The 67,075-nt window shown below is 39.5% G+C and overlaps 4 protein-coding genes across 13 annotated transcripts in view; 3 read left to right on the forward strand and 1 right to left on the reverse strand.

The window, feature by feature from the left end:
- The window catches only part of LOC133558337 (integrin beta-3-like), a 92,090-nt gene extending 81,466 nt beyond the window's left edge, over positions 1–10,624 (forward strand). For all 5 annotated transcript variants that reach the window (XM_061909633.1, XM_061909630.1, XM_061909631.1 and 2 more), the window contains 3 exons: positions 1,025–1,144; positions 9,055–9,221; positions 9,577–10,624. In XM_061909633.1, coding sequence (XP_061765617.1) covers positions 1,025–1,144; positions 9,055–9,221; positions 9,577–9,645 — 356 coding nt within the window. In that variant the 3' untranslated portion in view covers positions 9,646–10,624. The remainder of the gene's footprint in view (positions 1–1,024; positions 1,145–9,054; positions 9,222–9,576) is intronic.
- Positions 10,625–17,880: 7,256 nt separating this feature from the next.
- Positions 17,881–41,669, forward strand: LOC133558339 (serine/threonine-protein kinase tousled-like 2). 2 transcript variants are annotated; one of them, XM_061909635.1, is made up of 21 exons: positions 17,881–18,367; positions 21,707–21,801; positions 21,995–22,066; positions 24,823–24,892; positions 25,007–25,044; positions 25,122–25,214; positions 30,031–30,138; positions 30,346–30,438; positions 32,608–32,718; positions 33,138–33,274; positions 33,353–33,505; positions 34,987–35,053; positions 35,148–35,245; positions 35,402–35,483; positions 35,555–35,646; positions 37,759–37,848; positions 37,924–38,093; positions 38,155–38,293; positions 38,347–38,458; positions 39,501–39,608; positions 41,113–41,669. In XM_061909635.1, exons 2-21 carry the CDS (start codon positions 21,709–21,711, stop codon positions 41,305–41,307), a joined length of 2,121 nt encoding a protein of 706 aa, XP_061765619.1. In that variant the 5' UTR covers positions 17,881–18,367; positions 21,707–21,708; the 3' UTR covers positions 41,308–41,669. The 2 variants fall into 2 exon arrangements, with proteins under 2 accessions (XP_061765619.1, XP_061765620.1); XM_061909636.1 differs by lacking the exons at positions 17,881–18,367; positions 21,707–21,801; positions 21,995–22,066; ... (1 more) ...; positions 25,007–25,044; positions 25,122–25,214 and adding an exon at positions 29,849–29,872.
- Positions 41,670–47,468: 5,799 nt separating this feature from the next.
- On the reverse strand, positions 47,469–60,389 carry becn1 (beclin 1, autophagy related). Of its 3 annotated transcripts, none has more exons than XM_061909639.1 (12): positions 60,203–60,389; positions 59,921–60,053; positions 59,773–59,837; positions 59,634–59,692; positions 58,331–58,424; positions 58,117–58,253; positions 53,729–53,923; positions 53,510–53,656; positions 48,894–49,043; positions 48,716–48,776; positions 48,505–48,647; positions 47,469–47,841 (listed from the first exon to the last, which is right to left on the reverse strand). In XM_061909639.1, exons 2-12 carry the CDS (start codon positions 60,048–60,050, stop codon positions 47,673–47,675), a joined length of 1,350 nt encoding a protein of 449 aa, XP_061765623.1. In that variant the 5' UTR covers positions 60,051–60,053; positions 60,203–60,389; the 3' UTR covers positions 47,469–47,672. The 3 variants fall into 3 exon arrangements, with proteins under 3 accessions (XP_061765623.1, XP_061765624.1, XP_061765622.1); XM_061909640.1 differs by having other exon boundaries at positions 58,331–58,421; positions 60,133–60,389; XM_061909638.1 differs by having other exon boundaries at positions 60,133–60,389.
- Positions 60,390–62,115: 1,726 nt separating this feature from the next.
- LOC133558341 (breast cancer type 1 susceptibility protein homolog) overlaps positions 62,116–67,075 on the forward strand; it is a 47,478-nt gene continuing 42,518 nt past the window's right edge. For 2 of the 3 annotated variants that reach the window (XM_061909641.1, XM_061909643.1), the window contains exons 1-5: positions 62,116–62,241; positions 62,551–62,640; positions 62,727–62,780; positions 65,170–65,250; positions 65,320–65,408. In XM_061909641.1, coding sequence (XP_061765625.1) covers positions 62,567–62,640; positions 62,727–62,780; positions 65,170–65,250; positions 65,320–65,408 — 298 coding nt within the window. In that variant the 5' untranslated portion in view covers positions 62,116–62,241; positions 62,551–62,566. Of the gene's footprint in view, positions 62,242–62,313; positions 62,454–62,550; positions 62,641–62,726; positions 62,781–65,169; positions 65,251–65,319; positions 65,409–67,075 lie in introns of those variants that run through there. The other variant, XM_061909642.1, reaches the window with a different exon arrangement.

The following is a 67,075-nucleotide window of genomic DNA, read 5'->3' on the forward strand; positions in this document are numbered from 1 at the left end:
TCGATGTGGAGGAGCAACGGCTTTACTTTGAGCTCCTCCCGGATGGCAGAGCTTCTCACCCTATCTCTAAGGGAGAGCCCCGCCACCCGGCGGAGGAAACTCATTTCGGCCGCTTGTACCCGTGATCTTATCCTTTCGGTCATGACCCAAAGCTCATGACCATAGGTGAGGATGGGAACGTAGCTCGACCGGTAAATTGAGAGCTTTGCCTTCCGGCTCAGCTCCTTCTTCACCACAACGGATCGATACAACGTCCGCATTACTTAAGACACCGCACCGATCCGCCTGTCGATCTCACGATCCACTCTTCCCCCACTCGTGAACAAGACTCCTAGGTACTTGAACTCCTCCACTTGGGGCAGGGTCTCCTCCCCAACCCGGAGATGGCACTCCACCCTTTTCCGGGCGAGAACCATGGACTCGGACTTGGAGGTGCTGATTCTCATTCCGGTCGCTTCACACTCGGCTGCGAACCGATCCAGTGAGAGCTGAAGATCCTGGTCAGATGAAGCCTACATCATCTGCAAAAAGCAGAGACCCAATCCCGTGGCCACCAAACCGGATCCCCTCAACGCCTTGGCTGCGCCTAGAAATTCTGTCCATAAAAGTTATGAACAGAATCGGTGACAAAGGACAGCCTTGGCGGAATCTAACCCTCACTGGAAACGTGTCCGACTTACAGAAAATACATTAAAAAAAAAAGAAATGTTTTCTTCATCTTTTTCCATTTTCACACATCTCTGAAAGAAGTCCAGGGAGCCACTAGGGCGGCGCTAAAGAGCTGCATGTGGCTTTAGAGCCGTGGGTTGCTGACCCCCACTCTAGGGACACATATTACTGTGAGAGTGTCAATAAAAAGTCAATTTTGTACCATTTCATTCAACTTTACTCTCCAGACTTCTTCCCGACCATCCCTGTAAGTGTTTGTTCGAATGCTGTCACCGCCCTTTGTTGGTTGAATAATAAACGTGTAGCCCGTCCAAGCAAACAAAATATGTAATTAACATTACGATTCTCTGCCCAGTGTTCCACGATACAAACGCCGTTAACTGCACTTACAAGGACGAGGACGACTGCCTGGAGCGCTTCCAGTACTACGAGGACGCCAGCGGCAAGTCCATCTTGTTTGTCGTCAAGGAGCCAGGTAACAAAAATGTACACATTCTTCTGAAAGCCAGTTATGAAGTCTATTTTTATGAAGGAAAAAAAAACAAAATTGTCCACAGGATAGATCAGACCTGGGAAAATTAAGGACCAGGGGCCGCACGTGGCCCGTTAAGCTTTTCAATCCGGCCCACTGGACATTCCAAAATCATTTTTCTGGACCTTTATCATCAAAACTGTAGCCGCCATTATGATGTGTTGTGATGTTTTTTTAAATGACCGTAAGTCTTGAACTATACAAAGTATTTCAATGGTTGGAATCTGCACTTTTGCATGATAGACTAGTTACTATGGCAGCTCAGACGAGGCACCAAGCAGTGTGGGCGGGGAGCGTTTCCACAGAGTGTTTCCAGAGCGGCCAGGAAGGAGATTTTTACAAGAAAATGCTAAAGCTTAGCGATATATCAGATATATCAGATCGTAGGTGGGGTTTTTATTTACCCCTTGCTTTCATATTTCGCTATTTTTGTTGCATTTTTGTTGCGTTTCGCTTGATTTTAAAATATGTCAATCAAACGTTTATATGTTGTCAATATTCAGTGTTATATCGTTCATAGTCATTATTATATAACATATCATGTTAGACCCGCTCGACATCCATTGCTTTGCGTTCGGTCTCCCCTTGGGGGGGGGGGCACATATGCGGTCCTCTCCAAGGTTTCTCATAGTCCCTGTCACCGACGTCCCACTTGGGTGAGTTTTTCCTTGCCCTTATGTCATACTTGCCAACCTTGAGACCTCCGATTTCGGAAGGTGGGGGAAGGGGGGCGTGGTCTGGGGTTGGGTGAGGGGCGTGGTTGGGGGCGTGGTTAAGAGGGGAGGAGTATATATTTACAGCTATCCATCCATCCATTTACTACCGCTTATTCCCTTTGGGGTAGCGGGGGGCGTTGGCACCTATCTCAGCTACAATCGGGCGGAATGCGAGGTACACCCTGGACAGGTCGCCACCTCATCGCAGCATGTGTAGAAATCTTTATTTATAATTGAATCACTTGTTTATTTTTCAACAAGTTTTTAGTTATTTTTATATCTTTTTTTTCCAAATAGTTCAAGAAAGACCACTACAAATGAGCAATATTTTGCACTGTTATACAAATTAATACATCAGAAACAGATGACAAAGTGCTGTATTTTACTTCTTTATCTTTTTTTTTTCCAACCAAAAATGCTTTGCTCTGATTAGGGGGTACTTGAATTAAAAAAATGTTCACAGGGAGTACATCTCTGAAAAAAGGTTGAGAACCACTGCTCTAAAAGCCGTAAATGTTCTTGTCACATATGCATGCACAGTAGATGGCAGTATTGTCCTTTTTAAGAGTGTCACAACATTGCTGTTTACGGCAGACTAACTGCTTTACGGTAGACGAAAACGTGACTGCTGTTGTTGTGTGTTGTTGCCGCGCTGGGAAGACGCTAATGAGACTGCCTAACAATAAACCCGCATAAACCAAGAACTCGCCCTCGATCATTCTACAGTTATAACGTCATTGGGCAGGCACTCTGTTTATATTGTGGGAAAGTGGACGTGAAAACAGGCTGTCGACACGTCACTCTGGTCCGCATGGAGCTGGAGGGGGCGTGGCTTCCAGTTCCGCCTGAATTTCGGGAGATTTTCGGGAGAAAATTTGTCCCGGGAGGTTTTCGGAAGAGGTGCTGAATTTCGGGAGTCCATCCATCCATCCATTTCTACCGCTTATTCCCTTTGGGGTCTCAGAAAATCACGGGAGGGTTGGCAAGTATGCCTTATGTGGGCTCTGTACCGCGGATGTCGTTGTGGCTTGTGCAGCCCTTTGAGACACTTGTGATTTAGGACTATATAAACAAACATTGAATGATTGATTGACATTATTGTAAATCCCACATTCTATATATACATGTACATTCTGGGTGTCTCATTCATTCCGTTTTTTCAGGCGGTCTATCATAACATTTTTACCATTCAATCAGACATTATTGTGAGGTTTTGTATTAGTGTTCCTAAAAATCAGATATACCAGCCCTCAGACACATTTTTTTCTCCATTTTGGCTCCCCGAGTCAAAATAACTGCCCAGGCCTAGGATAGATAAACGAAAAATGGTGTTATTGTTTATTTTCTGTATCTTGCAAATTCACTGTACAATCTCTCAAGTTAAAGTGCACAGGAAGGTGGGGGAGGCTGGCGAACCCCCCTTTTTTTTTTCATAGCCTAGTCCGTCCATCCTGGGCGCTTTTTGCCTTTAATGAAAGTGTGTGTCTCATTTAAACACGCATTATATTTTTTTTAGCAGGGGGAAGCGCACCTTGAACACGGCGCTCCCCGCCGTGTTAAAACGTGTCGTAAAACAGCCTCTGGAAATGTCGCTGACTAAGCGTTATCCCTCAAGAGCGCAAAGTAAGCAAAATAAAAATGGCAAAAGTAGGTGTTAAAGTTGCACGAACAACGCTGCAGATCAGATAAGTCTGATTTAGGTATGATTTGTAATGGGATGGTTATACGCCTCCAATCAGAAGGCAGGAAGTATAGGCGGAAAAAGCTTTGATGTCACTTATAAAAGCTGGCCTCCCCCCCAAGGGCGCCCCTCTCTTAGCAAAACTTTGTAAAATTGCAACACAAACAGTGTGAAATATCGCTCACTTGCTATTGGACCAGTCACATTGCACTGATGTCATTTTTTCTATCCCACTTACGAGCCACTAGGGGACATATTTGGTATTATGGTTTGAGTTTTAGTATTGTCCTCAATTCATTATAATATTACACTTTTGGTCTCTGAATTGTGCTTCACAGGACAAGTACCCATATTCAGTAAGACACAAATTGCTGCCACCTGCCCTACTATAAAGCAGTAGAACAGGCGGGTCCAAACTTTTTCCACTGAGGGCCGCACACTGAAAAATCAAAGAAAGCTGGGACCATTTTGATATTTTTTATTTTAAAAAACAATTCAATAAATGTCTAAAAATATACATTTAGGCCTCTATTCAGGCTTGATCCCGGTGACACCAAAGGGTTTTGGTCAAAAAAATATTAAAAATGTGTCATTATTCAGTATTATTATTATTATAGGCTTAAATCTCTAGATCAAAATTAGGTCTATCTGTCGATACAACATTTTAAATAAATTAAGTTGTATGCTCTTTTTGTCAAAGAAAAACATTTTTTTTTTTTTTTGAAAAAACACAAAATATGCAATATTTTCACCTAGTAACATTTTTAAGTGGAATATTCTAGATTATATAATAAGTGTAGCTTTAAAAAGGTCAATAAGTCATAACAACATTGATTTTAATTCATTATTATTTTTTGAGCAATGACACTTAAAAAAAAATCACAGTAAAATTATTGGGGATCCAAAAGGGTCCTACTCATTAAAGTGTTAAAAAATAAATTATAATTATTTTGTTTACGAGTGAGGGAAGAGTGGATCGTGAGATCGACAGGCGGATCGGTGTGGCGTCTTCGGTAATGCGGACGTTGTATCGATCCGTTGTGGTGAAGAAGGAGCTGAGCCGGAAGGCAAAGCTCTCAATTTACCGGTCGATCTACGTTCCCATCCTCACCTATGGTCATGAGCTTTGGGTCATGACCGAAAGGATAAGATCACGGGTACAAGCGGCCGAAATGAGTTTCCTCCGGCGTGTGGCGGGGCTCTCCCTTAGAGATAGGGTGAGAAGCTCTGCCAGCCGCAAGGAACTCAAAGTAAAGCCGCTGCTCCTTCACATCGAGAGGAGCCAGATGAGGTGGTTCGGGCATCTGGTCAGGATGCCACCCGAACGCCTCCCTTGGGAGGGTGTTTAGGGCACGTCCAACCGGTAGGAGGCCACGGGGAAGACCCAGGACACGTTGGGAAGACTATGTCTCCCGGCTGGCCTGGGAACGCCTCGGGATCCCCCGGGAAGAGCTGGATGAAGTGGCTGGGGAGAGGGAAGTCTGGGTTTCCCTGCTTAGGCTGCTGCCCCCGCGACCCGACCTCGGATAAGCGGAAGATGATGGATGGATGGATGGATGGATATTTTGTTTACTTTTAACACAATAATCTCGAGATAAACTTCAGGTCTATCCGTCAATTATAAGTTTTATTGTTGTTTATGTTTTTTGTTTGTTCCTTTTAAAACAAAAACGTGTGGCAAACACAAAATATACATTTTACACAAAAAATATCTCAAAGTGGAATATTTAGTGTGACGTAATTGGAGCCTTGATTAGGTCAATAATTCACAATGTCATTGATTTTTATTCTTTTTTTTTTTTTTAAAGAAAGAAACAGCCTGCATGGCAGCTTTGTGTTATTAGAGTCAACATTGCAACATTTTCTTGTTAAATTTCACCTCTTTGCTCTTTTATACCACTTTTTATGTTTTGTATTTTTTTTAATCGTATTTTTAGAATGTGCCGTGTGGCCGTTAAAAAATTCCTTGCAGGCCGCACTTTGAACATCCCTGCAGTAGAACCTGTGATTAGTATCAGCACTGCAAAAAGTCAGTGTTCAAAAACAAGAAAAAGAAAATGCAAAAATGAGGGATATTTTACTTGAACTAAGCAAAATTATCTGCGATGAGTTGGCGACTTGTCCAGGGTGTACAATGCCTTCCGCCTGCTTGTAGCTGAGATAGGCACCAGCGACCCCAAAGGGAATAAGCGGTAGAAAATGGATGGAAGCAAAATTATCTGCCAATAGAACAAGAAAATTTGGCTTGTCAAGACCTTCCAAAACAAGAAAAAATAGTAAAATACCTTAAAATACCGGTAAGTATATTCTCACAAGTGCACTTTTCTTGGTAGAAAAAATTTGACTTTTTTTTCAATATGTTCAAAAATTTTCTTAAATAAGTAAATGCTAGAGCCATTATCTTGACAATGATATGCGCTCGGCATCATGATTTATTTTTCATGCTTGAAGTAAGAAATTATTACTTTAAAAAAGTAGTTTTATACTTGTGAGTGTTGATGACACAGCTTTGCAACAGTTGATATTCTAGTTTCAACCATGTTTTACTCAATATAGGTCATCAAATCTAAGCTACAAAAGCTGTAATATCTTACTGAGATCATTTAAGACCAAAACCCTTAAAACAAGTAAAACACTCAAACATAAAATTTGCTTAGTGAGAAGAATGATCTTATTAGACAGAAAATAAGCAAATACCCCCCTTATTTGGGATATTTATTCTTACTTAGGTATCAGTTTTTGCAGTGAGACACAGGAGTCCAACAGTGTTCACAAATACAATGACAGAAAAGTGGATTATAGTCATTTTTACTATTTGATTTTAGTTTGGGGCTTCACGGTGGCAGAGGGGTTAGTGCGTCTGCCTCACAATACGAAGCTCCTGCAGTCCTGGGTTCAAATCCAGGCTCGGGATCTTTCTGTGTGGAGTTTGTATGTTCTCCCCGTGAATGCGTGGGTTCCCTCCGGGTACTCCGGCTTCCTCCCACTTCCAAAGATATGCACCTGGGGATAGGTTGATTGGCAACACTAAATTGGCCCTCGTGTGTGAATGTTGTCTGTCTATCTGTGTTGGCCCTGCGATGAGGTGGCGACTTGTCCAGGGTGTACCCCGCCTTCCGCCCGATTTGTAGCTGAGATAGGCGCCAGCGCCCCCCGCGACACCGAAAGGGAATAAGCGGTAGAAAATGGATGGATGGATGGATTTTAGTTTGTTTCCTAAAGGGGACGGCGTGGCGAAGTTGGGAGAGTAGCCGTGCCAGCAACCTGAGGGTTCCTGGTTCAATCCCCATCTTCTACCAACCTCGTCACGTCCATTGTGTCCTTGAACAAGACACTTCACCCTTGCTCCTGATGGGTCGTGGTTAGCGCCTTGCATGGCAGCTCCCTCCATCAGTGTGAATGTGTGGGTGAATGCGGAAAAAGTGTCAAAGCGCTTTGAGTTCCTTAAAAAAAGGTAGAAAAGCGCTAAACAAGTACAACCCATTTACCATTTAAAGTGACATGGGGGAAGTTTTTAGATATGTATCTCGTGCTCACGCAAAAGTTTCCCATGCGCTCGAGATAGTTTCCCGTGAGCACAAGTAACATATAGGGACATGGGGAAAATATTTTTTTAGATGTTTCTTGTGCTCACGGAAAAACATCTTTTGCGTGAGCACGAGAATTTCTCGTGCGCACGATTTACATATCTAGGGTTGGAATTGGGGGTTAAATCATCAAAAATGATACCCGGGCGCGGCACCGCTGCTGCCCACTGCTCCCCTCACCTCCCAGGGGGTGATCAAGGGTGATGGGTCAAATGCAGAGAATAATTTCGCCACATCTAGTGTGTGTGTGTGACAATCATTGGTACTTTAACTTTTAACTTTAAATAAATATTTTCCCCCATGACCATTAGGGGCTCCATAATAATAACATGATGTGCTATGAAATTATATATTTAAACATACATATATACAAATATACATATAATGTACATACATGTACATATAGTCATATACATATACTGTATGCATATATACATACATGTACATATGCATACATATAAATACATATATATAAAAAATATTCCAAAATGAAGATACAAATACTCCCTCGAGTGTTCCGTGTGGCGGGGCTCTCCCTTAGAGATAGGGTGAGAAGCTCTGCCATCCGGGAGGAACTCAAAATAAAGCCGCTGCTCCTTCACATCGAGAGGAGCCAGATGAGGTGGTTCGGGCATCTGGTCAGGATGCCACCCGAACGCCTCCCTAGGGAGGTGTTTAGGGCACGTCCAACCGGTAGGAGGCCACGGGGAAGACCCAGGACACGTTGGGAAGACTATGTCTCCCGGCTGGCCTGGGAACGCCTCGGGATCCCCCGGGAAGAACTAGACGAAGTGGCTGGGGAGAGGGAAGTCTGGCTTTCCCTGCTTAGGCTGTTGCCCCCGCGACCCGACCTCGGATAAGCGGAAGATGATGGATGGATGGATGGATGGAAGATACAAATATATCTTTTTGATACAAATACAATGTGTTGGTATACTAGTAAAAACATAAAACAATTAAAAAGACTACTTCATCTCTACAGAACTGTTTCATGAGGGGTTCCCTCAATCATCTCCTGATGATTGAGGGAACCCCTCATGAAACAGTTCCGTAGAGATGTAGCCTTGTGATTTTTCCCACACATACATACATACATATATATATATATATATATATATATATATATATATATATATATATAAAACTAATACACATTAAATATCTTTTAAAATATATTGATGTACTTTTTAAATATTACCATGTATATTTAAAGTGGGGCTTCACGGTGGGAGAGGGGTTAGTGTGTCTGCCTCACAATACGAAGGTCCTGAGTAGTCAGGGTTCAATCCCGGGCTCGGGATCTTTCTGTGTGGAGTTTGCATGTCCTCCCCGTGACTGCGTAGATCCCCTCCGGGTACTCCGGCTTCCTCCCACTTCCAAAGACATGCACCTGGGGATAGGTTGATTGGCAACACTAAATTGGCCCTAGTGTGTGAATGTGAGTGTGAATGTTGTCTATCTATCTGTGTTGGCCCTGCGATGAGGTGGCGACTTGTCCAGGGTGTACCCCGCCTTCCGCCCGATTGTAGCTGAGATAGGCACCAGCGCCTCCTGCGACCATAAAGGGAATAAGCGGTAGAAAATGGATAGATGGATATTTAAAGTGATAAAATAAATCAAAATGATACAATATTTTTTAAATATTTCCATGAGTGAATTAATGTATTCCTGTGATTGTGGTTTGCAGGGATGAAGAACCAAAACATTAGCAACAGCTGGAGGTGCAAACATTTTTTTTAGAGCAACATTTACTTCAAATAATGTGTTTAGTGTGTAGGCTTCTGGCTGTTAACCTTTGTAATGTCCTTCAAATCTATGATAAGCGTCCACAGTCTCCTCCTCCAATATCGTTATCTCCCATCCTTCCAGACTGCCCGGAAGGCCCGGACGTCTTGGTGGTGCTGCTCTCGGTAGCCGGGGCCATCTTGTTCCTGGGCTTGGCGGCCCTGCTCATCTGGAAGCTGCTGGTGACCATTCACGACAGGCGAGAGTTCGCCAAATTTGAGGAAGAGCGCGCTCAAGCCAAATGGGACACGGTAGGAGTGTGGAATGTGCTGACAATCCATTGCAACACGACTACAATACTTCCTTAAATACATAGGGGGCCCACACACACATACACACACACACACACACACACACACACATGCATGCCATGTTATGGTGTCTTTTTATTATTTTGGTACCCTGCTGTTCGTCTCAGCACTACAACGTGCAACATTAGGCAGCGTTTAGTGGCTTTTACTGGTAATGTGTGGCTGCCAACAAACCACTACTAATTGAACTCAAGAAGCAACCCTGGGAAGGACAGAATATTAGGAACAGTCTTCAGAACAATAACAAACTGTATACATATGTTTTATGAATATATAGTTTTTTTTCTGATTACAGGGACATAATCCTCTTTACAAAGGGGCCACCTCCACCTTCACAAACATCACATACAGAGGAAAAGACTGATCGGATGAAACAAACTTTCTCTGTGTGGGGGAAAATAATCATGTGCAGGTCTCTACTGTCACAAATGCAATGAATAATAATTATTATTGTTTGTAAATATGTAGAAATGATTTTGTTTTAATCAGTGTTTTGTCAGCAAATATAATCATGGTTGTTGTTTCTACATGCAAGCTACTGCCATCTATTGGGAAAAAACTGTAACTGCAATAGTAAGTTAAACTGTTGATTGGCATACGGAAAAAAATGTCTAATTAAGAGTTGATTAATTTATAGTTTCTTGAAAAATGTTACAGGTAACTCTAAGTGACTTAAATTTTTTTTAATGCGTTTATACAAATGTAATATACAAATGCAATGAAGTTAAATCGAATTCAAACATGTTTAGTGCATTAAATATTAGGAATAAGTAAAGTTTAAGGACATTGTGTGTACATAAATATACAAGAGTAACATAATTGACCTCCCCATCTCGAGAATATTTACCTTTTCTTTTTATAGAGGAGGTTTCGACCAAATTTAATGCAGCATTTCAGAATAAAAGCCTCTGAAATATGCATTTGCATGTGATTTCAGATATGTTTTGTTTTTTTACCTGTTTAAAAACGATAACTTGTTCTGTTGATTGGTGTTTGAGAAAATATGTCCAAATGAAAAATTGTTGATTTAAAATGTTATCAGAAAATTCATAAATAATTTTAGAGGAAACGATTTGTTTCTGAAAGTTTTTTGTATGCTTTTATTTGAACTTTTATCCGGATGTAATATCATTCAAACGTAATGAAATTGGAGTAAATTCAAACAAATGTATTGTATTAAATGCTGGGACTAAGTAAAGTTTTATTGAATATGTTTTGCACATAAATATGTTAATGTAACACAGCTGGCTGCTCATACTAATAATATTTACCTCTACTTGGAAAGAAGAGGTTTCATCCTAACTTGATGTAGCGTTTCAAAATAAAATCTAATTTTGTGACTGTTTCTGCATTTGATTTCAGACAGATTGTTTTAATTACTCTCTTATCATTCAATCAATCAATGTTTACTTATATAGCCCTAAATCACTAGTGTCTCAAAGGGCTGCACAAACCACTACGACATCCTCGGTAGGCCCACATAAGGGCAAGGAAAACTCACACCCAGTGGGACGTCGGTGACAATGATGACTATGAGAACCTTGGAGAGGAGGAAAGCAATGGATGTCGAGCGGGTCTAACATGATACTGTGAAAGTTCAATCCATAATGGATCCAACACAGTCGCGAGATTCCAGTCCAAAGCGGATCCAACACAGCAGCGAGAGTCCCGTTCACAGCGGAGCCAGCAGGAAACCATCCCAAGCGGAGGCGGATCAGCAGCGCAGAGATGTCCCCAGCCGATACACAGGCAAGCAGTACATGGCCACCGGATCGGACCGGACCCCCTCCACAAGGGAGAGTGGGACATAGAAGAAAAAGAAAAGAAACGGCAGATCAACTGGTCTAAAAAAGGGAGTCTATTTAAAGGCTAGAGTATACAAATGAGTTTTAAGGTGAGACTTAAATGCTTCTACTGAGGTGGCATCTCGAACTGTTACCGGGAGGGCATTCCAGAGTACTGGAGCCCGAACGGAAAACGCTCTATAGCCCGCAGACTTTTTTTGGGCTCTAGGAATCACTAATACGCCGGAGTCCTTTGAACGCAGATTTCTTGCCGGGACATATGGTACAATACAATCGGCAAGATAGGATGGAGCTAGACCGTGTAGTATTTTATACGTAAGTAGTAAAACCTTAAAGTCACATCTTAAGTGCACAGGAAGCCAGTGCAGGTGAGCCAGTACAGGCGTAATGTGATCAAACTTTCTTGTTCTTGTCAAAAGTCTAGCAGCCGCATTTTGTACCAACTGTAATCTTTTAATGCTAGACATGGGGAGACCCGAAAATAATACGTTACAGTAATCGAGACGAGACGTAACAAACGCATGGATAATGATCTCAGCGTCTTTAGTGGACAGAATGGAGCGAATTTTAGCGATATTACGGAGATGAAAGAAGGCCGTTTTAGTAACGCTTTTAATGTGTGCCTCAAAGGAGAGAGTTGGGTCGAAGATAATACCCAGATTCTTTACCGTGTCGCCTTGTTTAATTGTTTGGTTGTCAAATGTTACAGTTGTATTATTAAATAGAGTTCGGTGTCTAGCAGGACCGATTTGGCAATAAGCGGTAGGAAATGGATGGATCAGTCAACCATTGCACCTCTAAGAGTTTACTCCACTGTTCCAGGATGTCATTGAAGACGTTTCATCCAAATCGGATTCAGCTTTTCAAAATAAAAATCTGTCTAAAATTGGCATTTATGAATATTTTTGCATGTAATTTCAGAAGTTTTTTATTTGTAATTGCTGTGTTATAACTTAACCATTGCACATCTATGATGTATTATTGACAGCAATAGGCTTGTTGATGGATGTATATTATAACTCCTTTGTTATTGTACATGGGACAATGCACGTAAATAGAGATATAAAATGTTAATGTCCCAAATTGTTGCCAAAAGCTAATTTTTCATGCAATTTTTTTTTGTTTTTATTTTTGTCTGCCACACGTAGAAAAGCCGGCATACATTAAACCGGTTCCTGGTGGAAAAAAGGTTCGGGAACCCTAATGTAGTTGACATTCCTAGGATGTCACCAAGGAAGTTTCATCCAAATGTCATTCAACATTTCAGAATAAAAGCCTCTGGGTTGTGCACTTGTGACTTCACATAGGTTGGGGAACCTTGATTTAGTCGACATTGCCAGGATGTCGCCGAGGAGGTTTCATCCAAATCTCATCCTGCATTTCAGAATAAAAGCCTCTGAGATGTGCACTTGTGACTTGACAAAGGTTGGAGAACCCTGATTTAGTCGACATTGCCAGGATGTTAACGAGGAAGTTTCATCCAAATCTCATTCTGCATTTCAGAATAAAAGCCTCTGAGATGTGCACTTGTGACTTGACAAAGGTTGGGCAACCCTGTTTTAGTCGACATTGCCAGGGTGTCGCCGAGGAAGTTTCGTCCAAATCTCATTCGGCATTTCAGAATAAAAGCTTATGGGATGTGCACTTTTGACTTGCCAAAGGGACGGCGTGGCGCAGTGGGAGAGTGGCCGTGCGCAACCCGAGGGTCCCTGGTTCAAATCCCACCTAGTACCAACCTCGTCACGGCCGTTGTGTCCTGAGCAAGACACTTCACCCTTGCTCCTGATGGGTGCTGGTTGGCGCCTTGCATGACAGCTCCCTCCATCAGTGTGTGAATGTGTGTGTGAATGGGTAAATGTGGAAGTAGTGTCAAAGCGCTCTGAGTACCTTGAAGGTAGAAAGGCGCTATACAAGTACAACCCATTTATTTATTTAAAGGTGAAAACCCTGATTTTATCACATTCCCAGGATGTGACCGAGGAAGTTTCATCGGAATCTCATTCACCATTTCAGAATAAAAGCCTCTGGGATGTGCACTTGTGACTTGACAAAGTTTGGGGAACCCTGATTTGGTCACATTCCCAGGATGTGACCGAAGAAGTTTCTTCCAAATCTCTTTCTGCATTTCAGAATAAAAGCCTCTGAGATGTGCACTTGTGACTTGACAAAGGTTGGGAACCCTAATTTAGTCGACATTCCCAGGATAATACTGAGGAAGTTTCATCCAAAGCTCATTCTGCATTTCAGAATAAAAGCTTCTGGGTTGTGTACTTGTGACTTGACAAAGGTTGGGAAACCCTGATTTAGTCGACAGTCCCAGGATGTGACCGAGGAAGTTTCATCGGAATCTCATTCACCATTTCAGAATAAAAACCCCTGGGATGTGCACTTGTGATTTGAAAAAGGTTGGGGAACCCTGATTTAGTTGACATTGCCAGGATGTAGCTGAGGAAGTTTCATCCAAATATCAGTCAGCATTTCAGAATAAAAGCGAATGGGATGTGCACTTGTGACTTCACAAAGGTGAAAACCCTGATTTTATCACATTCCCAGGATGTTACGAGGAAGTTTCATCCGAATCTCATTCACCATTTCAGAATAAAAGCCTCTGGGATGTGCACTTGTGACTTGACAAAGGTTGGGGAACCCTGATTTAGTCGACATTGCCTGGATGTCACCGAGGAAGTTTCATACAAATCTCATTCTGCATTTCAGAATAAAAGCCTCTGGGTTGTGCACTTGTGATTTGAAAAAGGTTGGGGAACCCTGATTTAGTTGACATTGCTAGGATGTAGCTGAGGAAGTTTCATCCAAATGTCAGTCAGCATTTCAGAATAAAAGCGAATGGGATGTGCACTTGTGACTTGACAAAGGTGAAAACCCTGATTTTATCACATTCCCAGGATGTTACGAGGAAGTTTCATCCGAATCTCATTCACCATTTCAGAATAAAAGCCTCTGGGATGTGCACTTGTGACTTGACAAAGGTTGGGGAACCCTGATTTAGTCGACATTGCCTGGATGTCACCGAGGAAGTTTCATACAAATCTCATTCTGCATTTCAGAATAAAAGCCTCTGGGTTGTGCACTTGTGACTTGACAAAGGTTGGGGAATCCTGATTTAGTCGACATTGCCAGGATGTTGCTGAGGAAATTTTGTCTAAATCTCATTCAGCATTTCAGAATAAAAACCTCTGGGATGTGCACTTGGGACTTGACAAAGGTTGGAGAACCCCGATTTAGTCAATATTCTCATGATGTGAACAAGGAAGTTTCATCCAAATCTCATTCAGCATTTCAGAATACAACCCTCTGAAATGTGCACATGTGACTTGACAAAGGTTGGGGAACCCTGATTTAGTCAACATTACCAGGATGTCGCCGAGGAAGTTTCGTCCAAATCACACTCAGCATTTCAGAATAAAAGCCTCTGGGACGTGCACTTGACTTGACGTCTGATTCCAGCTATTTAAAATATTACCCTGTTCGTCATTCAACCGTCCGTCCTCTGACATTGACTAAACTCTACCAGGATGTCACCCTAAACGTTTCATCCACATTGAATAGCATTTCACAATAAAAGCCATGCAAGGTCTGCATTTTCTGACTTTTAGCTGGGTCACTTCATGTGATTTTTTAAAGGCTTTAAATTGCATTTTGTGGTTGTGTTGGACGTCAAAATGTCAACGTGTCATATATATACTAGGGCTGCGAATCTTTGGGTGTCCCACGATTCGATTCAATATGGATTCTTGGGGTCGCGATTCGATTATATATCGATTTTTTCGATTCAACGTGATTCTCGATTCAAAAACGATATTTTTCCGATTCAAAACGATTCTGTATTCATTCAATACGTAGGATTTCAGCAGGATCTACCTCAGTCTGCTGACATGCTAGTAGAGTAGTAATTTTTTTTTGAAAAAGCTTTTAGAATTGTAAGGGACAATGTTTTATCAACTGATTGCAAAAATGTAAATTTGTTTTAACTATTAAACGAACCAAAAATATGACTTATTTTATCTTTGTGAAAACATTGGACACAGTGTGTTGTCAAGCTTATGAGATGCGATGCAAGTGTAAGCCACAGTGACACTATTTTTCTTTTTTATTTTATTTTATAAATGTCTAATGATAATGTCAATGAGGGATTTTTAATCACTGCTATGATGAAATTGTAACTAATATTGATACTGTTGTTGATAATATTCATTTTTGTTTCACTACTTTTGGTTTGTTCTGTGTCGTGTTTGTGTCTCCTCTCAATTGCTCTGTTTATTGCAGTTCTGAGTGTTGCTGGGTCAGGTTTGGTTTTGGAATCAAATTACATTGTTATGGTATTGCTGTGTATTGTTTTGTTGGATTGATAAAAAAAATAATATATATATATATATATATGTATATGTATATATATATTTTTTTAAAGGCCTACTGAAACCCACTACTACCGACCACGCAGTCTGATAGTTTATATATCAATGATGAAATATTAAAATTGCAACACGTGCCAATACGGCCTTTTTAGTTTACTAAATTGCAACTTTAAATTTCCCGCGAAGTGTCGTATTGAAAACGTCGCGGCATGATGACTCGTATGATGACGCGTGCGTTTGACGTCTCGGGTTGTAGCGGACATTATTTTCCAGCCCAATCTTTGTTGCTGAATCTTTTGCAATTTGTTCAATTAATAATGGAGAAGTCAAAGCAGAAAGATGGAGGTGGGAAGCTTTTAGCCTTTAGCCACACAAACACACGGTGTTTCCTTGTTTAAAATTCCCGGAGGTGAAGCTTTACTACGGATCAGAGCGGTCAAGCGAACATGGATCCCGACTACATGTCAACCGGCAGTTTTCGGTGAGAAAATTGTGGAAATAAGTCGCCTCTTACCGGAGATCAGCGGAGCCAGCGTCCTCCTGCAGCTGCCGTAACTTCCCTCAGAGACTCTGGCGTCAACACACCCGTGGCCACACCCCTCCAACTTTAAGGTACTATTTAACTCACTAAAAGACTAGCAACACAATAGGCAGATGAGGGATTTCCCAGAATTATCCTAGTAAATGTGTCTAAAAACATCTGAATCGCTCTCACTGCCATTGCCTTTTTTTTCTTTTTTTTTTTTTAGGTCTTCACTCTAAATTTCCTCATCCACGAATCTTTCATCCTCGCTCAAATCAATGGGGAAATTGTCGTTTTCTCGGTCCGAATAGCTCTAGCTACTGCTGGCTATGATTGTAAACAATGATAAATGATAAATGGGTTGTACTTGTATAGCGCTTTTCTACCTTCAAGGTACTCAAAGCGCTTTGACACTACTTCCACATTTACCCATTCACACACAAATTCACACACTGATGGAGGGAGCTGCCATGCAGGGCGCCAACCAGCACCCATCAGGAGCAAGGGTGAAGTGTCTTGCTCAGGACACAACGGACATGACGAGGTTGGTACTAGGTGGGATTTGAACCAGGGACCCTCGGGTTGCGCACGGCCACTCTCCCACTGCGCCACGCCGTCCCGTGAGGATGTGAGGAGCCCTACAACCCGTGACGTCACGCGCACATCGTCTGCTACTTCCGGTACAGGCAAGGCTTTTTTATTAGCGACCTAAAGTTGCAAACTTTATCGCCGATGTTCTCTACTAAATCCTTCCAGCAAAAATATGGCAATATCGCGAAATGATCAAGTATGACGCATAGAATGGACCTGCTATCCCCGTTTAAGTAAGAAAATCTCATTTCAGTAGGCCTTTAAATCGATTTTTTTTTTAAATGAGAATCGATTCTGCATCGCACAACGTGAGAGTCGCGATTTTTCCCACACCCCTAATATATATATATATATATATATATATGTATACATGTATGTATGTATATATATACATATATATATATATATATGTATATATATATATATATATATATATAAATATATATATATATAGATATATATATATATTAGGGGTGTGGGAAAAAATAGATTCGAATATGTATTTCCTTGAATTGCCGCAGGGCATATAGTATGCGCCTGCCTTGGATTACTGCCGGGTCAAACTCGCTTCCCAAAATAATTAGTGCTTGCTTAGTATTACCGCCTGGTCAAACTGGTGACGTCACGAGTGACACTTCCCCTGTCATCATTTTCAAAATGGAGGAGGCTGATTTCAATACCGGTAATTTGAAATCGCATAAAGGGAAGAAGATTAAGTGCTATTCAGTAGGATTTAAGGTCCAAGCTTACATCACACTAAATTTTTTACTGCATACCTTTGGTAAGTGCCAGGGTGAGAAGACGTTTTAAAATAATTAACGCATGCTTACTTTTACCGCATGCCTTCGGTAAGCGCAGGAGTGAGAAGAGGCTTTAAAGTAATTAGCGCCCCGGCGGCAATTCGAGGAAATACGGTAATCGAATCGCGACCCCAAGGATTGTTATTGAATAGAATCGTGGGACACCCAAGGATTCGCAGCCCCAATTGTTATGGTATTGCTGTGTATTGTTTTGTTGGATTGATAAAAAAGACTTTTTTGTTAAATAAAAGAAAAAAAAAAAAAAAAAAGAGAATCGATTCTGAATCGCACGTGAGAATCGCGATTCGTATTCGAATGGGATTTTCCCCACACCCCTAATATATATATATATATATATATATATATACACACACACACACACACACACACACACACACACACACACACACACACACACACACACACACACACACACACACACACACACACACACACACACACACACACACATCTCAAACCATCGAGTTCTGCAGGAATCCCGGAGGAAGCCCAGCATCGACTCACTCTGGCGGCGGTTGTCTGGTATTGCATTTGCCGCTTCGGCATGACCTCAGCCGAGGGGCTGGCGGGCTCTTTCATCCCTCGTCGAAAACGTTCACAGCCTTTTTTTTAATCATTGACCGAGGAACACATTGAGAAAATGACGCGGCGATGTGACCCACGGAGTTGTTAAAACCGAGCAAGTAAAACCAGCACCAGCAGCACCAGTCGCCATCGGTGGCTCCGGCCAGGTCTTGCCCGTGCTTCTGCACTTAAACCGGGGAGGAAACCCCGAGGATCACGGCCTCTTGGCCGGATGACACCGGCGCAGACAGCACCGCTAAGCTAACCAATAATGTATTCCAATGGTTGGAAATAAGTGTACAAAATGGCGTGTTGGATGTATTTGCTGCTAGGTTAGTGGCTCTTAGCTGCCGGATGGACGCCACGGAGGTCGGAGCTTGAGTGACAGTTGGAGCTAAAAACTCCCCAGGTGAGACCACTTTGGACCGCTAGCTCGACCATTTAATGCTAACACCTCAAATACAACAACACTAATACATATTATGTATATTAATGACATTCATAGCGCTTACTATGTCAACACTTGTTCAACTTTGTGCTGAATTCCATCCACATGTTGTGTACTTTACTACTAGTTTTGACATCTAAATGTGCATGCTAGTTGTGTGACTATTTCCAGCTAGTGGTTAGCAGAGTTCGGGATATATGTCATGGTGTTATGTTGAGTAAAATGATAATATATTAAATAATTGACGGTTGTTGTTGTTGTTGTTGCATGTTACTGTTGTTGGTGAGATTAAAGGTAAGTGTAATGTTTTGGTACTCAAGTGTCAAAATATACTTTCCATATTAGATTAACATTGATAGTAAGCCTCAATTGGCACTGGCTGATTAAAAATCAATTATTTCGATTTATTGAGGTTTGAGGTATAAATATTTAAACATGTATTGTAGTGGTCTTCGAACCCCTGGGGGTACTTGAAGGTATGCCAAGGAGTTAGTGAGATTTAAAAAAAAAATTATAAAAATAGCAACAATTAGAAAATAATTTATAAATATATTTGTTGAATAATACTTCAACAAAATATGAATGTAAGTTCATAATCTGTGGGGGAAAAAAAGTGTTGACAGCTAGATTTTTTTGTGGACATGTTCCATAAATATTGATGTTAAAGACTTATTATTTTATAAAGAAATGTTTAGAATTAAGTTCATGAATCCAGATGGATCTCTATTACAAACCCCAAAGAGGGCACTTTAAGTTGATGATTACTTTTATGTGTAGAAATCTTTATTTATAATTGAATCACTTGTTTATTCTTCAACAAGTTTTTAGTTATTTTTATATCTTTTTTTCCAACGAGTTCAAGAAAGACCACTACAAATGAGCGACATTTTGCACTGTTATACAATTTAATACATTTAGAAACTGATGACATAGTGCTGTATTTTACTTCTTTATAAATGATAAATGGGTTGTACTTGTATAGCGCTTTTCTACCTTCATGGTACTCAAAGCGCTTTGACACTACTTCCACATTTACCCATTCACACACACATTCACACACTGATGGAGGGAGCTGCCATGCAAGGCGCCAACCAGCACCCATCAGGAGCAAGGGTGAAGTGTCTTGCTCAGGACACAACGGACGTGACGAGGTTGGTTCTAGGTGGGATTTGAACCAGTGACCCTCGGTTTGCGCACGGCCACTCTTCCACTGCGCCACGCCGTCCTTATCTCTTTTTGTCAACCAAAAATGCTTTGCTCTGATTAGGGGCGGCATAGCGTCGTGGATAGAGGACCGTGCCAGAAACCTGAGGGTTGCAGGTTCGCTTCCCACCTATTACCATTCAAATCGCTGCCGTTGTGTCCTTGGGCAGGACACTTCACCCTTGCCCCCGGTGCCGCTCACACTGGTGAATGAATGAACGATGAATAAATGATAGGTGGTGGTCGGAGGGGCCGTAGGCACAAACTGGCAGCCACGCTTCTGTCAGTCCACCCCAGGGCAGCTGTGGCTACAGATGTAGCTTACCACCACCAGGTGTGAATGAATGATGGGTTCCCACTTCTCTGTGAGCACTTTGAGTATCTAAGAATAGAAAAGCGCGATATAAATCTAATCCATTATTATTATTATTAAATATTATTATGATTATTATGAGGTACTTGAATTAAAAACATGTTCACAGGGGGTATATCACTGAAAAAAGGTTGAGAACCACTGATGTATTGAACCTGTCATCTTTAAAGTTCATTTTTGCTAACTTCCTCCCAATGTCATTCAGAGTCGAGTTGTTTTTGAATAATTATGCCATTAAAATCAACTAGTCCTTGAAGTTAGATACTTGCATTATTGCTAGTAAGCATCGTCACTGCCTCTGTAAACAAAAATCAGTCACTACCACTTTTTAATTTTGAAATGATATACAAATATTTTGTAACATTGTCATTACTTTGAGTTAAATTCCTCTAAATGTTATTAAATTCCTAATTGTCTTTGAATAGAAGGATCACAGAAGGACACCTCGTTCCATAATTTAAAATAATTTATTACAACTTTAGTTTTTAAGTATTCAAATCCTTATTGACAATATGAACTCCCTATCATTTTAATGTAATTTGTGCTAAGTTCTTTCTTTGAAGAGTAAATAAATGCACTAAAAAACTATTGTAATTTTTGAACTTTTTGCCCCTTTTACATTTCAAAATAATTAAGATCCATTTACTAAGGCAGTGGTTCTTAAATGGGGGTACTTGAAGGTATGCCAAGGGGTACGTGAGATTTAAAAAAAATAAAAAATAAAATCTAAAAATAGCAACAATTCAAAAATAATTTATCAATATATTTATTGAATAATACTTCAACAAAATATGAACGTAAATTCATAATCTGTGGGAAAAAAATACAACAATGCAATATTTAGTGTTGACAGCTAGAATTTTTGTGGACATGTTCCATAAATAGTAAATATTGATGTTAAAGATTTATTTTTTTATGAAGAAATGTTTAGAATTAAGTTCATGAATCGAGATGGATCTCTATTACAATCCCCAAAGAGGGCACTTTAAGTTGATGATTACTTCTATGTGTAGAAATCTTTATTTATAATTGAATCACTCAACAAGTCTTTTGTTATTTTTATATCTTTTTTTCCAACTAGTTCAAGAAAGACCACTACAAATTAGCAATATTTTGCACTGTTATACAATTTAATGAATCAGAAACTGCTGACATAGTTGTTTTTTTTACTTTATCTCTTTTTTCAACAAAAAATGCTTTGCTCTGAATCAAAAAAAGTGTTCACAGGGGGTACATCACTGAAAAAACGTTGCGAACCACTGTATTAAGGCATGCAAACATGTTCTTATTGGTCAGACAGGACCGGCGAGTTGCTTTCTGGAAGACTCATCAACATCAGGCAAGGGAAACATTTACATAGGTCTTTGCATGCATATTATATAATTTTACATTACATTTTAATGATAATAATGTCAGTACATTTGCTACAAAAAAAACCCTAAAAATCTCTAGTACATTACATGGCAAATGTAAGCCAGCCAAAAGAGGTTGGTATATGAGAGTACATTTAAAGGTAAAATATAGTGTAGACATGCACCAAATTGCAGGAAACGTAGTCTTGATTTTCAACATTTTCTTTCGGGGTTTGTGTGGCAGCACTTCATGCTAATAGAAACGTTCCTCTTTTTTTCCCCAAATTTTTTTTTCATTTTTTAAAATGATACTCTCATCCCTCCAACAGGCACAATTTTTGTTGTTGAAATGTTGTTGTTGTTCATTTTCAGGCATGATGGAAGGACTTCACAGCCAGGCAATAAGCTTGGACCCCCGCAGGCAGGAGTTACTTGAAGCTCGCTTCACTGGCGTCGGCGTGGCCAAGGTTTGTATTTTTGTATCTACTGCATAAAAATAGTTTAGCTCAATGAGCATCTTAAGTATTATCTCCTCAAGCATGTTTGTGCTGCACTGTATCATACATACTGCAAGGTGTTAACTGTATATGTAAGGACAACAAATAGAATAGGACACGTCATAGATGACTAATGGATGCAACGTCTGTCTTGTTTTTCCAGAGTTCGGCCAACAGTGAATCATCCAGCCAGTCTCTTTGCAGTGTGGGGTCCCTTAGCGACAAGGAAGTGGAGGTTTGTACAGTGTTATGGCGTGGGGGAGAGAGAATCAGAACCACACACATACACACACTTGTCAACCATTTTTGCTGCTGGTGTCCTTACTTTTGTCACCACCAAATTCACCTTGTCCCCCAAATCAACATAGCCATTAATTGATAAATGTATGTGTTGTTACTAGCCACAACATTATGTGCATAATCTAATAATCTAATTATCCTTGCAAGAGAAAGTGAGTCTGCAAGCAGTTTAATTTGCCATCTTAAAAGCAGTTGCATTGTTCATCGACATTATCGCCATCTGCAGGACTGGAACAGTCCACTTTTTTCAAGTGAAATATTTGTTTGATATTTATATTAACCGGCTTGAAAAATAGATTGTCCAAAAAGGTATAATATTGCTAATAAGGTAATACATATGGACAATGTACAGGAAATACATGATTCTGCATGCAACTGTTTACATACACTGTACTTAATATGTATATTAATTGCATATTGTTTCAGAGAGTGTTCACATGTTTATTTAAAATTTGAAATAATGTTATTTATTTGTAATTATTTAGTACAGTAATTCCTCTTATTGCTGTTAATTGGTTTCGGGCTTGACAGTTGTAAATTAATTTCCATCCATCCATCCATTTTGTACCGCTTATTCCCTTTTGGGGTCGCGGGGGGCGCTGACGACTATCTCAGCTACAATCGGGCAGAAGGCGGGGTACACCCTGGACAAGTCGCCACCTACTCGCAGGGCCAACACAGATAGACAGACAACATTCACACTCACATTCACACACTAGGGCCAATTTAGTGTTGCCAATCAACCTATCCCCAGGTGCATGTCTTTGGAATTTCCGCAATGTAGGAATTAATTCATTATAATTGGAATATTTTCATAGCTAAACCTTAAGAAAAATGTTTTGCAACCTTTTAAATATGGTTTGTAACTGTCTGAGAGCACTCTAGACATGAAATAACAGCCACCTAGTCACCTTTACACTCATTTAATCCAATATAGTAACAGTGTCTGAGGCTTTGCAAATCAGTGGCCATGATACTGAAAAGCGTGACCTGATTAGTTTGCTCTCATCTTGTGACCAATACTTTTGTAGTATTACTAATATATGTTCATTTGTGAACGTTATGTCTGTGTTGGCCCTGCGATGAGGGGGCGACTTGTCCAGGGTGTAATTGTCTTCCACCCCAGTGCAGCTGGGATACCACCACAACCCCAAAAGGCACAAGCAGTAAAAAATGGATGGATAGCCAGTTAACGCTAGAAATGTGTAATCTAGGATGAAAATACTTAAGATATATTGAAAAAAAAATCTACCATAGTAAAGGTGCAAACTTGAAACCCTAACTGTTTATTTTGCTTTTTAAGTCATACGTTTTGCTAATGCATTTTAGATTTTTTTGTTTTATATATATATGTATTTTGGATACAGCTTTTATAAACGGTTTTCTGTAAGGGCACTCTGTTTAAACGTTAAAAAACTTTTGTGGTATCTATGTAATTATTGTGCGTTTGAGGAAGTTTTAAAAAAATTTATTACTTGGTATTTTTACTATTCAATTTTCATTTATTTTGGACACAACTTATGCATTGGGTTAGTTTTTAATAATGTAGTATTTTTACTAGGGCTGCGAATCTTTGGATGTACCACGATTCGATTCAATATCGATTCATGGGGTCGCGATTCGATAATATATCGGGTTTTTTTTCCGATTCAAAGCGATTCTCGATTCAAAAACGATATTTTTCCGATTCAAAACAATTCTGTATTCATTCTATACATAGGATTTCAGCAGGATCTACCCCAGTCTGCTGACATGCTAGCAGAGTAGTAGATTTAAAAAAAAAAAATGCTTTTATAATTGTAAAGGACAATGTTTTATCAACTGATTGCAATAATGTGCATTTGTTTTAACTATTAAACGAACAAAAAATATGACTTATTTTATCTTTGTGAAAACATTGGACACAGTGTGTTGTCACGCTTATGAGATGCGACGTCCCACTGGCTGTGAGTTTTCCTTGCCCTTATGTGGGCCTACCGAGGATGTCGTAGTGGTTTGTGTTGTGGTTTGTGCAGCCCTTTGAGACACTAGTGATTTAGGGCTATATAAGTAAACATTGATTGATTGATTGAAGTGTAAGCCACTGTGACACTATTCTTTTTTTTTTTTCTTTTTTTTATTAATAAATGTCTAATGTTAATGTCAATGAGGGATTTTTAATCACTGCTATGCTGAAATCATAACAAATATTGATACTGTTGTTGATAATATTTTTGTTTCACTACTTTTGGTTTGTTCTGTGTCGTGTTTGTGTCTCCTCAATTGCTCTGTTTATTGCAGTTCTAAATGTTGCTGGGTCAGGTTTGGCTTTGGAATTGGATTGCATTGTTATGGTATTGCTGTGTATGGTTTTGTTGGATTGCTAAAAAAAAAAAAAAAAAATTGAATCGATTCTGAATCGCACAACGTATTCGAATCGATTTTTTCCCACACCCCTAATTTTTACTATTCAATTTTCATTTATTTTGGACACAACTTATGCATTGAAACTAATTGCAGTATTTTTTGTCAACGTTGGGTAATGTCTGTAAAATGTTTACAAAAATCCCTCTTTAAATTGGTACAATTGGGCACACCATAGTGTCATCCATGTTTAGTACATGTCTTGTGAGGACGACACCGGAGAAGCCTGAAACCCACTCAACCCCTCAGAACCAAAGGTCACACAGCAGTGGCAATGTTTCTTTTCAGACACCGGAGAAGAAGAGCGAGCAGAGAAACCGGAAGAGAAGAGGAGACGTGTATGACAGCAACAGTCAGGGTAAATCCAATCTGCAAAGTTGAAGATTAAGAAACCAGTCATCCACCTCTCCTACTCCTCACAAAATGTTCTCTCTTCACTGTCATCACTCTTATTTCCTGTCTGGCCCTCCAGGAAAGGGAAGAGGACACAAAACCAATGATTATTTTGAGGTGAAGACAAACAAATTAGATGATCAAATTATCATGCAGTAACCCCTCCTCCTGTCTTTTTCTTCTTCGGTGTGCAGTTTGCTGGCAACAGCGGTTCCGGGACCAGTCCGGCCCGCAGCATCCCCATGCTGGTGCGTTCCTCTTCCCAGCACTCGCTGTCCAATCCATCGGTAAATCACCGCCGTGGCTTAAAAACATCCCATTATCCTGGTAAAAAATGTATCTGTTGTGTAAAGAGAGTGGATGACTTGACAAGAGGGGTCACTCTGTTTCTTTCATTCCACTACATATAGCTCATAAAGTCATGGGCAGTCTTGTATCTATTGTTCAGGAAATGTCAGGAACAATTGATTACATTCTGGATCCGACCCGTTTTTTTCTACTCTGTTACCTTACGTTTACGTAAGAAGCTTCTATTTTTCTGTGTATGCGAGCGGCTCCGCCTTCACCCACAGATACCAAGAGTGGATGACTAACCAGATGGTTTACTCTTTCATTCCGCTACAGATAGCTCAATAGGTCATGGGCAGATTTTTATCTACCGTTCAGGAAATGTAAGAAATGGGATAAGGAGATTGGGCCTGATCCGGTTTATTTTTAAGACGTTAGCTTACATTTACGCTACTCACCTGCTCTGTATGCTAGATGGCCCGCCTCCACCCACAGATACAATGAGCGTGGATGACAGACAAGATGGTTCACTCTGTTTTTTTATTCCGCTATAGATAGCTGAAAAAGTTATGGGCGGATATTAAGGGATTTTTCAGGAAAAGTCAGAAACAGCATAAGGAAAAGGTGCTTACATTTTGTAGTTGATCCGGATCATCTTAAAAAAATAAAAAATAAATGAAACTATTATTAGGTCGGGTTTGGCGGATGTCTTCGCTCTGAATGCTTTTCGAACTTTGTAATTGTACACACACGGGACGGCGTGGAGCAGTTGGGAGAGTGGCCGTGCCAGCAACCTGAGGGTTCCTGGCTCAATCCCCACCTTCTACCAACCTCGTCACGTCCATTGTGTCCTTGAGCAAGACACTTCACCCTTGCTCCTAATGGGTCCTGGTTAGGGCCTTGCATGGCAGCTCCCACCATCATTGTGTGAATGGGTGAATGTGGAAATAGTGTCAAAGCGCTTTGAGTACATTGAAAGTAGAAAAGCGCTATACAAGTATAACACATTTACCATTTACACTCAAAATACAGATTTGATTGTGCAAAATTGCACTTTTTACATTTTATGGCAAAGCTGCTGTATTTAAAAGGTGTTCTTTTGTGCTTCTTTAGTCCACGTTTTTGAGCTTTATATTCGCTTTTTTTTTAATAGAAATGACTAAACAAAAAAAGATTTAGAAAAACGCACTGAAGTAAACCGTGACTGTCACACCCCGCCTCGGGCTAAGGTAATGTAACATTTGCAAACTAGACTTTCAAACCAAGGATGGCAAGGCACGCAGTTTGCAACAGTTTACAAACATTTATTTAAATCCCAAAAGTGTCATGAGGTGAACAACAACAGGAGGAAACAAAGCAACCTAAATCTACAACAGTATTAAATAGAAGCAATATTAGTATAGTATATTATATATGTATATATACAGGACTGTCTCAGAAAATTAAAATATTGTGATAAAGTCCTTTATTTGCTGTAATGCAACTAAAAACATGAAAATGTCATACATTCTGGATTCATTACACCAACTGAAAGATTGCAAGCCTTTTATTATTTTAATATTGCTGATTATGGCATACAGCTTAAGAAAACACAAAAATCCTATCTCAAAAAATTAGAATATTTCCTCAGACCAAGTAAAAAAAAAAGATTTATAACAGCAAAACAAAATCAAACATTTGAAAATGTCAATTAATGCACTCAGTACTTGGTTGGGAATCCTTTTGCACGGATTACTGCATCGATACGGCGTGGCATGGAGGCAATTGGCCTATGGCATTGCTGAGGTGTAATGGATGCCCAGGATGCTTCAATAGTGGCCTTTAGCTAATTTGCATTATTGGGCCTGGTGTCTTTCAGCTTCTTCTTCACAATAACCCACAAATTCTCTATTAGGTTCAGGTCAGGGGAGTTGGCAGGCCAATGGAGGACAGTAATGCCATGGTCAGTACACCAGTTATTGCTGGTTTTGGCACTGTTGGAATGAAATCATAATCTCCATAGAGCTTTTCAACAGATACAGCTTCAATAGCCGTATTCCCATGGTCAAACCACTCCTGAACTCTAGACAACGGAAGTTCCCTCAGTCAGCAATGGTTTGGTGAGCCATGTCAGCTGCTGGTTTGGTCCACTTTGTTTCATCAAGTCCAGAGTCAATGCAGCTGTGTACATGCTTCTATCTGTTGTAAAGCTCTATGGAGATGATTATATAATTTTCCAGCATGATCTGGCACCTGCCCACAGTGCCAAAACCAGCAGTAACTGGTGTACTGACCATGGCATTACTGTCCTCGATTGGCCTGCCATCTCTCCTGACCTAAACCCCATAGAGAATTTGTGGGGTATTGTGAAGAAGAAGCTGAAAGACACCAGACCCAATAATGCAAATGAGCTGAAGGCCGCTATTGAAGCATCCTGGGCATCCATAACACCTCAGCAATGCCACAGGCCGATTGCCTCCATGCCACGCCGCATTGATGCAGTAATCCGTGCAAAAGGATTCCCAACCAAGTACTGAGTGCATTAATTGACATTTTCAAATGTTTGATTTTATTTTGCTGTTATAAATCTTTTTTTTTACTTGGTCTGACGAAATATTCTAATTTTTTAAGATAGAATTTTTGAGTTTTCTTAAGCTGTATGCCATAATCAGCAATATTAAAATAATAAAAGGCTTGCAATATTTCAGTTGATGTGTAATGAAACCAGAATGTATGACATTTTCATGTTTTTAGTTGCATTACAGAAAATAAAGGACTTTATCACAATATTCTAATTTTCTGAGATAGTCCTGTATAGTACATTTATACTTCAAAGTCCATCCATCCATCCATTTTCAACCGCTTGTCCCTTTTGGGCTAACAGGGGGTGCTGGAGCCTATCTCAGCTGCATTCGGGCTGAAGTCATCACAAAATAATTGTATTTACAATCAAAGGTCAATAATCAAATATGTAAAAGTAAAGAATTAAATAATCTAAACAGTTTTAGCCATATCGATTAGTAGTGATGGGTCCAGCAACACTTATGCATCGGCGCTTGTGTCGAGCTCATAGAGCGAAACCCTGTGTCTGTGCGCGTACCGCTCTTAGAAAGTCACGTGACCGGTCATGAGCTGTTTTGGTCACATGACCGATATGCGAACTGTGTCGCACTGGCACCTGCGTGCCAACCTGTGTTTATAAGGAAGCACATCTGTTAACGAGATGCTGCTGCCAACAGAATCGCCGCACTTCTGTCGTTGGTCATTTGGCATTTATCGACGTCGGAGATCATTTCCACTGTGTGGGAATATTTTCTTCATATATCGAAAAAAAAGGTATTTGTGTTCATTTCCTTGTCGTTTCGTCCTGTTTTCCCAAAGTTTCTAGCATATTCCCACCCACACAAACATGCTATTGGTTACATTAAAAAGCGGTAACAGACAATCTCTTCGATAGCTCAGTTGGTAGAGTGGAGGACTGTAGTTGTTCATGCTGAGTTCCTTAGGGCAATTGTTCAAATCCAGCTCCAATCCATTACCTTTTTACCATTAATTGATTAACGTGGACCCCAAATTAAACACGTTGAAAAACTTATTCGGGTGTTACCATTTAGTGGTCAATTGTACGGAATATGTACTGTACTGTGCAATATACTAATAAAAGTTTCAATCAACCAATCAAATGTTCACATTATTTATTGACTGTATCTAAAAAAGATTAAAATATATTTTCATTTAAATGAAGATGGGAAATAATCCTAAATGAAATACAATGACTTGGTTTATATTATTGTATATACTAGGTCATAAAATCTGTGTCAGTTGAGTCGGTCCATAGGTTGCCTGTAGGGATTTTTAATGTCCAGCAGATGTCAGTATTTAGTGACACAGTATCAATACAGTTTTGCAATGTGTCGAAATGATACATGAAGCCTCATCAACCCATCACTATCAATTAGCAATCAACAAAACTCATTTAACCGGTTACAACACAACATAATCTCATCATTAAAATAATCACATCAGTGGATGTTAGATGCATGGAGAAATGAGCTCCTGCTCAGGACAGAGAACCTCCCCTGGCAGTGACAGACTGCAAACTGTCAGAAAAATGGCATTTTCCAATTTAAATAGCCCCGCCCACTAGCTAGGACCAATTTAACAGGGGGAATTAAGAATGCCGTTCTTATGTAAAATACATCATAGATAACCATCACACATCTAAAAGAAAAATGGCATTTTCCAACTTAAATAGCCCATAGCCCCGCCCACTAGCGGGGACCAATTTGACAGGGGGAATTAAAAATGCCGTTCTTTTGTAAAATACACCCTAAATAACCATCACACATCTAAATGTATTGACATAATACCTTTGCATTGGTAGATCAGTCATTTTTGTATATACTATATTCAGGCTTGGATAACGTAACTTTTAAATGTTTAGTGTGCTTCTATAACACCAATCTTTTGAGAGCCATGGTTTGCCCCAAATTAGGCCTAATTAGTCTTTACATAGGTTGTTCACCTACATAAAGCCCTCAGCCCCACCCTGACTCTTTTGGCCACCCGTTCAGAGCCATGGTGCGTGACAGGTTATTTGTTTGAGTGCGTGTTTTTTACGGACTCAAAAAGATCAAATGTTTGTTGTCCAAGTTGTGCTTCCTTACAAATGTGCAAGGTTTGTAAGGAAGTTTAAGGTCAAACAGTGACAGTGGGGAGGTCAAACTGTCACAGTGACATTTTTTTAATATAAATATTTAGAATTTTCAATCGGACGTCCTCAATTCAATACTATATATTCTTTGTCTTTGCCCATCTCTGTCTCGTGGTTTCCAGTTCCAGCAAATCAGCCCTACGTCAGGAAGCTCGGCCCACACAGACTCTTCATCCTGCAGCTCTAGTAAGATGGCCCACGCACACTTGTGCTCCCACAGAGCCACCCAGGTAACAGGCTACATCATCTTGTTGTGGCCATTTTTAATAATTGACATGACTCTTCGTTGTAAAGTGTATTGTGTTATGAAAGTAAGCAAACTGAACAAACATACACACCTTGCTTAACCCATTGCAAATGAAAGTAACCCTGCCATAATGAACGTGGACATAATGGGGTCATGTCAGTGACAAAGCGTTGTTGTTGTCTCGCCAAAGTCCGATATGACGCTGCTGAAGCTGGCGGCACTGGAGAGAAACAAGAACTCGGACCTTGAGAAGAAAGAAGGGAGGATAGATGACCTGCTGAGGGTAAGAGTAAAAAAATCCATCCTTGTATTTGTAGTCTGCAGACAGTTATCAAAGCTGAATTTGAAGTACTATGAGTGGTTGGCATCATGCAGCTTTATCTACCGCTGCATACGCTTTAAAATGTTGATCCACAGTGTGTTTGTAATGAACTCATCAGTGGTATTAATTCTGACTGAGCAGTTTGCTCCTTACCACAATTACAACATTGGTTCTGTTGCTGATTTGTGCTGCTACATATTTATTATTACACTTTTTTTCTTTTATAATTTATCATGCACTCCATATAATTGCTGAAGTTTAAACAATTAAGTTTTATACAATGCATTTTCAGTAGGCTCACTTTAATGATCAACTACTTCAAATTATACATTTATAAATTAGGGAGGCACAATATTTTTTTTCCAAGTCAATAGCAAACCCTTTCTGCTTCTCAAGACCGATAACTTATTTACCGTATGTTCCAGACTTTGGAGATCAACAGTACATTAGCCACACCCATATATTTAGGGGAAAAAATGTTTATATTGGCCACACCAGACTATAAGCTACAGATATATACGTTGTGACTACGTTATGTTATTTACACAGAAATATTTTGTAAATGTTTAATTACATTAATTGTTTTCAAGCGGTGTCTGTAACACGGCACAATAACGGTTGATCAAATAAAACAGAAGTCATCGACATGGACTCACTAGCGGCGGAAGCCAGCTCTCCAATCAGCTAAACAGACTCAATAACTCCTCAGTGAAAATTTACTAAGGAATTTGTGAAACTGGAACAATACAAACACAAGTTAATAAGTAAGTTAATAATACTAACACAGACACTCATTAACGTGTTAGCATATTAACTAATGCTAACGAAGCTAGCTTTATTACATTACAATAGCTTTTACAAATATGCATGAAAACACTCTTTACAGACATCACAAATGGGACTGTTTAGTAAGTATAAACTGTTTTAATTATATTGTAAACAATTTGACCTCCAATTTTTCATATGTGTGAGCAAACGCCAAAACTCCTTAAGCAATCAGTGGGCGCACATGTGAGCGACGTGCACACTGTTATGCGCTTATCTTTTTATTAGATTTTGTGCGCGGCCTAGATTAACCGTGCGCAGAAGACGCGTGAGCAATGTGCAATTGCACAGGCGCGTACCTTTTATAGAGAACGTTGATTGTAAAGCATAGAAGACGGAACGGCACTCGTACTTTCATTTTAAAGCGTGCAGTAAACGTAGGCATTCACAGAGCAGCACCTGCAGTGAGAAAACCGTCCAGATGATGGTGCCATAGCACAAACGATGACACACCGGTGCAGCGTCTTTGCATGTGTTTAATAAGTTATTTGCATTATGTCCTTCAGTAAAGAAGAATCCATAAATTAGCTGCAATGTTTTATAAGCCGCAGGGTTCAAAGCGTAGGAAAAAAGTAGCTGTTTATCGTCCAGAATTTACAGTAGATACTGCATATTGTTTTCTGGAACTCTCCTGAAGGAATCAATAAAGTTCTATCAATCGATCTAATGGAATTTGGGAAAATATACAAGGAAATAAAGACTCAAAGTATTCTTTAACCATCACAACTGCGGTAGAGCTAACCTCACATCCATAAATCGGTATTTAATCTTATGTCTTTATTTTCCTCCACCAGTGTGTGCAAGAGTGCAGCAATCACATTGTATTTTGCTAGCAAACACACATCCGAAAAAAGCGGCTGCTCCGAAGTAGGTGGTGATGGAAGGTGGTCCGCTGGCTGGCAGGGTCCAGTGTCTCCAGCAATGGTGGGGGGCGGGGTCAGCTGTCAAGTGTATCAATGAATCATGTATTGTTTTATTTCTGGCCTCCTCGCAGAAACAATCTAGTGGGTTTGCTGCTTTTCTGTCACTTTTTGCCACCCATGGTTGATAGTTTAGCATGCTTGACATTGAATTCCGATGAGGGAGAGTGGCTAACAGCATATGGGTGAGCTTGCCTCATTGGCGCGTTTAATTTAAAAAAAGGTTATCGATGAAATTTTTTATTATTAGCAGTGGGACATCATAATTCTTAGCATCAACCCGATTAATTATTGTGCGACCCTAATTTGATTAAACAACGGCTGTAGACAATGTTAAACAGAATATTCAAAGCTAATAATTGCTAACTGCTACCTGTTTTTGCAGGCCAACTGCGACCTCCGGCGTCAAGTAGAAGAGCAGCAGAAGATGTTGGAGCGCTTCAAAGAGCGCCTCAATAAGTGTGGAACCATGAGCAAGAAGCTCCTCATTGAAAAGGTCAATTTGCATACCTGTCCTATACTGTAGCATGCGTCCCAATATTTTCCAAATACAAAAAATTTAAGAGGGTACTTTGATATCTTTTTACGCTAAAGATGCTAAAATCAATCTAATACAGGTATTCTAAATTATATGTTATATATAATAATTATACATATCATATATGTATGTGTACATGTGTGTATGTGTATATGTATGTATGTGTATATGCATATATATGTATAATTTAATCTAATCTAAGATAACAAAACATGTAGGTGCTGAAAAAAATTTGTGTAAAATGTAAATATTATATGCAAAGGGCCAGTAAAAAAAAAAAAAAAAAGTTGGGCTGCACATTGGGCAACCTTCTCTTATAGTGTCAATTTTGTCCAGCCTGATATTTGACCTTGCCTTTTTAAATTGTTTTCTGGTAGTCAAAGCAAGAGAAGAGTGCCTGCCGAGACAAGAGCATGCAGGATCGTCTGCGTCTGGGCCACTTCACCACAGTTCGCCACGGCGCCTCCTTCACCGAGCAATGGACTGACGGATTCGCCTTCCAGAATTTTATCAAGTCGGTTTTGCAGCTACAAGCATCGCACTCTTTCGTACAAGTTTTGTGATGATTGTGTCATGGATGTACTTTTTTCAGGCAGCAGGAGCGCATCAACTCACAGCGTGAGGACATAGAGAGGCAAAGGAAGCTGCTGGGGAAAAGAAAGCCGCCACCTGTGGTCCAAACGCAGCCTCCGACCATCGAGCAGAGCAAACGAAGGAGCAGGAGCAACGGCCAAGAGAGTGAAGCGTAAGCTTGCATACTCTAGTGCTGGCTTACCCAACATCTCATGAGTCAAAGCATATATTTACATGAGAAAACTCTCTCAGCACATATGACTTATTTTGTTGTATTAACACCAACGGGTGGATAAATACATCCGTCATTTATGTGAGATGTAGTGGAAGAGCATTTAATTTTTCCACAATTATATTAATTGCCTTCCTTATACCTTCTGCAAGTGTATTTTAAACCAGGGATGTCCAAACTTTTTCCCCAAAGTTCTGCATACTGAAAAGTCAAAGCATGGCGGAGCCATTTTGATATTTTATTTTCTAAAAAAAGCAAAATTCATACATCTAAAAACAAACATGTGTGTCAGCAATGTGTTATAGGTAACAACGCACCGTAATGCACAGGCTTACCTGGGTTGAAGCCCCCGATTTTGACGAGCAAATGCAATGATTACTGATTGACAGCTTTCAAACACAGACAGCTCTGCTTCGCATCACGATTGTGTACACACTCTCTTGGCTGCAATGTTTTATGCGACTGTGCTGAGCGGGGCTGGAAACCAGGTTGCCAGTGTCCTGGCTAGGATATTATTAGAATATTAGAACATCCATCCATCCATCCATTTTCTACCACTTATTCCCTTTCGGGGTCGCGGGGGGTGCTGGCGCCTATCTCAGCTACAATCGGTCGGAAGGCAGGGTACACCCTGGACAAGTCGCCACCTCATCGCAGGGCCAACACAGATAGACAGACAACATTCACACTCACATTCACACACTAGGGCCAATTTAGTGTTGCCAATCAACCTATCCCCAGGTGCATTTCTTTGGAGGTGGGAGAACATATTAGAACATAATAACAATAATATTAGGATTAATTATTTTATTTGTTTAATCTTTTTGCACTTTTGTTTTCGTACATTTTTACATGTTTTCGTTGTCTTATTTCCACATTATGCTATGGACCAACTAAACCTGAGCTGCAGAACGCAAATGGCCCCCGGGCCACATTGGACACCGTTGTTAAAATAGAGAGTTTTCATTTTAGTCCATTTAAAATATATATATATATATATATATATATATAAATGGGTTGTACTTGTATAGCGCTTTTCTACCTTCAAGGTACTCAAAGCGCTTTGACACTACTTCCACATTCACACACACATTCACACACTGATGGAGGGAGCTGCCATGCAAGGCGCCAACCAGCACCCATCAGGAGCAAGGGTGAAGTGTCTTGCTCAGGACACAACGGACGTGACGAGGTTGGTACTAGGTGGGATTTGAACCAGGGACCCTCGGGTTGCGCACGGCCACTCTCCCACTGCGCCACGCCGTCCCTACATATATATTTACTACATTGCTTTTCTGTTTTCTTTTTTTAATATATGTTTAAAACCATTTAATTATGTGTAAATTATAGATTTTTTTATTAATATAATTGCGTATTTCTGTTCAGTTTTGACTAACCCGTTGTCACTTTGTCGCCCCCAGGCTCTCACTGGCAGAGTATCACGAGCAAGAGGAAATATTCAAACTTCGAATTGGTTACCTAAAAAAGGTACCAGCCTATATATCCGATAAATAAATTAACTGGTTTTAAAGGCTTCATGGAGATGATAAAGGTGATAAAGTTGTGTTCCCCGCCCCCGCAGGAAGAGGCGGAAATCCAGACGGAGTTGGAGCGCTTGGAGCGAGTCCGAAACCTGCACATTCGAGAGCTGAAGAGAATCCACCACGAGGACAATTCGCAGTATGTATCGTGCATGATGTTCACCAGCCATTACATTAGTACACACATTGTCTTTAGATTAATAAATCAGTCATAATATTGTTTAATTTTGACAGTTGACAGAAGAGGTCAGTGTAGGTGTACTTAATGTTGTGGCCAATTGGTCTCACTCCGCAGATTTAAAGACCACCCGACACTAAACGACCGCTACCTGCTGTTACAGTTACTCGGAAGAGGAGGCTTCAGTGAAGTTTATAAGGTGAGCGACCGCTCAAGTTTTTTTTTACATCTACATTTTACATTTCTTTACCCAATGTATGTGTTTTTCAGGCCTTTGATTTAACGGAGCAAAGGTATGTGGCCATTAAAATACACCAGCTCAACAAGAACTGGCGAGATGAGAAGAAGGAGAACTACCACAAGTGAGTAGAAATATTCCATTTGCTTATAGGCTGCCGGATTGTCCTTGTTGGTGTTTTATTACTTTGAAGGGATTTTGAATGTAATTTTTGCTACTTTTTTATCTTAAGAAAATAAAAAAAGGACGTACCGGTATTGCGTATACCACAGAACTTCCATTTCAAAATACTCACAATAATGCCGTGACGTGTGACAGTACCAAACAGGAACTTGGTCTTTGCAGTTTTTTTCTGGCCCTACTGAGTGGGCCCGTCTGAGAAGTGAATGACATCTCCCATCGGCCCCTGCACAGTCTAGGCAAGCAGAGCTGAGTTTAATTTGAACCTCCTGTGAATTCTGAAGGGGATCAAGGATGAATTTATTATTTTCTGACAAATGTTAAACAACGCCAAAGCGTCACATTATAAGGTCCATGCAGTTTTGGATTCCTTTGTTTGCAGGGTTTTCAGTCTGGCTACGATGTGACTACACTGGGAGGTGAATGTTCCTATTTGGACATTAAGTCCAGTTCTCAACCAGCTAGAGGATAATGTATTATCAAAATAACACATTATTTTGATCAAATCTTGGCATGTGCACCAACCTGTGACATAAATTGTGTATAATCGCAGCATGTTTTATGCAGAGTCTGAATCCATTAGGCAGTGTATATATTTAAACATTGTATTAAATGTATGATAAGAGTGGGGTGTGGTTTCATTTGCAATCCGAGAACGCCTCCACAACAAAGCCTGCAGACAGACTCAAACAAACTGCTTATAAATATTACTGTGGAGCAAAATGTACTCATATTTTACATTAAGCATATCTGATACATAGATCGATGATCTAGACCACAAAAAAATGTGTTTGAATGCAGATTTAAATCTTCATAGTCCCCTTTAAGATGGTATGGACACATTTTGTTGTGCAAGCGTGCGCTGTTGATAAACATTTTACATAAAGCAAACAAATTGTCCAGTTCCATACTGATTGTTTTAAAAAAATTGATCAGTTGATGGTACACTTAATAAAGCTAACAAGCTGGATCCGCGTATAATTACAAATTTGCAACAGACAAAATGTGATTAATTGCAAATAAATATTTTAAGAATTTGACAACTGTAAAGTAAAATTGATATAATATCCAAAATGATATAAATATATGACAATACACAATTCTCATTTCTGTGTTTTCTTTATTATCATGACTATTTACATTGTAGATTGTCACTGAAGGCATCAAAACTATGACACCTGTGAAGTGAAAACCATTTCAGGTGAAAAACTCTTGAAGCTCATCGAGAGAATGCCAAGAGTGTACAAAGCAGTAATCAGAGCAAAGGGTGGCTATTTTGAAGAAAGTAGAATATAAAACATGTTTTCAGTTATTTCACCTTTTTTTGTTAAGTACATAACTCCACATGTGTTCATTCATAGTTTTGATGCCTTCAGTGACAATCTACAATGTAATTACCGTATTTTTCGGAGTATAAATAGCACCTGCCAAAAATGAATAATAAAGAAGTAAAAAAACACATAAGTCGCACAGGAGTATAAGTCGCATTTTTTGGGGAAATTTATTTGATAAAACCCAACACCAAGAATAGACATTTGAAAGGCAATTTAAAATAAATAAAGAATAAAACTGCGACTTATAGTCCGAAAAATATGTCAGTTATGAAAATAAAGAACACATTAAATGAAAAGGTGTGTGCAAACTTTTGGCCTGTACTGTATATTGTTTAATTTTGATACTTACAAAGTGGACTATACCATATTTTTGTGTTAAAAAAAAGGACTGAATAGAAATTATTGCAGCATAACAGAGGCAGGCGGATGGAACTAATATGAAGTGGTGTAGCTCCCCATGACGTTACACGTTGGATGCACAACACTCTTCAAAGCAAGCACTGAGGCAAAATAAACACAATGGCTGGATAGTACACAACATTGTGTAAGATTATCTTCAGTACTGCACAGGAAACAAGTTTAGCTTACCTCGGTAGGTGCTGCTGTTTTGCTTAGCAATGGGGTTCAAATGGATTAAAAGTGTGGTGTGTATTTGGAGAGTCCATTAAGATGGAGGCTTTTATCTGAAGAAATATAATCATTTTTGTAACTTTTTTTTCAAGGCACGCCTGTAGAGAATACAGAATCCACAAAGAACTGGATCACCCTCGCATCGTCAAATTATACGACTACTTTTCTCTCGACACAGATTCGTAAGTTCTTCCGCTATGTTTATTAATTTTTTTGCAAGTAATATTCTGTTTGAGAACATGTTTTTTTTTGTCCAGATTCTGCACAGTCCTGGAGTACTGCGAGGGCAACGACCTGGACTTCTACTTGAAGCAAAACAAGCTGATGAGCGAGAAGGAGGGCCGCTCCATCGTCATGCAGATCGTCAACGCGCTCAAATACCTCAATCAGATCCGACCGCCCATCATCCACTACGACCTCAAGCCTGGTACAACATTTGAATCAGCGCCTCGTGGTTACACGGAAACTCATTTTGCTCGCCGTACCAGGCAACATCCTGCTTGTCAACGGCTCCGCTTGCGGAGAAATCAAAATCACCGACTTCGGCCTGTCCAAGATCATGGACGACGACAGCTACAGCGCCGCGGACGGCATGGAGCTCACCTCGCAAGGAGCGGGCACCTACTGGTACGTGCACCACAGGACCAGTAAAAGACCTTTTCTGATGTGTCACTTTGCAGGTACCTACCCCCGGAGTGCTTTGTAGTCGGCAAGGAACCTCCCAAAATATCCAATAAGGTCGATGTTTGGTCACTGGGGGTCATCTTTTACCAGAGCTTATATGGACGCAAGGTAGGAGGAAGTCTACTGCAGTATTAAAAAATATAAATATTGGACCAGAATATTCAAAAAATATATTTTATGGGAATAAAAACATGTAAACACTTTAGCATGGGGAACATATTCACCATTAATTATTTGTTTATTGAAGTAACAAAGACTTAATTTAGAGTTATTTGGACACTAGGGGAACATATATGGGATAGGGTTACTAATAAGCAATAATTTTGATGTTATTGAGGGAACACTCTTAGTTAATGGTTTACTGCTTGTACAATAAGGCCATGCAGAATAAGGCACTAATAAGTACTTAATAATGACTAATAGGGCTGTGAATCTTTTGGTTGTCCCACGATTCGATTCAATATCGATTCTTGGGGTCACGATTCGATTCAAAAACGATTTTTTTCCCGATATAAAAGGATTCTCTATTCATTCAATACATAGGATTTCAGCAGGATCTACCCCAGTCTGCTGACATGCAAGCAGAGTAGTAGATTTTTGTAAAAAGCTTTTATAATTGTAAAGGACAATGTTTTATGAACTGATTGCAATAATGTAAATTTGTTTTAACTATTAAACGAGCCAGAAATATGAGAAGAGGTTTTAAAATTATTAGTGCCTGCTTATTGTTTTACCGCAGGAGTGAGAAAAGGTTTTAAATTAATTAGCGCCCCGGCGGCGATTCAAGGAACATTCTCCAATGACAATTTAAAACTTAATCCTCATATTAGTATGATTGTTCTGCTTTAAAAAACACTAAAATATTATTTCAATATTAGTACATTATTGTTGTAGCATTAGTTCAAAAATAAGACTATTTCTAATAAATTACATGTTTTCTCCTTCCCCATACTCTTCTTGGGGAGATTTGTTTTTTGGTTTTATTTGAACCGTTTTTTATGTTAACAGCCCAGCATGAGCCTTAAATCCCTAAAAGAAAAAATGTGTCCAAAGAAGATGTCTGTTGGGGTACATGGGGGACATCTACCACCATGCACTTCAAAGAACCAGCGGTTTTATTCTGACAAAGTTGGGTTTTCTCCTCATTCAGCCGTTTGGTCACAACCAATCCCAGCAGGACATCCTCCAAGAGAACACCATCCTTAAAGCTACTGAGGTGCAGTTTCCTCCTAAACCTGCGGTCAGCGCTGAAGCAAAGGTATGGATTAGTCATGTTCAATAACATTTACAGGGAGAATGTAGTTAGGGGTGAAACAGATTCAATAGATCAGCTTGTCGCAAATTAACAGTATTTATTTCATTTTGTGGTCTTACTGTATTTGCTGCATTTCATTTGACTTTAGTTATGCGCTCAGTTATCATGCATACCTGTTGTAAATTAAGTGTATTTTTTGTTGATTATTTTTCAATTGCTCGGTTTGACTTCGATAAAAGTGGGTCTCAAGTTGACACCAGCTGAGAAGCCACTGTTAAAAATCCATCCATCCATCCATTTTCCTACCGCTTATTGCCTTTGGGGTCGCGGGGGGCGTTGTTGCCTATCTCAGCTACAATCGGGCGGAAGGCGGGGTACATCCTGGACAAGTCGCCACCTCATCGCAGGGCCAACATAGATAGACAGACAACATTAAAAATCATTCATTACAAATAATGAACCGACTGATTCATTACAAGCTATTCATGTAAAACAAAAGGGAAATAAATAATTCAGCTGTTCATTATTTGGAAAATTGTAAAACACATTTAAATTTGATATAATTAATAAGATCTATTTGATGTTATTAATTATATCAAACAATTTCATGACAATTTTAATTATATGTATATTCATTTTAGAGATATTTTTAAATTAGGACATTTGGAGGTTTATTTAAATAAATAAATACAAATTAATTAAAATTGCCAGATGTATTCATCTGTTCTTTTAAAATGATGAAATGAATTCCAATGTATTCTTATATAATGACAAACAATTTCAACTAGGTATTGATACATTTCCTGACAATTTGAATTATTATATTTATATTGATTTCATGGATTTTGGAAATTATGAAAATTGTTTTTAAATTTAAAAAAAATAAGTTCAAGTATTAAAAATGCCATTTTTCATAGCTGTTCATTACTTGTAAATTGTGAAACCTATTCAAATGTTATCTTTTTTAATGATATTAAACAATTTCAATTAATGTATGCATTGTATTACAAATTTGATGGATCATATTAATACTTAATGGATTTTCTTTGTTTTAAATTATAACTTTTTTTTTTTTAAGTTAATAAAATGAATCGATAAAAATGCCAGCTTAATTATTTGTGAAAGTGTGAAAGACATTGAAATGCAATATTAGTAGTAGTAGTAATATTAAACAATTTCAGCATTTTATTTATACATTCCATGACAATTTTATTAAATTATATGCATTTCATCCCTTTTTTAAAATTACTAATTTGTTTCTTTTTTTAATAAAAAAAAAAAATGCATTGAATCATTAAAAATGCCATTAAACATTACCAAACAATTAAAAAGAAATGCATATGAATTGTTCTGTATTGCACAATTATTTAATGGATGCACAATTAAATGCATTATTCCTCACATTTCATCTTATTTTATTCTCCATCTTGTTCAATTGGCTTAATATTTATTGAACTGCTGCACAAGCCAAAAATGAAATGTATTGATTTATTGAATTTCTTCACAGAGCTTTATCCGTCGCTGCCTGGCCTATCACAAGGAGGAGCGTGTGGACGTCCTCCAGCTGTCCAGAGAACCTTACTTAATGCCGACTATCCGAAAGGCCCTTGGCTCGACCGGCGGGGTCGCTGGCGGCGGCGCACCCATGGCTCCTCCCTTTGCCTCCACTTCTAGCTGCTATGGCAACAGTGCCTCCAACTGAAGAATGACGACGACCAGCTGGATGCATGCGCTAACGCTAACACTCATTTCTAGGGTGCCCCAAATTTTGCACAAAGCAACAGGCAGCATCACATGTCTGCGCTGTAAAATCAGCCAATCAACATCAGACATTGCACAAATCCCCCGTCCCCTGGACTTTTACTGCAATGACTGAAAACCAAAGTATATAATATTTACAAATAAAATATAAATGATCTTACTTGCAGTAATACTAATACGTAACCGGAAATATTATTTTGACTAATCCACTGGAAGTCCACTGCTTTTTTTTTTTTCTGTGATTTTTTTTGGAGTCCTCCTGCTCCAAAAAAAGGGGGGAATAAAAATATGTAACCGAAAAAAGAGACTGAGTACTTTTTGAAGATCAGCATTTTTTGTAAAGGCTGAATTGACCATGCTGTTCTTAAAATGGGATAATGCTGCTCAAACTGTTTTTAATTGTACAAAAAAAAATACAAATGTATTAACCAAAAACTGAGGAAGTAAAAGCCAATTACTACACACACAAACATTTTTCTTTCAGATTTGGCAGTTTTTGTTCGTTATGAAAAAGAGTTTGGCCAGGGTTTAAGATTTTTTCAAACAATAGTTCAGCGTTGACGTGTATGGATGGATGAAACAAATGTGACATTATCCCTAATGATTTTAAATCCATCCATCTTCTCCGGCTTATCTGAAATTGGGTGTCGGGGGCAGCAGCCCAAGCAGAGGAGGTCCGGACTTCCCTCTCCCCAGCTACTTGTGTCCTGGGTCTTCCCCGTGGTCTCTCTTCTCTCTGCGCCCTCCCTCGGGAGGTGATCATTTTAAGGAGGCGTTTAAATCATTTTAAATGGAGGGAATTTATTTAGTTTTGCATGCATGCATTGTTGATTAAACAAGAAGAAACAAAATGTTACCTGGACCTCATATCCTTCTGGGAACCAGGGTCATTTACTTTTGTTGAATTGTTCACTGTAGACTTACTTGCCAACCTTGAGACCTCCTATTTCGGGAGGTGGGGCGGGGGGCGTGGTTAAGAGGGGAGGAGTATAATTCACCAACTCGAGTATTTCATATATATATATATATATATATAGATAGATATATATCTATATATATGTATGAAATACTTGACTTTCAGTGAATTATACCTATATATATTTACTTTATTATATATATATATATATATAAATAAAAGAAATAGTTGAATTTCCGACGGCACCTATCAAATACACAGTAATAAAAACACAGTTGTTCTACTAACTGTACTGTGCTTGCTGGTTACTATAAAAAAAAAACAACACTTACCTTTCACTATTTGCGTAACCTTTGTTCTGCCATTTGCGTATTGGCGGGCGATCTCCGAATCCGGGAACATATATCACGGATATGTTGTAGACATCCGCAAATGAGAACGGGATGTTGCTTCCAGCTATCAGCATAGGCCATCTTTGTCTCAGCATGTGTTACACCATCGGGTCTCCATTTTGCGAGGTGGGCCATAATACTGGGTTGTGAACGATGCTGCGCTTCAGACGCTTTGTGCTTCGCTGACCGTTCATGGCTGAGTATATCCGTTCGGCCGCCATGTTCAATGGAGAAGTCTGTTCTACAAAATTTACAAGCAACATACCCCTGCCCATTCGAACTCTCCTGGATAAACTGAATTCTTGTTTCCAATTGTTGTGGAACTTGCAAGCGTATTTCTTCATTTTGCTCGTCGACGGTGTAATATATTGGGTTGGAGTCAATAACCAGGCGACGTGATGAAGTTAGGTCTCTTTACTGTGGGCTTCAGAACAGACTCTAATACATGTTCCTTGACTGCACTTAAATGTAGAATATATTTACATTCTATTCTATTCTAAGTACAGTAGATGGCAGTATTGTCCTGTTTAAGAGGGGCACAACATTGCTGAGTCAGGTTCTCATGTCTTGGGAGGTTTTCGGGAGAGGCGCTGAATTTCGTGAGTCTCCCGGAAAATCTGTGAGGGTTGGCAAGTATGACTGTAGAGGACGCCCGTTCTCATAAGAATATTAAAGCCAAGGAAACCGCGCACATTATTTTTCAGAAAATCCAGCGGTATCTTTGGGATACAGCTTACGAGTTTTTCCGGACACAAGCTGTCTTCCGTAGCATATGTCGTTAATGTTTTGACCATAACATCCGGTCTCACTCATTAGCGTGCAGCTAGAAAAGGGCCATAACTTTGTTTTTGCAACCATAGAAGCAAAGGCTGAAACTTGTATCTGATTCTACTAACTACTTCTTGCAGTGTTTTTCAACCTTTTTTGAGCCAAGGCATTGTCTACATGCCCCTAAAGCTGACCAACATGCCGGACTGTAGTCAGTTGGAAGCGTGTCTTAATGAAATTAAACAATGGATGTCCGCTAACTTTTTGCAACTTAATGCCAAAAAAACGGAAATGCTGATTATCGGTCCTGCTAGACACCGAACTCTATTTAATAATACAACTTTAACATTTGACAACCAAATAATAAAACAAGGTGACTCTGTAAAAAATCTGGGTATTATCTTCGACCCAACTCTCTCCTTTGAGTCACACATTAAAAGCGTTACTAAAACGGCCTTCTTTCATCTCCGTAATATCGCTAAAATTCGCTCCATTTTGTCCACTAAAGACGCCGAGATCATTATCCATGCGTTTGTTACGTCTCGTCTCGATTACTGTAACGTATTATTTTCGGGTCTCCCCATGTCTAGCATTAAAAGATTACAGTTGGTACAAAATGCGGCTGCTAGACTTTTGACAAGAACAAGAAAGTTTGATCACATTACGCCTGTACTGGCTCACCTGCACTGGCTTCCTGTGCACTTAAGATGTGACTTTAAGGTTTTATTACTTACGTATAAAATACTACACGGTCTAGCTCCATCCTATCTTGCCGATTGTATTGTACCGTATGTCCCGGCAAGAAATCTGTTCAAAGGACTCCGGCTTATTAGTGATTCCTAGAGCCCAAAAAAAGTCTGTGGGCTATAGAGCGTTTTCCGTTCGGGCTCCAGTACTCTGGAATGCCCTCCCGGTAACAGTTCGAGATGCTACCTCAGTAGAAGCATTTAAGTCTCACCTTAAAACTCATCTGTATACTCTAGCCTTTAAATAGACCTCCTTTTTAGACCAGTTGATCTGCCGCTTCTTTTCTTTCTCCTATGCCCCCCCCTCCCTTGTGGAGGGGGTCTGGTCCGATGACCATGGATGAAGTACTGACTGTCCAGAGTCGAGACCCAGGATGGACCGCTCGTCGGGACCCAGGATGGACCGCTCGCCTGTATCGGTTGGGGACATCTCTACGCTGCTGATCCGCTTGAGATGGTTTCCTGTGGACGGGACTCTCGCTGTTGTCTTGGATCCGCTTGAACTGAACTCTCGCGGCTGTGTTGGAGCCACTATGGATTGAACTTTCACAGTATCATGTTAGACCCGCTCGACATCCATCGCTTTCGGTCCCCTAGAGGGGGGGGGGTTGCCCACATCTGAGGTCCTCTCCAAGGTTTCTCATAGTCAGCATTGTCACTGGCGTCCCACTGGATGTGAATTCTCCCTGCCCACTGGGTGTGAGTTTTCCTTGCCCTTTTGTGGGTTCTTCCGAGGATGTTGTAGTCGTAATGATTTGTGCAGTCCTTTGAGACATTTGTGATTTGGGGCTATATAAATAAACATTGATTGATTGATTAAAAAAAATCCAGAGGCACACCACCAGCCGAAATCATTAAACAATGAAACTCCGTAGAAAATAAAAAGTAGTCCCAATTGTTGGATATGACTTTAAAGCATAACCAAGCATGCATCACTGTAGCTCTTGTCTTAAAGTAGGTGTACTGTCACCACCTGTCACATCACGTTGTGACCTATGTTGAGTTTTTTTGCTCAATCAAGAACATTTAAGTTATCTTTTTTTGTGTGGACAATGTTGATTGTCATGTGATGTACGGATGTACTTTGTGGAATTACGTCTCTGCTCCACACGCTGCAAGTCTTTGCTGTCGTCCAGCATTCTGTTTTTGTTTACTTTGTAGCCAGTTCAGTTTTAGTTTCGTTCTGCATAGCCTTTCCTAAGCTTCAATGCCTTTTCTCGCCTTTTGTTTATTTTTGGTTTAAGCATTAGACACCCTTTTACCTGCACACTACCCCCCGTCTGTCATCTGCATAATTTGATCACGAAAAACCATGTTCCCGACATCTACCAAGCAATTAGCTACCGGCTGCCACCTACTGATATTGAGGAGAATAACACCTACTGTACAATCAACAACACATTATTTGCATATTACAATTACTGTTTTGCAAAAAATATTTTTAAACCCAATAGGTGAAACTACATAATCCCCCACGGCACACCAGACTGTATCTCACGGCACAGTGGTTGAAAAACACTGACTTACTGTACAAACCCCGCTTCCATAAGAGTTGGGAAATTGTGTTAGATGTAAATATAAACAGAATACAATGATTTGCAAATAATTTTCAACCCATATTCAGTTGAATATGCTACAAAGACAACATGTTTGATGTTCAAACTGATAAACATTTTTTTTGTGTGCAAATAACCATTAACTTTAGAATTTGATGCCAGCAACGCCTGACAAAGAAGTTGGGAAAGGTGGCAATAAATACTGATTAAGTTGTGTAATGCTCAAGGATGGGGTGAGGTCCATCAATTTGTAATCAAATTGTCGAACAGTTTTAGAACAACATTTCTCAACAAGCTATTGCAAGGAATTTAGGGATTTTGCCATCTACGGTCCGTAAAATCATCAAAAGGCTCAGAGAATCTGGAGAAATCACTGCACATAAGCGATGATATTACGGACCTTTGATCCCTCAGGCGGTACTGCATCAAAAACTGACATCAATGTGTAAAGGATATCACCACATGGGCTTAGGAACACTTCATAAAACCACTGTCAGTAACTACAGTTGGTCGCTACTTCGGTAAGTGCAAGTTAAAACTCTACTATGCAAAGCGAAAGCCATTTTTATCAACAACACCCAGGAACGCCGCCGGCTTCGCTGGGCCTGAGCTCATCTAAGATGGACTGATGCAAAGTAGAAAAGTGTTCTGTGGTCTGACGAGTCCACATTTCAAATTATATTTGGAAACTGTGGACGTGGTGTCCTCCGGAACAAAGAGGAAAATAACCATCCGGATTGTTATAGGCGCAAAGTTCCAAAGCCAGCATCTGTGATGGTATGGGGGTGTATTAGTGCCCAAAGCATGGGTAACTTACACATCTGTGAAGGCCCCATTAATGCTGAATGGTCCATACAGGTTTTGGAGCAACATTTGTCATCCAAGTAACGTTATCATGGACGCCCCTGCTTATTTCAGCAAGACAAAGCCAAGCCACGTGTTACAACAGCGTGGCTTCGCAGTAAAAGAGTGTGGGCACTTACCTGGCCCGCCTGCAGTCCAGACCTGTCTCCCATCGAAAATGTGTGGCGCATTATGAAGCGTAAAATATGACAACAAGACCCTGGACTGTTGAACAACTTAAGCGGTATAGCTCGGTTGGTAGTGTGGCCGTGCCAGCAACTTGAGGGTTGCAGGTTCGATTCCCGCTTGTGCCATCCTAGTTACTGCCGTTGTGTCCTTGGGCAAGACACTTTACCCACCTGCTCCCAGTGCCACCCACACTGGTTTAAATGTAACTTAGATATTGGGTGTCACTATGTAAAAGCGCTTTGAGTCACTTGAGAAAAGCGCTATATAAATACAATTCACTTCACTTCACTTAAGCTGTACATCAAGCAAGAATGGTAAAGAATTGCACTTTCAAAGCTTCAACAATTCGTTTTGTCAGTTCCCAAACGTTTATTGAGTGTTGTTAAAAGAAAAGGTGATGTAACACAGTGGTGAACATGCCCTTTCCCAACTACTTTGGCACATGTTGCAGCCATGAAATTCTAAGTTAATTATTTGAAAAAAAAAAAAGGTTATGAGTTTGAACATCAAATATGTTGTCTTTGTAGCATATTCAACTGAATATGGGTTGAAAAGGATTTGCAAATCATTGTATTCCGTTTATATTTACATCCAACACAATTTCCCAACTCATATGGAAACGGGGTTTGTATGCCGTGTTGGAGTGTGACAACACAGAAAGTGGAGTGCAATTTATTTACGTGACAGCAGCCTTTTCCAGAGAATATGTTTATTAAGTTAAAGTATACGCTCTCAGTGCACACACACACACACACACACACACACACAAAATAAACAGTGTCCTACATAATCTCAATACATTTGAAATGAGAAAAGGGAAAGAAAATAAAGACTTGGGTACAACATGCAGAGCATCCAAAATCCAAGCTGCTGGTTCGTGGGCATCCTGCTTGTGTTCATCTGTTGTAGAACTGCGAGGTGACCCAGGCCAGCCCCCACTTCAGATTGGTGAGCATGAACTTCAGAGCTTTGGTCCACTGCTCCTCGGAGTTGAACTGAGTCTTGATGGAGTAGGAGCCGCCGCTGCCGCCCGTGTCCTCGATCTTGCCTTTCTCCACGTCCATCCTGAGACAGGTACAATCTCCAATTATCACTCTGTGTGTGTGTGTGTGTTCCTGGGGCTCAAAAAAATGGGCGACCACTGCTATAGGAGATCTACGACTTGTGCTCATGTTAGAATAATTGTATCTAAATTATCACAAATCTTTGTGTTACATTGAGTTCCCGGCGAGAGGACAAAAGCTGTCTTTGAACCTACTAACAAGAAGGCTTGTAAAAATCCACTGTGTAGGATGGGAAGCAACATGGTGTTCTGTTTCTTTCTTGTATTGTAATCAACAGAAAGATTTTGTCTTGACCCAAGAGCTACTAAGCGAAGCGAAGAGGAAGCAGGGCCCGACTCCCCTCAAGGGGACCTTTTCTGACCTTTTCTGTGAACTCTTTCACAAGCTTTTCTTTGAACTGTTCTGTAACCAAAGGCGATGGCTGTGTTTACGACCCACGTACCTTAGAAACGGCTGTTGCCATGTAATCAGGGAAAGTCCAAATAAAAGAGGTGGCGTACAATCTTTCGCCAGAGCATGCAGAGACACTGTATAAGTGTACAGTGTCCAGGCGCCTCTCCTCAAATTGAGCCAAATTGAATTTGGTCTCTGTTTAATTCTTTGCTTCTTGTCTTGTTTAATAGATGTCATCAGTGTTTAAACCTGACAGATATGCTCATCTAACCTGTACGGGAGACAGAAGCCAGTGTCGCCTTTTTCCACCTCTTCTTTAAACTGCCGCACGCAGTCCAGGAAGGCCACCATGGCGTGGTCAAATTTATTGTCCCAGAAGAACCTGAGGCCACCAGAACAATACAGTGGAAGCTCCTGCAGACAAAAATGGCGAGAATAAGAACATGGGCCTGAACGGGGAATTTTGAACGGCTTATAATGACCTTTGCCTTATCGGTCAGCGACTCCAGGTATGAATGATTTCCATACGGGACCAGACGATATCTGTGGAGTTCAGGAAACATCGGTACAAACATACAATCAAACACAAGACTTCCATCCAATATGGATTAAAAGTGATATTGTCAGCGAGGTATTAATGATGGTTAGAAGTGGTGGCACCTCTGGAAACGCAGCCCCATTTTGTTGGCCAGAGCGTGCAGCAGCAGGACCGTCTGACCCCAGGCCGCGTTTATCTCGTTCCACTCCACAGGAACGCTGGGAAGTCGACCCAGGCGGAAGTTGTTGATGGTTCCGAACTGGCCACTGTGCCTGGACAGGAAGAAACAATTGAGGCATACAATTGTGTACAGTGGACAGGAAATAGATCACGTGTGAGGATGAAGAGGTACCACAGATTTATCCATCTATCCATTTTCTACCACTTGTCCCTTTTGGGTTCACGGGGGGGCGCTGGTGCCTATCTCAGCTACAATCGGGCGGAAGGCGGGGTACACCCTGGAGAAGTCGCCACCTCATCGCAGGGCACCACACATTTATTTTGAACTAAATTTTCTTGTTCAGGGGAACATTTGCAGAGAGTTAAGTCTTTAATGTACAAATTCCAATCCGGCTTCAGAACTAACCACTCCACTGACACATGCCTTCTCTATCTGACCGACCACATCAAACATGAGGTGGACGCGGGCAAATATTGCGGCATGGTCATGCTGGACATTCAGAAGGCCTTTGACACCGTTAACCACGCTATACTGTTGGATAATCTCCGAGCAATCGGATTCGACGAAACCTTATCGAGCTGGATGCTACCTTACTTGGAGGGGAGGAAACACGTGGTAGAGGTGAACGGCACCTTGTCCCCTCCCCTCTCAGTAAGCTGTGGAGTCCCCCAAAGCAGTATACTAGGACCTTTACTGTTCCTAATATACGTGAATGACATGCCATCAGCATGCCACTGTGAATTGTTCCTGTTTGCGGATGACTCGACCCTGCTGGTATCCGACAAGGACAAGTCACAGGTGGAACAAATCCTCAGTGCTGAACTCCTCAATATTTGCACCTGGCTCGCTGACAACAAGCTATTCATACACTTAGGTAAAACGGAATCCATCCTATTTGGGTCCCACATCAAACTTAAGAAGGTCAGTGACTTCACTATAAAAGTGGGTGGCATTGTTATCACCAGGAAGGATGAGATCACCTACTTAGGTTCCATTCTAGAGGCTAATCTTTCCTGTGATAAAATGGCAACCAAGGTGATCAAAAAGGTCAACCAAAGAATGAGATTCCTCTACAGAATCTCCTCTCTGGTCAACAAAAGCACCTTGAGGATTCTAGCAGGAACTCTCATTCAACCCTTCTTCGATTACGCTTGCACCTCCTGGTACCCCAGCACCTCCAAAACCCTCAAATCTAGACTCCAAACATCCCAGAATAAGATAGTCCGGTTACTTTTAGACCTCTACCCCAGATCACACCTCAATCCAACCCACTTCTCCAAAGTGGGCTGTCTCAGGGTGGAGGACAGAGTAAAACAACTTGCACTGAGCCTAGTCTATAAAATCCGCTACACCTCCTTGATACCGAAGTACATGTCAAACTACTTCCTTAACGTAAATGACCGCCATAACCACAACACCAGGGGGAGCTCCACAAACCACTTTAAACCCAGATTCCGATCTAACAAAGGTCTTAACTCATTCTCTTTCTATGCCACATCACTGTGGAATAAAAGTAAGTGCATCTCTATATTCCTTCAAAACCGCTCTAAAACAACACCTCCAGGCAACTTCAACACTTTACTAATACCCTCCTCCATTCACATCCCATCTCCCCGGATTATAAACAACTCAAATGTACTTCTAATGTATATACTTGTTCTTATGCTATCTGAACTCACTATGTTCTCTGCTGGCTGTACATATCCTACCAAGTAAGACCTACACTGTTTCAATGTCCACATTTCTCTGGTAATGCAATTGTTGATGACTGAAGTTCTGATATCAACCAAAGCTCCTCATCCCACCCCCCGGATTGTAAATAATGTAAATAATTCAATGTACATACTATGATGATTAACTTGTGTGATGACTGTATTATGTTGATAGTATATATTTGTACCATGAATTGTTTAACGTGGACCCCGACTTAAACAAGTTGAAAAACGTATTCGGGTGTTACCATTTAGTGGTCAATTGTACGGAATATGTACTGAACTGTGCAATCTACTAATAAAAGTATCAATCAATCAATCAATCAAAACTTGGCTTCTTCCTCACTGAGTAGAAATAAAAACAGAAGCACCACACTCCGTTTGGCAACCGTCTACATAACAGGTGTGTGCTGCTCTTTTTAGGAATGTGCAGCAAAAGCACAAGTCAAAGATCCTCAAAACAACGGCATCTCTATGCTGCTTTGAAGGATCTGCATCAAGAACGTCAATCAAAGATATTTTATATGACAGCAGTGCTGTGCTGTTTTAGGAATGTGCTGCAAAAACAAGAGTCAGAGATCGTCTATACAACAGGATGGTTATGCTGTTCCACACGCTATTGTGAAGTGAAGTGAATTATATTTATATAGCGCTTTTTCTCTAGTGACTCAAAGCGCTTTACATAGTGAAACCCGATAACTAAGTTACAATTATTATTTTTTTTTAAACCAGTGTGGGTGGAACTGGGAGCAGGTGGGTAAAGTGTCTTGCCCAAGAACACAACGGCAGTGACTAGAATGGCAGAAGCGGGAATTGAGGAAGAAGGATACTGAGTTGCATCCCAAGAACACCACATCTACTGTGAAGCATGGGGGTGGAAACATCATGCTTTGGGGCTGTTTTTCTGCTAAGGGGACAGGACAATTGATCCGTGTTAAGGAAAGAATGAATGGGGCCATGTATTGTGAGATTGTGAGCCAAAACCTCCTTCCATCAGTGAGAGCTTTGAATGGTTGAACAAATACTTATTTTCCACCATAATTTACAAATAAATTATTTAAAATTCCTACGATGTGAATTCCTGGATTGTTTTTTCACATTCTGTCTCTCACAGTTAAAGTGTACCTATGATGAAAATGACAGACCTCTGTCATCATTTTAAGTGGGAGAACTTGCACAATCGGTGGCTGCCGAAATACTTTTTTGCCCAACTGTAGCTGGTTTTGGGAATATTCTGCAAAAATGACGCAGCAGTGCCGCATGATGCCTTTAATCAGTTGAACCGGTGTGACTTACCAGTAGGGCTGTCACTATAAACGCAGTATTACCATTATAAATAGAAATTATCGTAAAAGCGTGATTGATAACACTTTGACAAACAACTCGCAGACAGGTGACTCATTTACTGGAGACGCAAGCTACCACGCTCTAGCTTAGACGCTAATATTAGTACATGACCTATTAACGTTTTTCTCCATTAAAAAACAACACTTCCTAATCCAAACACATTGTTGTCTGAGCAATTAAGATGGTTTAAAACCTATAAAACCTTTACAAATTCAAACGAAAGGATAAATACTACAGATGTTCGACAATGGCTTTTTTGACGATATCCGATATTCCGATATTGTCCAACTCTTAATTACCGATTCCGATATCAACCGATACCGATATATTTACACTCGTGGAATTAACACATTATTATGCCTAATTTTGTTGTGATGCCCCGCTGGATGCATTGAACAATGTTACAAGGTTTTCCAAAATAAATCAACTCAAGTTATGGAAAAAAAAAATGCCAACATGGCATTTTTTTTTAACATGCCTCAAAACAGCAGCTTGGAATTTGGGACATGCTCTCCCTGAGAGAGCATGAGAAGATTGAGGTGGGCGGGTTGGGCTGGGGATAGGGGTGTTAAGGTGGGGGTTTAGGGGGTGGCAGGGGTTTGTATTGTAGCGTCCCGGAAGAGTTACTGCTGCTAGGGGTTCTGGGTATTTGTTCTGTGGTGTTACGGTGCGGATGTTCTCCCGAAATGTGTTAGTGAAGTGAATTATATTTATACAGCGCTTTTCTCTAGTGACTCGAAGCGCTTTACATAGTGAAACCCAATATCTAAGTTACATTTAAACCACTGTGGGTGGCACTGGGAGCAGGTGGGTAAAGTGTCTTGCCCAAGGACACAACGGCAGTGACTAGGATGGCGAAAGCGGGAATCGAACCTGCAACCCTCAAGTTGCTGGCACGGCCGCTATACCAACCGAGCTATGCTGGATAAGTGATCTTCCAGAATTATCCACACTGCCGTCGTCATTATTGTTTGGTATGGGTTCACTGTGTGGCGCATATTTGTAACAGTGTTAAAGTTGTTTATACGGCCACCCTCAGTGTGACCTGTATGGCTGTTGACCAAGTATGCCTTGCATTCACTTGTGTGTGTGAAAAGCCGTGGATATTATGTGACTGGACCGGCACGTAAAGGCAGTGCCTATACGGTTTATTGGCGCACTGTACTTCTCCCTACGTCCGTGTACACAGCGGCGTTTTAAGAAGTCATATATTTAACTTCTTGAAACCTATATTGATAATTTCCAATATTACATTTTAAAACATTTATCGGCCAATAATATCGGGCTAGCGATATCATCGAACATCTCTAATAAATACAAATAATATACATATTAATGTATAACATATTTCCTCTGCCATAAAAGGACATTGTGCCTATTTACTCATTGTATTTATTTTTTTTAATACAATGAGGACGTGTGAATGAGGACCTTTTGAGCACATTCAACAATACCGTGCTATGAAATTGTTATATTGTTACATCCCTACTGTACTCACCAGATGTGAAAAGTGGCGTTGAAGACGTTGGTTTTCTTGAGTCGATCCAGTTGAATCTGGCAGTAACGCATCTGGTTGTCGACGCTCTTCAGCTCGTCATCCAGCTCCAGCTGTTGACGTTTAAACTCGCTGTACTCCTTTTGGTACCTAAAACACACACACGCGCGCAACAAATCTAACTTTCTGACCACGTGTCCCGTTATAAATGTTCCTACTCACTGCAGCTCTTCTGTTTCCAGCTGCTGAGACTGTACGCGGCTTTGGGCCAACTCCTGGGCCACAGAAGCTCTCTGCTCCTCCACGGCCTCCAGCTCCTGGACCAAAGACGCCTCCTCATCCTTCAGCTGCTGCAGCTCCGTCAGCAGCGTCTCCTCGTCCTCCACCTGCAGCTGAGACAGCAGCTCCAGACATTGCCTGAGGACGACATATTGAAGTCCACATTAAGTCACCTGCAAAGGTAACCACCTTATTGTGGAATGAAGTCATTTTATCACATTAAAAAAACAGAGTAAACAAACTAGAAAATAACTAATATATGCAGTTAGATATAACTGAAGTATAGTATACACAATGTAAAATCAAATTAATTGTTAATAGTAAAATTGAGTAATAAAGCAAAATTATACGAATCAAAATAGATGCAATTAAATACATAACTGTGAAATATTAGAAGTACTGAAATAAATCAATTAACATCTGAATCTTGATCTACAATCCCTGTTTCCACATGATTTGGGAAATTGTGTTAGATGTAAATATAAACGGAATACGATGATTTGCGAATCATTTTCAACCCATATTCAGTTGAATATGCTACCAAGACAACATATTTGATTTTCAAACTGATAAACATGTAGTTTTTTTTTGCAAATCATTAACTTTGGAATTTGATGCCAGCAACACGTGACAAAGAAGTTGGGAAAGGTGGCAACAAATACTGATAAAGTTGAGGAATGCTCATCAAACACTTATGTGGAACATCCCACAGGTGTGCAGGCTAATTGGGAACAGTTGGGTGCCATGATTGGGTATAAAAGCAGCTTCCATGAAATGCTAAGTAATTCACAAACAAGGATGGGGCGAGGGTCACCACTTTGTAAGCAAATTGTCGAACAGTTTTAGAACAACATTTCTCAACGAGCTATTGCAAGGAATTTAGGGATTTTACCATCTACGGTCTGTAAAATCATCAAAAAGTTCAGACAATCTGGAGAAATTACTGCACGTAAGCGATGATATTACGGACTTTTGATCCCTCAGGCGGTACTGCATCACAAACCGACATCAGTGTGTAAAGGATATCACCACATGGGCTCAGGAACACTTCATAAAACCACTGTCAGTAACTACAGTTGGTCGCTACATCTGCTGTAAGTGCAAGTTAAAACTCTACTATGCAAAGCCAAACCCATTTATCAACAATATCCTAAAACGCTGCCGGCTTGGCTGGGCCTGAGCTCACCTAAGCTGGACTGATGCATAGTGGAAAGGTGTTCTGTGGTATGACGTGTCCACATTTCAAATTATATTTGGAAACAGAGGACGTGGTGTCCTCCAGAACAAAGAGGAAAATAACCGTTCGGATTGTTATAGGCGCAAAGTTCAAAAGCCAGCATCTGTGATGGTATAGGGGTGCATCAGTGCCCAAGGCATGGGTAACTTACACATCTGTGAAGGCACCATTAATGCTGAAAGGTACATACAGGTTTTGGAACAACATATGTTGTCATCCAAGCATCGTTATCATGGACGCCCCTGTTTATTTCAGCATGACAATGCCAAGCCACGTGTTACAACAGCGTGGCTTCGTAGTAAAAGAGTGCGGGTACTTTCCTGGCCCGCCTGCAGTCCAGACCTGTCTCCCATCGAAAATGTGTGGCGCATTATGAAGCGTAAAATACGACAGCGGAGACCCCGGCCTGTTGAACGACTGAAGCTCTACATAAAACAAGAATGGGAAAGAATTCCACTTTCAAAGCTTCAACAATTAGTTTCCCCAGTTCCCCCCAAACGTTTATTGAGTATTGTTAAAAGAAAAGGTGATGTAACACAGTGGTGAACATGCCCTTTCCCAACTACTTTGGCACATGTTGCAGCCATGAAATTCTAAGTTAATTATTATTTGCAAAAAAAAAAAAGTTTATGAGTTTGAACATCAAATATCTTGTCTTTGTAGTGCATTCAACTGAATATGAGTTGAAAAGGATTTGCAAATCATTGTATTCCGTTTATATTTACATCTAACACAATTTCCCAACTCATATGGAAACATTCTTATTAAATACATATTTATAGAATTCAAAAATATGTTATTAGGCCATCTATGGCTTACTCGCTGCACGTGTACGTCATACGACAGCAGCCCATAGGATATTTTGTAACCAGTAAACTGTTTTGAAAAGCATTTACCATAATAGTTATACCAAATAATATATTGCGAGAATCGGTTTGAATCAGAGAATCGAGTGGAATTGAAAATCAATTCTGAGTCGATTGGTATTGAATCCAATCATGAGTTGTTTTTTAAGAGAGCTTTATGGGCGGAATACTGTACTCCCATTAGCTGCATTGTTAGCCACTCCATACCTGTTGTCTTTTACGAATTAGAATACATTAAAAAAACTGTGTTGTCTTACATTGGGATTGTGAATGATAGGCAAAATTCCCCCCAAAATTGCAGGTCTCCTTTAACGTACAAACACAGAAATTATCCCAAAAAACATTAAAACAAAAAAGACAATGAGGAAAATGCAGAAATTAAAAATGCTTAATGTTTAAAAATATGAAATAGAGACAATTATTTAGCTTGTAATATAATAAAAAGTACAATTAACAAATTAAAAAACTTACAACTAAATATAACTATACAATATACAACATTTAATTCAGTACACTCAAATATTAACTAAAAGCACTAATTTTTCCAAACAGGTAGTAAGTTAGTGATAGAAATATACACAACTAAATATAATAAACTATAAAATATAAAAACAAGAGAATATACTAAAATCAGTCAGTATTACTGCATTCATATTTAAATATGACACAAATCAGATACATTTTTAAAAAATTAACCGTTTTAAAAATTACTTTTTGTGAACTATTTCAAAGTATTTTGCTGGTTTGCTTAGTTTTTTTTTTTTTTAATTAAATTCACACACTTTAACTGTGTCAAACTCTCGGTGAAACGCTCGGTGTCAGCCGACAGAGGACACAACTGGAAACAAGATTTAAGACTTGACACAGGACATGATGGAAATCAAGAAGGGGTACCACAAAAAATACTCCATGAATTTAAAAAAGAAATGAAAGAAGAATGGAAAGATATGAAAGAAGAAATTAAAGAAATGATGGGTGGATGGAAAAAAGATATGAAAGAAATGAAAGAAGAAGTCAAAGATATGAAAAAATATCTAAGAAAAGCAACAACAGAACACAAGATGTGAAAAGTCTGCATCAAAATATAGAAAGTCTGCAAACTCAGAACAACACCAGGAAAAATGAAGCCACTGAGATGTTCCAACAAATGAAGACCCTTCAAAAAGATATTTGCACTACTGATGAAACACTCATTGCTTACAACCATATCCTATTTAAAAACAACAGGAACTATATATAATGTCATTTTAGTAGGTAGACATATTTACGTTGCATTTTACTGTTGTGTTTCCTTTTCTTTTTGTCTACGCATGGGAGAGTGCGAAACAAAATTTCGATTCCTTTGTATGTCTTTACATCTAAAGAAATTGACAAATAAAGCTGACTTGACTTGACTTGAAGATATGCGCCAACAAATGAAGACCCTTCAAGAAGACAACTACATGCTGTGGAATATCATAGATGAAATGGAGCAGGATAAACGAATGAATGATATCATCGTGACAGGGCACCGAATTAAACCAAGATCCTATGCGAAAACTGTGAATAATGAAGGTGAACCAGATTAAATGGATCTTGTCTCAGAAATACAAACTTAGGGAAAATTTAATTTAAAACATTTGTACGCATGCACAACACTTAAGACCTTCAGTATATCAGTATGTGGAATTAAATTATGGAATGGATTAAGCAAAGCAATCAAACAATGTACTAATATGATCCACTTCAAGAAACTCTTCAAACTGGAAGTGTTTACAAAGTACAAAAAAGAAGAACCAAGATAAACCTTCTAAATTTATTCACCCATTCATTCTCAAAATAATCTTATCTCATCGTATGGATAATACTTCACCAATTATTTATGTATTTATTTTTATTGTGATTACTTATGGAATATATTGTGATTACATTGAGAACAGGAAGTGAACAAAAAATTTAGCAACTGTTATGTAAAAGAAAAGGGGTAGGATTAAATAAGATCTGCTTCTTCCTACTCCTTTTCGAACATGTTGCAAAGAGAAACTGGGAATTGTGATGTATCATGTTGCATGCTTGCATGTTCCAAATAAACTTAAACTCAAACTTGTTGACATGAAATTATAGATAAAAACCATGCATTCATTAGAAAAATGTTAATGTACTTAAAAAAAAAATCTGGAATGAAACATAAATATTAGGGCATATTTAATGCACTCTATGTACCACAAAAAAGAGACTGTTGAGCTCACTTGTAATTCTGACATTCATTCTCCGTGATGTTGAGCTGTGTGTCCAGGTTGTCCAACAGCGTGTCGGTGCATTCCTCACACAGCGGATGGTCCACGTCTGTCTGACCGGACATGATATCAAACAGGTCACTTGTCACCTAGAAAGGACACATAAAATTAACACATAATCCCCTGTTCACTCCTGTATTTTATTGCGTAAAAAGACGCTATATACTTTCAGTCTGCGGCTTAGATTTTCCATGGTGCCTCCGTCTGACGCGTCTCCTATCAGTGTGAAGCTGTTGGCGCTCTCTGTGGACATCATCCTGCTGAGAAAGCCAAGATGTAAACGTCCATCCATTTATTATGTGGAATGATTGGGTGGTTTTAAAGGCCTACTGAAACCCACTATTACCGACCACGCAGTCTGATAGTTTATATATCAATAATGAGATCTTAACATTGCAACACGTGCCAATACGGCCTGTTTAGTTTACTAAATTGCAACTTTAAATTTCCCGCGAGGTATCCCGTTGAAAACGTGGCGGAATGATGACGCTTATGTTGACGCGTGCTTGTAATGTTATTGGTTGAAGCGGACATTTTATCCCAGCACCACTCACGGCTAAAAGTCGTCCGATTTAATCGCATAATCACACAGTATTTTGGACATCTGTGTTGCTGAATCTTTTGCAATTTGTTCAATTAATAAAGGAGACTGTAAAGAATAATGCTGTTGGTGGAAAGTGGTGGATTGCAGCTGCCTTCAGCAACCAAAACACAGCCGGTGTTTCTTTGTATGTTGTGAAGCTTTACTATGGAACAGAGCGGTCAAGCGAAAAATGTTTCTCTACCACATGTCGACCGGCAGGTTTCGGTGAGAAAATTGTGGTAATAAGTCGGCTCTTACCGTTAACATGAGCTGAGTTTGTGTCGTTCTTCCTGCAGCAGCCGTTAAAGAGGCAGCTGCGACTTTCTTGGCTCCTCCATGGCTTCACTCAGAGACACTGGCGGTCACCACACCCCTCCGACTTTCAGGTATGACTTTACAATCTCACTAAAACACTAGTAACACAATAATCAGATAAGGGATTTTCCAGAATTATCCTAGTAAATGTGTCTAATAACATCTGAATCGCTCCCACTGCCCTCGTCTTTTTTATTTATTTTTTATTTTAGTCCTTCACTCACTTTCCTCATCCACGAATCTTTCATCTTCGCTCCAATTAATGGGGAAATTGTCTCTTTCTCCGTCGGAATCGCTCGCGCTGCTGGTGTCTATGATTGTAATCAATGTGCAGATGTGAGGAACCCTCACACCGGTGACATTACGCGCACATCGGCTTCTACTTCCGGTACAGGCAAGGCTTTTTTATTAGCAACCAAAAGTTGCGAACTTTATTGTCGATGTTCTCTACTAAATCCTTACAGCAAAAATATGGCAATATCGCGAAATGATCAAGTATGACACATAAAATGGACCTGCTATCCCCGTTTAAATAAAAAAATCTCATTTTAGTAGGCCTGTAAGTGCTCACCGTGCAGGTGGGATGTATTTCCTGGACACCCCATCTTGCTTGTTTTCTGCAAAAGTCTCCTGCGGTCAAGATAATACAATATTTTCAAGCTGGATTCAATGTCCTTTATAACTTTTATTTTATTTTTTTTATTGTTTACCTCTGTTGTTGTCTCTCCTTCACTGCTGTCTGTCTGCTTGCTGGGAGTGACAGTCACCAAAGGAGCTGAGGGGAACATGCACAAGCCTCACATGATAATATATGTTGCAGATTTATCAAACATAAGTATTGTTTGTCGAAAGGCATACCAATAAGTTCGTGGATAGTGACCCTGTCCAGCACGTTGAAGGAAGTGTCCAACTTAAGAGGCTGGCAGCAGCGTTGACACACGAAGCTAACCTGCATTGTTGTGCTCGACGTCTTGGAGCCCTCCATCATTCGCTTTCAATAAAACAATAAAAAGTTCCGCATTAATCAAACACCGTAGCCACTAAATATGAGATTTGATCAGACTTCTCACTTGCTAGTTGGCGTGTTCGCTACCCCCGACTCAGCTAGCGGCTACATGCTAGTTAAAGATGTACGGTTACCTTGGGTAAAGCGTCCAAAATCCACTCCGGTGACAGTTACTTCATAATAAATATGTCAAAGTCACTTTTGAAAATGAGAAATACATCTCAAGTTAATAGAAAAATTACAACTAAACAGTGCGTGCCTCGTACTTCTCTACTTCCGTATTGATGTTTACGTTTTTTTCTTCGTTTGAACAGAACAAAACAAGAATACAACATTGCCCCCTAGTGGTTGATGAAATACCATCGAAGTTGTTTTTTCCCCCAAAATTTAATGACAAAATTAAAGTTGCAGACAGGTTAAATATGATTGTATATACATGATTTATTTATGATAAAATGTGCACATATATATATATATATATATATATATATATATATATATATATATGTATATATATAATATATCAGGTTCAAGTTTATTTGTCCATGCTCTTCAGACATTGCATACAGTGGGATCCAAACACTACTTGCAAAATCTAATACACTAATACAAAAAAAAAAAAAAAAGAATAGCTCTGATGTACATTAATTACAAAACAATTAAGTTGCACAATAAGTCACAGTAGTTATGGTAGATGTATCAGTACAAGTAGAAGTACAGTAGTCAAATACAGTACCAGTGCAAGATCTAATAGTATTACAATATATATATATATATATATATATATATATACAACTATATATATATATATATATATATATATATATATATATATATATGTGTGTATGTGTGTGTGTGTATTTATATTTTTATATATATATATATATATATATACCGAACGGGACAGAGAGGTGTATACATGCATTCCTTAATACTTGTTTCTATTTTATAAACCTTCATTTATAATATGAACATTTACATACAATCAAGAAATAATAATAAACACAACAAGTACAGAAACAGGACAAAATTGGCGACATGTCCAGGGTGTACCCCGCCTTCCGCCCGATTGTAGCTGAGATAGGCACAAGCGACCCCAAAGGGAATAAGCAATAGAAAATGTATATATATATATATATATATATATATATATATCCATCCATTTTCTACCGCTTATTCCCTTTTGGGGCCGCGGGGGGTGCTGGCGCCTATGTGGAGTTAAAAAAAACTATATATATATATATATATATATATATATATATATATCTGCGATGAGGTGGCGACTTGTCCGGGCTGTGCCCCGACTTCCGCCCGATTGTAGCTGAGATGGGCGCCAGCGGCCTCCGCGACCCCAAAGGGAATAAGTGGTATATATATATATATATATATATATATATATATATATATATATATATATATATATATATATATATATATATATATATGCAACAAAATGTAAAGCCATGGGCTCACACAAGATCCATCAATAATCCAAATTTGGAACACAGCATCATAGTTTTCAAAGTTGTAATTCTTTTTTGAATTCACAAAACACAAGTTGGGTCTTGAGAAACTTACATTTGTGAATATAAAACTTAGCCAATAGTATAACGAGGTTGCAAAGGTCAAATTCATTTTCAATGTTTTTTTTCATACAGTGTAAATCCAAATAGCACATCTTTAAAACAAAGCACACATCTCTGTCATGGTGTTATTATGTCCTCTTCTTTCTTCAATTACTTTCATTCCTCCCAGGCTGTTCGAACAAAACAAAACAAAAAAAACTGAAAAAAAAAAAGCAATTTATGTTGAAAAAAAAATCCTCATATTCTTCTTTCCCGTCGTATCGTTCCTGTCCATTTTTATAAGGGTTTACGTCCTCTTCCTTGTCGGTAAAATATAATTACGTTTGTTTTCCTATTTTTAGGATTGTGTCATTCAACGGGAACATATCAAAATACGATTTAAATATTTTATTTGCAGTTATAACAGCATATTTTTGTTTACGTTATAATACCAACTGCACCATGTCATTCTAGCCTTTCACCAGTAGAAGGCGCTCAACAACAACCGTAACCCGCTGTTTAATGTAAACCACAGAAGAAGACAATAGTTGCGGGAAAACTGAAGGAAGCGAATCACAAACACAATCACTCGCTTGTAAGAAAACAAGGTAAGACCCTTGCAAAATGTTCTTTTAACCACTAAACACAACATTTCAAAAGCTTTAATCGTTTTAGTTAACGTGCGGCGCTGCCACTATGTTGGTGTCGTTTGTGTCAAATATAAATCAGGCGAACCTCCTGACTAAATAACATTGCTCATAACTTGCTGTTCGGGGGTTTAAGTCGTAATGACGACGATCATGACGACACAGCTTTCTTGGTAAAAACTCAGTAGTAATTCATACAAATGTAAATCCTCCCTCTGACTTGCTGACGCAATGCAGAAACTTCGTAACGGTTTGTTTTGTTGCGTTTAGATTAAGAAAACACATCATGGACCACCCGAATGTCACCGAGGTCAAAAGGAGTATTGCTGTCATTTGGGAGACCCTACAATGTCCTATTTGGTAAATAGACAATATTTGTATTATTCGTATTAAAGGGTGTTTTGGTTGAATCTATATTGTACTTATTGTCGTCTCCTTTTTCGTAGTTTGGAATTATTAAGTGAGCCGGTTTCTACCAAGTGTGACCATCAGTTTTGCAAGTAAGTACCAATGAGTATTGCAGGATTTTACTGTATGCACCTAAAGGGAACTGCAATTTTAGTGGATTTTTTTTTGCCTATCATTCATAATCCTTATGGAAATATATTCCCACATTAGCTGGACTAGTAAAATCATGGCGTTAGAATTTAAAAATACTAAACCCAAAACCAGTTAAAGGCCCACTCAAACGAGATTTTCTTTTTTAAATGGGGATAGCAGGTCCATTCTATGTGTCATACTTGATCTTGCCATATTTTTACTGAAAGCATAGCAGAGAACATCGACGATAAAGTTCGCAACTTTTGGTCGCTAATAAAAAAGCCTTGACTTTACCGGAAGTCGCAGACGATGACGTCACCTGTGTGAGGGCTCCTCACATCCTCACATTGTTTATAATGGGAGCCTCCAACAAAAAAAGCTATTGGGACCGAGAAACGAAAATGAGCGAAGATGAAAGATTCGTGGCTGAGGATATTGATACCAAAGGACTAGAAAATAAAAAAAGATAAAGTTAAAAAAAAAAGGCGATTGCATTGTGAGCGATTCAGATGTTTTTAGACACATTTACTAGGATAATTCTAGGAAATCCCTTATCTTTCTATTGTGTTGCTAGTGTTTTAGTGAGATTACCTGATAGTTGGAGGGCTGGGCGATATTGGCTTTTATTAATATTGCAATATTTTTATGCGATATTGCGATATACGATATATATTACGATATTTTGGCTTGACCTTGACTGAACAATAGATGCATATAATCACATGATTCTATGTGTCCACATTAAAACATTCTTCTTCATACTGCATTAATATATGCTACTTTTAAACTTTCATGCAGAGAGGGAAATTACAACTAACTCAATTGAATTGACCAAAACTGTATTCATTAAAAACTTTTCATTCTCTAAAGGGTGACTTTTAAATGAAAGAACAAATTAATAGTGTTGCTACCTTTTTGTAGTAACACTTCTGCTGCATACTTTGCATTGATTGATTGATACTTTTATTAGTAGATTGCACAGTACAGTACGTATTCCGTACAATTGACCACTAAATTTTAACACCCGAATAAGTTTTTCAACTTGTCTAAGTCGGGGTCCACGTTAATCAATTCATGGTAAGAGAAGAGAGAGACAATAACAACTACTTTGGGACAAATTATGCTCTTATCTTATCTTTTTAGTCTGACTATACAGACGTTGAGCTACAATTTTTAGAAGCTTAGTGATTAGAAGATTCTAGCTTTCTTGAAACTCTATGCATACTGCAGAAGTATTGCTAAATGCTGAACAACATTCACAAACATAAAACAATTACTTAATGTGCAATGTCTGCTCTCACTGGGATGCTGACTAATGGGTTGTTTATATCTTGCTGTTTAGATGAAAATGTTTTCATACTCCTCACGTAGATCGGAAAAAAAAAAAGGTGCAGCAAATGAGAGTCTGTATGTGTCGTTCATGCAATCTCTGGGTATAAGTTAAATGTCAAAGTTAACCAGTTTCTCGGTTTTTGGACATATCCTTCTATTACGCAGGGGAGATGCATTATTTATATTGTAGAATTAACTTTCACCCACTCAGTCGATGCAGCAGCTCACCGGCTCAGTATGCTAATACTGGAGCTGCATAATAGGCGAGTTTGCTCTGTGGTATCATAGCATCGCTAAAAATAGTTTGTCTGCGTTGGCGCTTGCAATACCGATATCACTAATACTTGGTTATTGTTCAGGTCATTCAGGAGATGTAAGTGAATGTTTTTTTTAGAGGGGTTTATGGGCGGAATAGTGTACTTCCATTAGCTCTATTTTTAGCCACTTCGTACTTGCCGTCTTTTACAAATTAGAATACATAAAAAAAAACAAAAAAACTTGTGTTACCTTGGGATTATGAATAGGCAACAATCCCCCAAAAATGCAGTCCCCTTTAACGTCCAAACACATAAATTATCCCAAAAAAAACAATAAAACACAAATGCAATGAGGAAAATGCAGAAATGAAAAATACTTAACTCTCCGAGCTATAACACAAATGCAAAAGATGAATGCTGCAAATACCAGGAACACACACAAACCCCAAAAACAATTGCACAAGAGAAATGTTGCAAGACCACCACAGAGCTGACCCTGAATATTTCTTGATGACTAACATTCTACACGTCCCAAAAATAATGTTTTTGGTATAGCAGCAATTTTTTCTTGCATTATTTTTTGATCTTACAGCATTTATGTGATTGCTGCATTTTTCTGTTTGTTCTGTTTTATGGTATTTTTTGGATCATTTCTGTATTTGCAGCACTTGGATGTTGCTGCAGGTTTGCCATTGTCTGCAGCGAGCATTTATACTTTGATTCAATGCTATGACGTTTTGCTTTTTCCTCCCATGTTTAGGTTTTGCATGCTGAAGCTTCTGGACAACACCAAGCTAAACACAGCCAACTGCCCAGTGTGTAAAGAAAAAATAACAAAAAGGTTGGGTGTATATTTATATTGACATTCTCTAGGAATCTGTCAAGAAACTTTTTCTTCGGTCAAATGTAGGAGCTTGCAGGAGAGTCCGGGGTTTCAGAGGCTTGTCACAGGACTGCAAGCTATGATCCATGCTTATGAACATGACACCGGCACAAACTGTAAGTAGAGTCATTGTTTAACTGCATATAGGACGACCATGAAAATACAACACCCCAGTTCAATTTTATTTCTTTCATCAGGTTTGTAATAATCATATATTTTTGATTCTGCTTCTTTGGTCACCATTACCTTAAAATTAGCATCCTAAATCCACTGCTGTTTGCTTATGGTTCAGACCACATTTAAAAAAGAAGCTTTTGTGCAATTTGTGAAGCGTTCCGTTTTGTAGCATTGTTGAATATGCCACTAGACCAGGGGTGTCAAACTAATTTTTACTCAGAGGCTGCATGGAGGAAAATCTATTCCCACATGGGCTGGACTAGTAAAATCATGGCATAATAACTTGAAAATACAAAACCCAAAACCAGTGAAGTTGGCACGTTGCGTAAATGGTAAATAAAAACAGAATACAATGATTTGCAAATCTTTTTCAACTTATATTCAGTTGAATAGACTGCAAAGACAAGATACTTAATGTTCGGCCTGGTAAATTTTATTTTTTGCAAATATTAGCTCATTTGTCACAAGTGGCAAAAAAGACTGAGAAAGTTGAGGCATGCTCATCAACCACTTATTTGGAACATCCCACAGGTGAACAGGCTAATTGGGAACAGGTGGGTGGCATGATTGGGTATAAAAGTAGCTTCTATAAAATGTTCAGTCATTCACAAACAAGGATGGGGTGAGGCTCACCACTTTGTGAACAAATGCGTGAGCAAATTGTCCAACAGTTTAAGAACAAAATTTCTCAACGAGCTATTTCAAGGAATTTAGGGATTTCACCATCTACGGTCGTAATATCATCAAAATGTTCAGAGAATCTGGAGAAATCACTGCACGTAATCGATGATATTATGGGCCTTTGATCCCTCAGGCGGTACTGCATCAAAAGGCGACATCAGTGTGTAAAGGATATCACCAAATGGGCTCAGGAACACTTGAGAAAACCACTGTCAGTAACTTCAGTTTGTCACTAAATCTGTAAGTGCAAGTTAAAACTCGACTATGCAGAACAAAAGCCATTTACAATTACGACACTAGCCTAGCTTGGGAATACAAGTGCTGTCAAAGAAATGAACAACACATACCAAAAGACACCTCTGAAAAATAAAGGTAAGCTTATTAACTAAAGTTATTTAATTAGCATAAACCAAAAACCTACCTACCTACTCTAGCCTAAAGAAGGGGTATAAAACCTACAAGGGTGACGACTAAGCCTGGTGTCTCTATACACAAACAAATCCTACGTGTGTAGTGTATAGAGACCCCTGTCTAACCTTTCCCAAGACTGCATATACTTATAAAAGTTCCATCCATCCATCCATTTTCTACCACTTATTTCCTTCGGGGCCGCGGGGGGCGCTGGAGCCTATCTCAGCTACAATCGGGCGAAAGGCAGGGTACATCCTGGACAAGTCGCCACTTCATCGCAGGGCCAACAGATTTACACACTAGGGCCAATTTAGTGTTGCCAATGAACCTATCCCCAGGTGCATGTCTTTAGAAGTGGGAGGAAGCCGAAGTACCCGGAGGGAACCCACGCATTCACGGGGAGAACATGCAAACTACACACAGAAAGATTCCGAGCCTGGGATTGAAATCAGGACTAGGACTACTCAGGACCTTCGTATTGTGAGGCAGACGCACTAACCCCTCTTCCACTGTA

The sequence above is a fragment of the Nerophis ophidion genome, linkage group LG08 (genome assembly GCF_033978795.1).
Source record: "Nerophis ophidion isolate RoL-2023_Sa linkage group LG08, RoL_Noph_v1.0, whole genome shotgun sequence".
In the NCBI taxonomy this organism is placed as follows: domain Eukaryota; kingdom Metazoa; phylum Chordata; class Actinopteri; order Syngnathiformes; family Syngnathidae; genus Nerophis; species Nerophis ophidion.

What these genes read in the sequence shown, in the direction of transcription:
- LOC133558339 (XM_061909635.1), top strand. Translation starts at nt 21,709, where the DNA reads ATGATGGAAGGACTTCACAGCCAGGCAATAAGCTTGGACCCCCGCAGG. An exon ending in CCACTACGACCTCAAGCCTG is followed by an intron (nt 38,094 to 38,154) that starts GTACAACATTTG and finishes TCGCCGTACCAG; the next exon opens with GCAACATCCTGCTTGTCAAC. An exon ending in CAAGGAGCGGGCACCTACTG is followed by an intron (nt 38,294 to 38,346) that starts GTACGTGCACCA and finishes GTCACTTTGCAG; the next exon opens with GTACCTACCCCCGGAGTGCT.
- becn1 (XM_061909639.1), bottom strand. Translation starts at nt 60,050, where the DNA reads ATGATGGAGGGCTCCAAGACGTCGAGCACAACAATGCAGGTTAGCTTC. An exon ending in ATCTAAGCCGCAGACTGAAA is followed by an intron (nt 58,254 to 58,330) that starts GTATATAGCGTC and finishes TGTCCTTTCTAG; the next exon opens with GTGACAAGTGACCTGTTTGA. An exon ending in ATGGGGCTGCGTTTCCAGAG is followed by an intron (nt 48,777 to 48,893) that starts GTGCCACCACTT and finishes TGAACTCCACAG; the next exon opens with ATATCGTCTGGTCCCGTATG.